Genomic DNA, 71,934 nt, shown 5'->3' with positions numbered 1-71,934 from the left:
CTATACTGTACATCATGAGCTCAGGACATTTCCTCTATTCCAGAAATATTACTGGGCTATTTGGAAGTGGAGTGTGTCGCCATTCTAGAGGCTGTGGGACCTGGGAGAATGGAGCTGGTAAATTACTCAGACAAAAAGTCTCCCACACTGGCAGCTTTTATTCAGAGCACCAGACAAATTATACTCTGAGGGGTAAAGAAAGGTCACCTGGGTAAAGTTAACAAGAGTTCAAGCTGTAAACAATCACAAGGGCAAGCTACATGCTGGTAGCAAAACTGTGGTTTTCCATGGTGGTATATAAAGGACAGTTTAAACATGTAATCGGATAGCACCAGCAAGCAATAACAGGTAATCTGAAGGAAAGTCCTCGTTCCTATCTGCTACACCTGAGAAGAGCACGAAAACACATTCCAGGAATAATTCTACACTTTTGAAGAAACTGAGGTCACAAAACTCATCTTGATTTCTTGTAGTGTTCTCACGAGTTCTCAGAATTCCCTTCACCAGAATTCACTCCTGGACCAGGCTCGTATGAATAATGCCTCTTATAGAGGTTCAGAGCTGGGATTGAACACAGAGCTCATGAGCTTAGAAGTCAAAAGAGAGAACTTACAGCTAATTACAATGAAATGCAAGCAAGATGTAAAGTCACAGCAGAAACACATGGGTGGGAGAGGGTGGGGGAGGATAAGGTTAGCTGGTGTCCCTCGGGTACCATCTACCTTTGTTCTGGAGATGGGCCTCTTTCTGGCCTGGAACTGGCCAATTAGAACAAGTAGGGTGGCTGGCCACCAAACCCAAGGGATCTTCTCGTCTCCGCCTCCCCAGAGCTGGGATCACAAGCACACAGTCAAACTCAAGGCCACAGCATCCTGCCACAAGCAAGCAGTGTTTTTTCTCACCTTTGTTGGAAATATCTTTAGGAAGGCAGCAGAATCTCTGTGGGTAATCTGAGTTTTGTCAGCTGGGTTAAAGTTTCTGACTCTCAGCCAGACTCCCCCCTCCCCTTAGTTTTCCCTTCCTCTCCCGCCTCCCGGTCACCTGGTTCTCCTGGGGTTGTCCACATGCAGTGGACTTTACTTAGCACAATTTATCTTGCTCGTGTGGACACAGAGCACTCTTCCATAGGAATGACTCATTCTAATAAAAGCCCATTTGACACATCTTAATCTCATTTTTTCCAACAGAAGACAGACTTCAATGGGTGCAGTGCTTCATGGCTTAAGGTGATGAGAGACCTGAGTCTGGCCAAACTGTCATGGGGGCATCATGGTGTTAGCTAATGCTGCTTTCTTTGTGTCCTCTGTCCATCTCCTAGTGGACAGAAGTTACTAGTTAAAGCTAAAGAAGAGAGAGAGAGAGAGAGAGAGAGAGAACAAACATGGACAATTTCCTGGGTATCCATTCAGTCTCAGAAGGCTAGGGTCAGTTTGTGAGACATTGCCAGCCCAGTGTTAGAAAAAACTGAAACTCATTATTTCTCTTAGAAAATGCTCTTCCTAAGTGGTTGGGAGCCCCATAGCAGGAGGCTGTCTTCTGCTGCAGTGCCAAGCTCAGAATAGAAGGGCCTGGCTCTGGGGCAGAAGGAATTAGGAGTTCCAGGGCTCTACTGGCCTGCAATCCTTCCCTTGGCCACAGATAGTGGCCATTGATCTGGAGGAAAGACTGCCAGCTCTTCAAAGTAGACCTAACTAATTATGTAATGTTATCTGGAGGTGTTGTGAAAAGCCAGAAAAGAAGAGGCCGGGGAGCAAGTCCTTCATTGGCTGGAGTGGTCAGCTTGCATCCTACCCCATCAGAGTGTACTGTATTGTCTTAATAATTTTCTTGCTTAATTATGACTATCACAGTGACCAGACTTCCAAGAAAAAGGGATCCTGCCACAATATCTGATTCCCTGACTGCCCGTGGAGGTAAATTCTATAGACGAGCTACATGCTGTGAGAAAAGTGATTTTTCTCTCGTTTGGTCATTTCCCAGAACAAAAGCTCGCCCTTTCACTGTCCACTTTTGGTTGTGAAATTTAACCTAAATATCCTTTAACTTTTTCTTATCCTGCCATCACTTAAAAACTTCCATTTAAAAATACTTTGTTGTTAATTTTTAAAGCTTCATCATATTCATGCTCACATCCTTCCAGATCTACCCCCATCTTTGTGCCTTTTTAAAAACCCATTTTTGGACCCAATTTGTATCGCCCACATAATCCTTGGGCGTGGGCATCCCCTGGAGTGCAGCTGACCTACCAGGAGCCAGACCCTTGAAGAAAATGGAGACTCCTTCCCTAGGAGCCATTAACTGTCTGTAACTCCCAGCCGGGAGTAGGGGTTTATAAGCCTTCTATGAAGGGATGCCGACTGGCTTCATCCAGTACAGGTTTTGTGGCAGTGGCCACAGCTGCTGTGACCTCATGAGGTCTGCAATGTCTAGAAGACACTGTTTCTCTCAGGTCCTCCTGACCTCTGGATCTTAATCTTTTATCCCTTTCTTCACAATGGTCCCTGAGCATGGGGTGTGTGTGTGTGTGTGTGTGTGTGTGTGTGTGTGTGTGAGAGAGAGAGAGAGAGAGAGAGAGAGAGAGAGAGAGAGAGAGGTCCCATTTGTGACTGAGCGCTTCCATCATACCTAATCTCTGCACTTTGACCAGTTGTGGGTTTCCACACTAACCACTAACCACTGCACAAATAAACTTCTCTGATGAGCTCTAAGAGCTGCACTGGTCTATGGATATGGAGAACTTAGAGGGCAGCTTGATACAATGTCCATTTAGGAGAAAAACAATAGGCTCACCAGTGGGGCCAGTGAGTTCCTAACCATGGGTTCTCAGCCAGACTTACATGTCTTCCTGTGGAGTGGGCCTTAAATCGAATCAGAAGGTGGTTGGTTACCCCCATGACACTATTGCCACAGTTGAACTCGTGAGCATACCATGACACCTCGGTCACTACTGGAGGCCACAGGGTTCACGGCTAGATAAGATGGTTGATAAAGTTTCTCTTTTTTCCACATAGCCTACATAGAAACACCATGAAAGCGAGCCAGCACAGAGGAAGCATTTGGGTCAGGACCAACTTGATTTCTTCATGTCAGGTGACCAATGTATGTGATGTCTTTAACAATCGGTTCTCCAACAAGTTCCTGTGGGTCACTAAGAACAATGGCCATACCCTGTTCTTTGAAACTTCCATTTGAAAACTACCTTTTAAAAATCCAGATAGGTAATACCAAGAACTGACTGTACATACTGAGACACTACAAGAAATAAAGCAAGCACGTTTCTTTTCTCACCGAAGCCCTGTAGACCCTTGGATGTCCAGCCCCCTACCCTTAGGCACTTGTTAGTACCAACTGCTGGTATACATCCAGAAAGATCTAAAACTGATCTTTTCTTTCAAATATTGAAAGCTGCTACACGTGTTACCCAACAGTGTTACCTTGTCCTTTTCTGTGTTTGTGGAACAGTTTGTCTTAAATACACCACAGTTGAGTTCATCAGTGCCATACTGGTGGGCATTGGTGATGTTTTGCTCTTTCCTGTATTGCTCACGTGTAAAAAAAAGCATACATTTGTGCCTCTGTTTTTGTTGTTGTTGTTGTTTTGTTTTGTTTTTTGTTTTTTGTTTTTTTTTTTGGAGACAAGGTTTCACCTAGGCTAGGCTGGCTGAGAACTCTTGATCCTCCTGTCTCCGCCTCCCAAATGCTATTACAGACATACGTCACTCACCATACACTCCCACGTGTCTTGTTTTCCTCTTCATCTTCTGTTTTGTTGTTGTTGTTTGTTTTGTTTTTTGTTTTTTGTTGAGCAGAATCTCATTAGCCTTGAACTCACCATAAGCCCAGGTTGGCCTCAAATTTTTGGCAACGTCTGGCCTAGCTAGCTTGATGTGATTTAAGCATGAGATGCCACACTGAGTGTCACATTACTGCTTAACATAGGAATGAAAGCATATGCATTTTAAACGCTGGCAGACGTTTCTCTAGTGCCCCACCAGAGAGTTACAACATCAGCCTATCACTGGAAGGATGGAAAGGTTGATTGTCCCCCTTCCTTGCCAACTAAAACTGCGCATTCCTTCTAATAAGACCTCACATTTCTTTATTATATGTCGACTGCCCCCAGTCAATATGTGGTAGTGCATGCTTAGTGAGCCCCAGCATTGAGGGTCAATCCTCTCTTCTGATATTGAATCTTTCACCCAGTCCATTGTGATCTCAACCTCGCCTATGTAAACCCTGGAGTCCAGTGGAGAAACATATCTAAGGATAAAAAGACCAAAAGGGTTACATGGATAAGTATCACCAATTTTTCAATTAGCCAATTGTCTGTCCCAAATCTGCTCAGCCACAGGGCATGGCCTCTGGGGAGGCAGAATTCGTGGAGTTTGACTGTGTTTATCCCACACTGAGACACTGCTCCAGGGGTGGGAAAGCACAGTCTGAGATGAGGGAAAGCCGGAGCTGGTTCAGGGTCCTGGGATGGGGCCACGGGGTTTTCAGATTCTTGGACATCCAGGTGCCACTGGGAGTCACAGAAGACCTGAGAATGGAGTTTGGGGCCGCGGCTGAGCGGAGGCAGGGGCGGGGGGGCGGGGGCGGGAGCTCTGGCTTGTCCCAGAGGTGATTCTCCTTAGCTTAGTGGAGGCAGGCTTCCTGGCAGATGTGGCTGGGAGCGCAGGAAAGCCTTCTATGGGAGAATTAAGCTGCAGCTCTGTAGGTGAAGGTCTTCTCCATGGCTCCTCATAGTAGATCTTAATTTAAAAAAAGACAGTCAATGGCTCTAATCAATTTATTAATTGTTCATGGCGGAAAATGGGTGCATAAAACTGTACCCCAGTTCGCAGGGTAGGCCTGAGATGAAATATCTTCTACGGGGAGGAATGTCTGGGAAGGGAGACTTACTGGCTAAGCCCTGAGAGCCTCTGGTTACCTCTGGTTAGCATGGGGAACTCTGCTTTGGACCTATATGACCATAGGACATGGTTCTTTTATGTGAGGAACATGGCTCCTGTTCCATGTCAGGAGTCTGGCAGGGAGCTGGGAGTCACCTAAGCCTCAAGGTGTGTGCTCACTGAGTCTCCGGGTCTCAACCAGGTCTACCTTGCCAAACCTCCTGGCATGGTTTTATGTCCCACAGCCAATGTTCACCCACAATTGTTTGTGAGTGTGTTTTATGGGTGGAGGTGGGATAAGAAATCAATAGACTGTACCAGAGTCCCAGGATAGTGTATGCCTTCAGAAAAAGGAGGAGGGGGAGGGGGAGGAAGAGGAGGAGGAGGGGGAGGAAGAGGAGGAGGAGCCTGAGGAGGGAGAAGAAGAGGAGGGGGAGGAGGAAGAGGAGAAGCAGGAGGAGGAGGAGGAGCAGGAAGAGGGGGAGGAGGAGGAGAAGAAAGGGGAGGAGGAGAATCCATGGCTTGGATGATAAAGAAATGAGAGATGAAACTTCAACTGCATAAAAATACAAATACTTAAGCTTAATATAGATAAATCTGCTGACACTGTAAGCTTAAATTATCACCAGGTAAATATCAATACTGCTGTCGATCAGTTATGTCTTTTCTCTCTTGTTATACTTGTGTTCTGAGCCAGTCTTATGTAGCTCAGGCTGACCATAGCAAAACTACCCCACCTGTTGAATGCTGGGATTAGAACTATCGGCATGCGGAGCACGCAATTCATTCAGAGTTTGGGTTATGAGTGATCCACTTTGGTTTTTTCAGAGTTCTACCACCGTAAGTACAGCCGCTGACCAAGAAAAAAAAAATCTACCCACGTCATCGTCTCACAGCATAGTTTTAGTACAAGAGGCAGGAAAGCTCAAATCTGTGAGCAAAAGGCATCGTTGAGTTGGTAAGTGTAATTCTGTGTTAATTGCGCTGTGTTGACTCCTCAGAGCATTGTGCTGCGGGAGACTGTGAGTGACCGTGCAGAGGGTCATGGCCACGCCCCGCACTGCTACCCAGAAGACTTCACAGCTCCCACCTTTGCTGCCATTTCTATGGGCGCAGTAAGGCCTCGAGGCCTAGCGGGTCTATATGACCCTCTTTGAAGCTTGTTTGTCAGCATCAGATGAGGATAATGACAGGGCTCCCACCCACTTCTCAGGAGTTCAAAGGAACTAAGTGAGCAGGTTCTGAGAACCAGCATGAGTGAGGGGCGAGTGCTGGTGAACTTCTCAGTAAGCCTGGGGTGCACCGAATACTGACAACCAAGAGGGGAAACTGAGGCTTACGGAGGATAAGGTAACAGGTTAAATTTATACAGCCAGGGCAGTGCAGGATTAGCATGGGCTGCTGTGATTAATTCCAACCTATAGTCTTAATCATTATCTCCATTTTCCTAACGAAAATACAACTATTACTATGATCGTTGAAATGATTGTTTAGAATTCAGTGACTGGGCAAACGTACAGTAAGCGTTCTCAGTTTGTCAGACTTGGGCTCTCCTGATGTGGTGTCGGGACCTTTACCGGGTCTGGTTTCACAACAGCTTGTTCAGGAACCACGACTTTGTGTTCAGATGCCTTAGAGGACGAACCGACACCACCCGGCAGGGAAAAGCAGTAGGGAGTCTGTATTGTTCTGGAAATGGGTTGGCTGTTACTGCAAGAAACTGGAAAGGTATCATTGGGTAAAGATGTGAAGGAACGGGGTGGTTGGGGAGCTGGCCTATGGAATGAGATGTTAGGTCTCAATATATACTACTGTTAGCTGACTCAAGATCGATTACAGTCCACCCAGGCGGTACACTTATCCCACCTGCGGTGACACTTCTGACAGCCCCCTCCTGCAGTGTGGACTAGCCTGCCTGCTGGCGTGCCTACTCTAAAGTACCTCCATTCATAGCCCTTCATTGTTAGCTGCCATCTGCTCTGTCCAAGCACCTTTCTCGGCTTCCTTGACCCAGTTCCACTCTGGGCACAAAGGAGCCTTCATTCCTCTAGAGCAGAGCATATGCCTTACATATGTTTTCTACTCTCCTGTGTCCTCTGCAGAGGAATACAGTGCAGAGGGCACAGATGGCTATGTCAGCTAAGAGGGAGTGCTGACTCCTTCATGTATACATATACACGAATCATGTATAAAGTCATCTTTAACTCTCCAGTATTCTGTGTGTGTGCACATGCGTACCTGTGCACACATATATGTATTTATACTTCTTAAATTTGGTATTGGCAATTGAACCCAGGACATTATGCATACTATATCAGAGCTCTACCACTCACCTATAACCCTATGTGATTTTACTTTTTATTTTGAGACCGAGTCTCATTAAATGGCCTTGAACTTGAGGTCTACCTACCTCAGCCTCCCAAGTCGCTGGATCACAGGACTCTCCCTTGGTCTAACTATACGTGCTATTTTAAACATTTGAGTGCCTCCAGTATCTCACAGACTGTACTGTTCTTTATCTCATTAAGTAGTTTACTCATTGCTTTTGAGGTAGCTCTTGTTATTTCTCCAAATACAGAGAAATGATCAAAGCGCGCGCACACACACACACACAAACCCATAAAAACAGTGTAGTCTGGGTTACAGCATAGCTCAGTTGGAAGAACACTTTCCTAGCATGCAGTAGGATCCTGGGTTTGGCCCCAGCGCCACGTGTCAGGGGTCAGGGATGGTTATACAGACCTGCGATCTCAGCACTTAGCAGGTAGAGGCAGGAGAATCAAGAGTTCAAGGCCATCCTTGGTTATATAGTGACTTCAAGACCAGCATGAGACTCTTTTTTAAAAAGTTATGAGGGAGGGAGGGAGGGAGGGAGGGAAGGAGGGAGGGAGGGAGGGAGGGAGGGAGGGAGGGAGGGAGGGAGGGAGGGAGGGGAGGAAGGAAGACAGTCAGGGGAGGCGCTGGTATTCAAATTCAAAGCTGTCTAAGATTTGGAGCCAATAACACACACAGAGCACATAAACATGAACACACTACTTACTGCCTCCAGTCCTTAGTATCCTCATATGTAAACAAGGACCTAGTGTCCACTCTGATGCTTAACACAGGTTTGTACATGGGGCTACAGGCAAGGACTCTGGCATTCATGGGAGGTTCTGTGAATGTTTCTCTTTGTGTCACTGCCCGGTTACAGTGCATCCATCTTTCACATCCTACTCTCCATAAAGGCTTCTGGGAAGAAACACAGACCTATTTTAACCTGAAGATTTCCTCTCTTTACAGAATCCAAAACTTCAAAGGATAGTTTTCAATAGTTCTCCAGCTATTTAAGTTTTAGCCCCTCACAGTTTCTTCAGTTGAAGGATTTCACAGGGTTGTGGCCATATATCACACCCCACTTATGTTGGATGTCAATTAGAAAAGCACATGGAAATATCTGGATAAATGTTGACAGGCTTAGAGAGAAAGACCCCTGAACGCAGTTGAAATTAGCTCTGACTTTAGAAAAAAATCCATTCTATTTGTGATGGTTTGTACATGCTTAGGCCAGGGAGTGGCACTATTAAAAAGTATGACCTTGTTGGAGTAGGTGTGTCATTGAGTACATGGGCTTTGATACCCTGGTCCCAGCTGCCTAGGAGTCAGTCTTCTCTTAGAGGCCTGCAGATGAAGATGTAGAGCTCTCAGTTCCAGCTGTACCATGCCTACCTGGATGCTTCCATGTTCCTGCCTTGATGATACTGGACTGAATCTCTGAACCTGCAAGTCAGCCCCAATTAAATGTTGTCCTTATAAGAGTTTCCTTGGTCATGGTGTCTGCTCACAGCAGTAAAACCCTAAGATACTATTTTAACACTGATTATAAATAGGAACATAGTAAATCTATTTACTCAGAAAGAATATGAATTAGGAGTGAAGAAAAAAACTCTTGCTTATCTTGCTGCCTATGTATAGTCTAGGATATACCTTATGTTGAAGGCTAATAGACTTGATATTTACATTAAAAACTATACTATTATATCTTGAATTTCTGCATTACTGAGAAAATAACATCTATACTAGAAAACATGTATTTTCTTGGATATATGTGGTAATCTATTAAGGAGCTTTGATTAAGTGTGAAGGCACAAGCCTTTGACCTTAACATTTATTTTAAAGCCAGCCTGGTCTACAGAGGGAGTTCTAGCTGAGACTACATGGCAAGACCTTGTGTCAAGAATTAAATTAAAGTTTAAAACCAACCAACCAACCAACCAACCAACAATAGAACAGAAAAATGAAGTGTTGGTTGTTCATAGCTGGTCCCTTTTGGGGCAATTGATAGAGCCCAGTGAGGGAGCTACAATTTGTAGAATTGACAAATGATTATGTTAAACCAATTGTAGGAGTGATCTAAGATACAAAGCCAAAAGTGATTCCACGGCTACCATATAACCCAAACAAAGAAGACACGGTTCTCTCTTCAGGTCTCAAGGCCAGGCTAAATGAAGAGATATCTTATATTTTCAGTTGTGAGCCTAGCCTTTAATGGCTGAGCCATTTCTCCAGCCCATGGAGAGATATCTTAAAGGAAGAAAATCCTAAACCAACTTTTGTTAGCATTCAACCACTGAAATAAAATGCATGATAGGGTCACTTTATATGAGAAATAGTTCACTGGCCATGTTTCTTTGGATCTAGTTGAGGTAGCCCATCACAGCAGGACCAGCTGCTGTTGCAAAAGAAAGTTGAGGAGACCAGAATCCCACAATCTCCTTAGAGGATATATGCCCAGTGATCTAAGAGCCTCAGGCCAGTCCCCATCTCACTAAGGGTCCATCACTTCCCAGTAGTGCCAACCATGAGGACCAAGCTTTCAGCACCTGGGGCTTTGAAGGACACTCAAACAAACCATAAAATTACTTCTACAATGTACTCACAATTGATTGATTTCTGAGATAGACAAGGAGACGCCATTTTAAATGCTAACTCCACACTGTTTATCCACATACTTCATCAGAAGGAAATGTCATAGAGGTTTCAATGCATCAGGTCTGCTGATGGAGCTCCCAAGGGAGGGAACTTTATGGACATACTACCAACAGATAGGATGGTCTTTCTCTGACAAAACCCCGCCTCTCCCTCCCTCAGTATCTTGGTTTTCTTCACTCTGTTTAGGATCCCCTTCTGTGACACTTACACACATTTTTCTTTGGATTTTATGCTAGGGGTGGAGGATATGTTGACACGAAGCCAAAATGTTCAGGCGAAGCTTGAACAACCATCTAGAAGTTTCCAAATAGCTTTAGAGCTGGCACTGTACAGAAACCCAATGATTGCCCACAGCCTTTTCTAAGGAAGGACACCAAAAAGGGAACTTTCTACATCCTAGGTGAAATGCCCACCATGCCTGCCTGCCTTCTGATGAGACCTCAATATTGAGAACTCAAGAAAGACCAATGTACTGCCATCAGCTGTTTCATTATTGCTTTTCGATGGTGTCATAGCTCCTGTGGTCATGTTTAGATTGTGTATGGAGTTACTTTCCTGTTGCTGTGATGAAGCACTTGACAGAGGCGACTACTCAGGGACAGATGAGTTGACTCTGGCTCGAAGTGGTAGGGTACAGTCAGTCATCAATGGTAGGGAAGTGACAGAGACAGGAGCTCCAGGAGACAGCTGGTACCAGCACTACCACTGTCAGTAGGCAGCAGGAGATGGAGGATGCTGCTCGGTTTGTTTTCTCTCTTTATCTAGTTCACCCCTTGGAATGGTACTGCCCATTATTCAGGGAGGGCATTTCTACCTCAGTGAACTCAATCCTTCTAGATACATCCAGGGATCCCTTCCCCTCTACATCCATCCCATCAAGTTGACAGGGTAAACCATCAGAGACTGGGAAAGATCACAGGACAGCTCTCAGGGATATTTTTTAGTCCACATTCAAGACAAAAGAAGGCTAGAGGTTCAAAAAACCTCTCACACTGCTATAAAAGTTGTTTGACAGAAAGAGATGCCTATTCTTTGTCAAAAGCATTTAAAAAAAATCTAGGGTGTTTGAAGCAGAAGCCCTGAATTCTATTTAGAAACAAAAGGTAAAAACTATTATAGAATGCAATCCAAAAACTCCAAAGCATCTCTGGATTGTCTCCAAAGGTGGCAAAAAAGGAACCACAGACCCTTATCTTAAAGAATCCCAAAAGGCAGCCACCCTGCACATCCAGAGCCTCTATCCATCACACCAGATGGGTAGCAACTTGGACTCTGCTCACTGGATCCCAGTCAAGGAGATTGGAATGCCATGCCTTCATTCATAGCACTGTCCCGTGGAATTATTTTTTCCGGATTCCTGGGGAAGTTAAAGTATTTGAGGAGAATATCAGGAACTGTTGTTTCAGCCTGTTTTGTGAGCAGATAATTGCCTTCCAACTCCATTACTTCAGGAAGTGATGTGTGCGGCATTGTTTCTGATGGGGGAGGTGCTGCGTTTCGGCCAGACATACCAAGCTCACTGAAACAAAACAAAGCCAGGAGCGAGGAGTAAGTAAGCCACCACATTGAACTCAGACTTCTGAGTCCACTTTGCAGATAAGACAAACCCAGACAACCTGACCACATGCCAACCTCATTATTTTGAAAGGGTGTAAGCACAACTTGTTTGGGGAATGAGAAATTTCACTAAAATTACTAAATGTGGTCATCAAAACATTTGGTAAATGAAGTGCTATCAAAATGGCTTCAGCAGAAACTTACTTGGAAGGCCAAACTTCTCTCTCGTTTGGGTCTGAATCAAAAGCCAGCTTGGGAACTAGAAGCAAAACACGTTTTGTCCTGAGAAATACCTTTGATCCTATGGAACATATTAGCTGATCTTCCTGAAGTGTGACATCATTTGTGGCACCAGCTGTGTGGGTGTGCCATCTAAGGATTTAGAAAACTCGTCTTTCTTTGGCTTTAATGTGTATTTTAAGACTGCAGAAAGCAGCCTAATCCAGCTAAGTGCTCCAAGGGGAACTGTTACAGACTTCAACTTAAGAGGCTTAAACTTCTTATGGCTGCGATCTATCAACCTTTCAATAGTTATTACAAAGTCATTCCCAAATGGACACCGGGAACTCATGACGGTGAGGATAAAATTGTCATTGAGCAAACATAAATATCACGACTACGTTGTCACCTCCTTCTAAACTTATACATATTAACTCATCTAAACTTCAAATTTATGATGTACTATGATGGATAATGTATTGGTTCTTTTGCCAACTCAAGTGTACAAATGAGGAACCTAAGGCACAGAGAGGTTATGTGACTTGTCAATGGTCACTCAACCAGCAAAGAACAGACCTTGGATTTGACCTCCCACTCATGTGATTTCCTCTCCTTTATAGTCTCTCATGGTTCTCAGTTTTATTTATTATAACTCAGTTATAATACAACAGTCAAATATTGTCTTAGCAGAGGCCATTAACTGTATGTTCTGTCAAGAAGTGAGACGTACTGATTTCTCCCCCCCCTAGGGACTAATTTTTAATAGAATTGGTACAGCTCTATTCCGACTCAACATGCAGTTGCTGTGGACAGGTTCTGTTTTCCCTCAAGCAGTAGGCTTAGTGTTATTTGGCAAGTGATCTATCTGCTACACTCCTGAAGGGGTTGCTTTTAAGGATCTATGCCTAAAACTATCACTCAACAGTTTATCTTTCAAAGTTGTAATGCATTATTTTTCAATGCTTTTAAAAACCCATTACCAAAAGTAGTCACACTATTGAGAAATAGCTCAATTCTTTTGTATTACAACTTAAAAATAGCAGGTGAAAGGAATGCTGGGTTACAGCATATTCTACCCATCCATTTATTCACTAATCTTTCACCTGAGGAAGGATTCACCCATCTATCCACCTCAATACCTGGGTGTTCATCCATCCATCCATCCACCCACCCCATGCCTAATGTCAACTCACCCAACAAATACGGTATCTCAGGCACTGAGAATACAGAGGGGATCAGACGAACAAGCTGCTCATTACAGTTTATATTTTAGTGCTTGAAACATTAAATAAAAACAACTGGACTGGGGGCCCGAGAAGGCTCTCTAGGGAGACGGCATTTGTAAAGAGAGCTAATGAAAGTGAGAGATGGACTCTTGATAGAACCTGGGGAAGAAAGATGGCAGGCAAGAGCTTTCCTAGTGCAGAAAAGAATGTTGGAATGTCAAGAAGGCCCGCACGGCTAAACATAAGTAAAGGCTTGTGCTCAGACACGAAACGAGGACAGCCAGGATTCATGTTGTGGGATAAGGCACTGGAGTGTTTTCAGAAAGCAAATGGTACCCACTGAAAGATACTCGTTGCTATGCAAAACTGGACAGAGGGAGACAAAGGAAAAGCAAGGAATCTGGTTAATTGGCAATGTCCTGGGGTTGGGGGAGGGGAGTGGTGGTTATGAAGCCAGTGGGCAACTTAGCTAACACCTGGGTAAGACATGAAGGATGAATGAAGAGCCAAGCAGGATTCCCAGAATGCTGCTGAGAAGTCAGACTGGGGACTGTTTTCCTCCTGGCAGCATCACTGCAGAGTGCAGTAAAGGTGAAGTAGCGATCCCATCTGGACACATGTGTAACAACAAGTAAATGTACCAAGGGCAGCTGCCTTCTGTTAGAGCATGTGCAACGGGCACACTGCTCCCAAGACTGCATCTACCTTGACTTGGAATTGCTAGTTCTAGTCACATCCCAAAATATCTGCCCACAGGCTGACAGTTTCTTCCATCCATTACCCATCTGATTCCACAAAGGAACCTTTCTGAGCTACTTTAAGAGTCTATCAAGATAAACACGGATTATCAGAGTTGGAAACGATGCAAAGTGGCCTGCTTAAAGTCCATGAGTACATTTAGACATAGAGCACAGCTAAAAAGGACTTCTAACTCTGTTGTGGAGTTATCACCAGAGAAGACTGCCAGGACAGGGGTTATTAGCCGGCCAGAGACAACAGTGGATGTTCGAGATCCCAGTGTAGCACTAAGACTTTCTCAGGGTGAGCTTTTAAGTGCAAAACCCATGTTCTGGGTTGACATACTCCAGTCAACAAGGACAGTTAGCCAGAAGCAGAAAAGCAAGGTGAGTCCATTTAGAGACTTTCTCAGAACGATATGGATGTTGATGGATCAGGCCTTTGGTTTAGTTTTGGCAGGTGGTGCTGTCTACATGCTGAGTTCTACGGCCTGCATGGCATGTCCATCATGGAGTCAGTTGGGCGAAGGTCTAGGGGCCTCGTTACAGCTCTATATTGGGCACCTCCCCCTTCCAAGCTTCTCCACTAGTGTTCAACATCAAAGAGGTTATATCACGTATAATCAGGACTATTACCAGCTCTCTCTCTCTCTCTCTCTCTCTCTCTCTCTCTATATATATATATATATATATATATATATATATATATATGCATATTTGGCATATATATATATATATATATATATATATATGCCAAATTCTCCTTAGGAGTGAAAACTGCCTAGAATACAGGCGATCTATAAGTGGTTACTGGATTTCATGACCATCTATTCATGACCCAGATCCTCATGAATTCAGTTTTCCCTTCAGGGCAAACGTATCCCTATCACAGTTCACAAAGATAGTTCCTGCACAGCGTTTGCTGATGTTACTCGTGTGGTAAATGTTTAATCCTGGTCATTGGAATGTTACACACTTCTTGTTTTCTACTTTATTATTATGTGGACTCAAATCAACAGCAAATTCCTTAATGACAGAACACAGTTCTTGCCTAGCTTTCTTTTGGAACTTAATCCTGACACAGCTCAATGCTCCAGTGATCACCATGGGTCAAATCCCACTCTGGCTTCCATATTGGAGAGGAATAAAATACTAACAGCTAGCTCTCTGATTCCTATTTTTATATTCTACCAATTATATTTCTATGTCTCGGAATGATGAGCTGGTTTGTAATTCTTTCTTAATTTGAAAGAAAGCACTAAGAGTGTCTCAGCATCTGGGTAGGTCGTTATAGATAACAGTCTCAATGCAGTTTTGGTTATACAAACTGGAGCCTTGTGTACTTTGTTAAATTTAATATAAAGTTCAGAAAATTTACAGTTGTTTTTAAGCATTTACTTTTTTTTTTCCCCTAACAAAACTCTGACATCAACTACATAATAAAAGATATGAAGAAAACTAGGGGAAAAAATAGAGTTTTGCAAAGCACTCCTAACCCATCAGGTTACACATCAGTTCCTACACTTTTCTAACTTTATTCAGATATGTGAATATAAATTTATTATGTCATACATCTTTGTCAATAGAAGAGGAAAAAAATCTTTTATCACAGTGACACCTGCTGGTCTTAGTGTATAAGTTTTAGATTCTAAGTGAAGACGTTCTCTGGTGTTGAAGTTGCTTAGCAGCTGAGCATGTTGAACACACTCACAATTCCAGCACTTGGAGGGCAGAGGCACAGGATCAGACACTCAAGGTCATCCTTGGCTATGTGGCAAGTTTGAGGCCAATTTGAGATGTATTAGACCTTGCCCCAAATAAAAGTAAACACGCAACAAAACAACAATAGACATGCTAAGGGGGCCTGGGGGTGGGGTGGGGAATGACATGCCCACAAAGCTTCAACCCTATAAACTATAAGCAATGAAGGAGTGTGGTGATTGGGAGAAACAGTCTTCCTCATGGAGAACACACCAATTGGTTATCCAGGACCAGAGAGTCAGCCTTGAAAACATACATATGAGCATACAGACTGAGAGGGCGTATTTATATATTTAGGAATTCCCTCTCTCTCTCTCTCTCTCTCTCTCTCTCTCTCTCTCTCTCTCTCTCTAACTAACTAAAGGGTAAAGCTTCATGAATTTGAAAGAGAGTAAGAAGGGATACATGAGAGGAAGAAAATGGAAGGGAGAAATGATGTGATTATAATCTCTAAAAATTACTTTAAAATGAAAAAAATGTTTTAATTATCTAAGCATTGTTTTCTAATTTAATAATTTATTTGATGTACATTGAATTTTTAAAACTTTACTATACCACAGAAGACACCATGTAAACAGCATGGAGGATTTCTAAATTTTACAGTGATCTCACTGTAACTATACGAACCACTGTCTTTCAAAGTACATTCCTCTGAGCTGGAGAGATGGTTCCATGGTTAAGAGCACTGGCTGCTCTTCCAGAGGACCCAGGTTCAATTCCCAGCACCCACAGGGCAGCTCACAGCTGTCTATAACTCCAGTTCCAGGGGAGCTGGCACCCTCACACAGATGTACATGCAGACAAACATCAGGGCACAAATACATAAAAAATTTTTTAAAGTACTTAGGCACTTCTGATGGCAAAATTTTAAAATGTGAATATTGTGATTTTTCTTTTCTACAAATTCTCTTTTAAGTGAAAAAAGATTAAATCTTACCATTCGTAGAATATTTTCTCTTAAGAATTTAATGTTGGGCCAGGCAGTGGTGGCACACGCCTTTAATCCCAGTACTTGGGAGGCAGAGGCAGGCAGATTTCTGAGTTCGAGGCCAGCCTGGTCTACAGAGTGAGTTCCAGGACAGCCAGGGCTACACAGAGAAAGTCTCTGTAGAATTTAATGTTGGGAGTTCAGTAATGGAGTACTTGCCTAGCGTATATGAGGCCCTCAGATGCCCCAGCATCACGACAAAAACAAAAAATGAAGCTAATGTTAGCAAGGTGGGCAAGTTCCTCAAGTCTGATCCATGTGTCAATCACGAGTCAGAGCCACGTGGCACAAGCTGAAGCTCAGTCTAGAGAGCCTCACACGCTGTGAGAGAAGCTCAGTCTAGCGAGCCTTTCACTCTCCCTTAGAGTGAAATTTCAGTTCTACATGGTGATGGCACGGGCCCTGGTGGATGGCGACCAGTCCTACCTGATCTCACCGGATGGATGCTTTGTTAGATTTACAAGGAAGCCGCGGCAGCAAGGAGTGATGCAAAACACACATCCCCATTTTCCTTGACTTAATTGCTTTTAAAAAACATCTTTATTTACTTGGTGCATGTGTGCATGTGTGTGGGTTAGCACATGCTACAGAGCACATGTGGAGGTCAGAGGACAACCTGTGAAAGTTGGCTTATCGCCTTCCATCATGTGGGTCCCAGGGATTGGTATTAGGTGGTCAGGTGTGGTACCCAGCACCATCACCCACTAAGCCATCTTTCTAGCCCCATCCCCTTCCATTTTAAAATGGACAATATTGTTCCTGTTGACTGTAGAGGGGACATGGTGGCCATAGGGACCAGGCATTCCAAGGAAGAATCTTTACACTCTTGCATTCTTGTCAGGAAGCATGGTGTCATCTGATCAAGGGATTCCCTGTGGTGGCGATTTTGAATCATGTATGGGTCTTTAACAACTGTAACTTAATATGGGCTGTGACCTGGAGTCCCGACCTGAGATAAATGCTTTCTCCCCTAAGTTGCTTTTGTACGTGTTTTGTTCCAGCAACAGAGCGAAGCTAGAGCATACAGGATTGAGACCAAACAACTAGAAAATGCATATTAGCAATGATAGTTTCAGGGCCTGAAGTTGGGATTTAGTTAATACAATGCTTGCCTAGCATGGATGAAACCCTGGGCTGGCCAGTGCCATTGAGATGGAGCATGTCACCTGCAGCACTGGCACCCGGGGGTGAGAACAAAACAATCAAAAGTTAAGGCTATCCTTGGTTATACTGAGTTCTAGGCCTGCCTGGGCTACATGAAACCCTGTCTTAAAACAAAACAAAACCCCCAAACCAAGCAACCAAACCAAACCAACCAACCAACCAGCCAAACAAACAAAAGGGTCATACATTCTGGATCAACTAATGCTTAAAGTATTTCTGGCATACTTAGGCACAGATTTAAGCCCTTTACTTTTATGTCTGTGATAGTAGCCTAGGATATTTTCACCAATCACAGTTAAGCCCTAAAGATTGAAGGCATCTAGGACTAAGTAGGTATTCAGGTAAGTTACGCAGGTTTAAAAAAAAAAATCACATTACTTGTTTTGTGTTCATGCATGTGTATTTGGGTGGATGTCAGTGTGTGTGTGTGTGCGCACACACACACACACGTGCAGGTCAGGAGTTTTAGGAGGTGGTCCTCTCCCTCTACTATACAGTTCCTGGACACTGAACATAGGTCAACAGGCTTGGCGCCCTGCTGCTGAGCCATATCGCCGACCCATTATGGAGACTTAGAATAAGACTATTGTGCTCATTTTGACTTTCATTAGCCTATGAATAGTAAAAGAAAAATACAGTAGAAATAGATACAATCAAATCAGCTTATGAATAAGAAGCAAAATAATAGAAAATACTTGGCATGAATATCAAAAAAAAAATGAACATATTCTGTTTGTAGGAAATTTTCATGTGGTAAAATTGCCACACTTCCTTAGCAATTTCCATACACAGAAATCTCTCTGGTTACAGAACCCCCCACCCCCAATGCTACAAGAAATGATTTAAGCTGTATTCTTTACTCATGGCCGAATTCATGAGAAATTAATAGAAACAACTGAAACCAAGTTGGGAGACAGCAGATTCTACAGGGTAACTCAGCTCTGGTATTGGAGCCACCATAAACGTGTCCTCATCCATTCTGGCTAGAAGGGTCTGCGTTTCAAGCAGCCATGTCTCTCTGAGTGAGAATAAAAGGCAGAGATGGTATCAGTCTACTCCAGCTGCCACAGGGTGGGTGGTTCAACCAAAGGAAACTACGCTTCTCATAGCCCAAGCAGCAAGGTGCCAGGCCTGAGTGGCTTAAATGCATGAGATGAGGTCCCTCTTCCTGGCTATTAGACAGCTGGGCTCTCTTCTTGTGATACCCTCATGTGACCTTTCTCCCTGTGCTCATAGAAAAAGCAAAAACAAGCACACATGCTCTGGTGCCTGTCTCTTCCTCTTCTTATACAGGCTTTGGTCTTTTTCTTTCCCTTTTGCTACAAAACAATCAGACGTTCATGCCATGGCTGTGAAAGCCAGTTGCCAGGTACAGTGGGTCTTGGAGGCTCTGTTCCTGGGGTCCTCAGGCACCAATCAGTCAGGCAACGAGAGTTACCAGTTCTTGCTCATTTGTAGAACAGGTCAGAACTTATAACCTGGGATATGCCCAAGGGTAAGGGAGTAATGTCACTACTGACCCACAAGGCCCTCTCCTGCACAATCAGCAAAGCTGTTGGGACCTGCATGGTACAGCCATGGGGCAGGAAGAAAGTGAGCAAGGTTTTAGCCTATGGACCAAGAGGGTGACTTGCAAAGGAGGGGCGGGGGGGGGGGTGTGGGCTCAGATAATTAGGGCTGGGATATTGTAGTTTTCTGTCAATTTGACACAGTTAATCATTCTGAAAAAGGGGAAGTCAATTGAGGAAGTATCATTGCCACACCAGCCTAAAGATAAAGTCTATAGAGCATCTTCTGGATTGCAGAGTTGATGTAAGACTCAGATCAGTTCTACCCACTACTGTGGGTAGTACCAGCTCTGCGCAAGTGGTCATGGAGAGTGTAAGGAAGCAGGCTGTGCAAGTCAGGAAGAGCAAGCCAGTAAACAGCACTCTTCATGGCCTCGACGTCAGCTCTTGCCTCCAGGCCCATGCTGTTTTATTTCCTGCTCTGACTTCCCTCAGTGATGGAATGTGACCTGAGAACTGGAAAATGAAATCAACCCTTTTCTCCCCAAGTTGCCTTTGGCCAAAGTTTTATCACAGCAAGAGAAATCTCACTGGAACAGATATTCTTACAGCTAGGAAGGCCTGGAGGACTCCCAGCTTGAACTAGAGTATTGTTTGGGTCATGTGGGTCTGGGTATCAGAGGCTTTCCATGGAGATCTCTGGCCTGGCCTGGTGGGAGAGTTCTGGTGAAGGGAAGCAACTGCAGGCAGGGAGGGCAGGTCAGTTGGTTCCACCTCCGTCTCTGCCATGACTTCCACACCCTGCACTGGGTCAGGTCAGGCTGAGCCCACGAGAGGCCGACTAGCCAGTGAGGAGTGCGGTGGAGCTTCAGGTTGCATTTCGGGAGAGCAGGCTTCTTCCCAAGTGTTACAGCTCTTAGGACAGAAGGCTCAGACAATGGAGTAGTTCTCACACATCTTTAATCCTTCTGGATAGGATTCTTATGTACAGTTTGGAGGTGGGTCAGGGATTGGCGACAAATATGTCTCATTGGCTTGGTCTGAGAGCTTTAGGGAAACCTTATTTGTATGTGGGAGGGCTTGGTGCTGCTCCTATATGACTGATGGCCACACACCTCTCTGCGTGTGTGTGTGTGTGTGTGTGTGTATGCTGTGAGAGGCTGTAGCTTCGATAGGAGCCAGGGGCCCAGGAGGTGTGGCTGAACTCCTACCATCCCATGAGGGTGGAAGTCACCTCCCACCAGGTCTCCAGGGTTCAAGGCCTGTACTCAAATGGGGATCAGGCTGTCTGTGCACAGTTCACCACCCCACAGGTAACTCCTGAAAGACACTCTACTTTAGGTTCAAGAAATGTATGTGAGAGTATCCTGCTAGGAGCCCAAGAGGTCATGCCGGTCCAGGAACCAGGTGCAGGGGGTGGCTGGACCCCCGGTCCTCTGGGCCTGCCAAGGCTTTGAAGGCATTCTTAGCACGTCAGTCACCTGAGAAGTACTCTGCTCTTGAGAAGGTCTGATGGAGTCCTGTCCAAATGGGAACGCGCCTCAGCGGTAGTACAGGGGACAGAGAAGGCGGCAGGGCAAAGGCTGAGGAGCAGTCTGAAGATGGTTATGCCCATGATGGAACAGACTACAGAAGAGACCAGTTCCCTGGGTACTGATACAAATGTGAATGATGCCCAGGAAGATGGTAGCCAGCAAGATCCCCATGGTGACCACATCCCAACAGTGATGATGGAATCTTGCTGTATGTACCCAGACCCACACCCCTCTAGATGCGGTCACACTGGGATTATGGCTCCAGCTGCTGAGTTTCAGGGAGGACATGAGTTTGTCTGTAACAGGGGCTGAGCTGGAGGGCTGGCAGGACTGAGAACTCAAAAGGGTCCAGACCTGTGCACTCATTCACTCCACATCCAGGTATAAAGGGGAGTTCTAGGTGGATGTCATCACAGTACATGGGTTTAGGACAGAGATTCTCACCCAACACAAAGTTAGAGGGGAAGACTGGCCTGAGCGGAGAAGACCCTGAGATGGCCCAGGGTTTGCAGTGTTACAAGGGAGAAGCTGGTATGTGGGAAAGAGGGATGTGTGGCTACCATCGAAGGGGAGAATCTTAAAAGTGACCCCAGGGAGGACAAAGGCATGCTTACCACACGAGTCAGCTGTCACTCCAGAGGCAACGAGAGAGACAGGGAGAAAGCCAGCAACCATCACCCTGCAGCTGCACCCCGGCAGCGTCCCGTGGAAATGAGACACAAGCCGTGGGGATGCCTGAGTAAACAGTGCTCAAAGCTACTCCGGGAGTCAGACAAGATGGGGCTAAAACGCCAGACCCGGAAGTGGAGGGACGAAGTCAGACTCTGTTCAAAAGTTCTCGGGCTTCACTGGGGGAAGATTGGCAAATCCGGGTTTTGTCACCTAATGCGTGTTATGTTTCCTAGTGAGCACGAGAGGTAAAAATTGAGTGTGTACCTTCAAAACTGGTGCAAAAGAAGTGCATGGAAAACCATGGGGTCAGAAGTACATGTGAAAGAGCAGGAAGGCGGGGATGAAGCACACAAAATAAAATAATGTAATCTGAGTTTGGTCCCCAGAGTCCACATGGCAGAGGAGCGAACCGACTCGACTCCCACAAATTATCCTCTGATCTCCACACGTGTGGTGGTTTGTTCTCTCCTAATTAAATAAGAGTCAAACAGCTCAAAATTACATAAGTAAATCCCAATATATTAGTAGTTATAAGAGGTATAAATGGATTATACTTTCTTGCAAGGAAGAACCAGGAAAAAAATCCTCAGTTATGAAACAATCAGGTTGGGGCAGAGTTACCTACCACAAAGCCCCAAAACACCTAAAACAAAAACTATTAGTTTTAGGGATAAAATAGCCCAGTAGAAAAGGAAAATCTAATACATTGCAGAATCTGAAAGATCATGTAGAAGGACCAGGAATCTTGCACTGAGCAGCCCCACTCTCACAGACACCCAGCCAGAAGTGCACAGAACAGCCTTGCCCTAATGGACACCCAGCCACAAGTATACATTTTCCAAACACCATGAAACAGGTGGGAAAACCGACTATATCAAACCCCAATAAGTATGGACATTCCAATCCTATAGTATCTGGCTGGACTTCAACTACAGGAGGGCTCAATAATGCAAACAATTTAATATGCATATATGTCAGGAAACGAAGAAGAAAACCGCCCGTCTAGGAGAAATCAATTAAAACTAGGAAATACATTCAATCAACATTTCCTAGTGGCTTAAAATTTTAAGATATTATTCCATCTGATCATTGTAATCCTGTGAGCCACATATAACCCACAGTATCTCTGCTCAACATAGCATAAATGTAAACTATGTAACTGAATTTTTTATATAAAAATTGTAACAAAAATGATTTGGAAAGGAGGGAAGTGAGAATTGTCTGCCACTGAACACGACAACAGAAAGGCACACCAACTAACCTTTGTGGAAATCTAACAGTGCTACACAAAACTGAGAACATTAACATGGAAAGCTTAGAAACTTCGTCCTGGTCCACACTCTTAGAAAGGTGTATGTTGTGTACAAATTTAGGAGGTAACGTGTCTATTATTTGTGTGTGATGCACATGAACCACCCAAAGTCTTTGCTGCGTTGTGTGCCAGTGACCACAGCAGACACACCCACTGGCACACGGACTTCTAATTTGGTGACAGCAGCTATTAATGGTGCAGTGGTCACTAACGACATTCCAAAAAGTGCCTGTGATACAAAGGGGATTTTCACTTGCGGTTCCCTCCCCTCCCTCTTCACGTGTGGGATATTTTTGGAAGTGTTCTTTTCCATCCGCTGAAAGAGAATTAAGAAAATTCCAGCATGCTTCTGTGTCAGCAAGCGCTCTTTCAGTCCGGGGACCACAGGATGATTGATGAACCTGTCAGGCTTACAGTAGCAGACAGAAAACGCTGGCAGGAGTTCAGTATTACTGAAAGAAATCTCAAATACTTATTTCATCTCTTCTATTAGCTTTAATCCCACTTCAGCATGAGCCAAGAACGAAGCTCTCACAGTCGGCCATACATTTACAGAGGCACGCATTGTCAATTGTCTGCATTGAGAATTCTGAGATAACATGACAGTTAGGGGGGCTCTGCCTTACGCTTCTTTACTGAAGAGAAGAAAATACTAGAAAGACCCACCCACACCTCAAATCCACAGGCTATGCATCTTCTCAAATGAGTGCATGAACTTCTGTTTAGTTTACAGCAAATGACATCTGATGCGGTCCTTCCTTAGATTAAGTGCAAGCACAGAAATATTACAGTGGTGGTAGACAGTGGTGTTCCATCCGGACAAACCTGCTGGAGAACAGATGCTAAGACAAAGAGGATTTACCTCTGATACATCATCTGCTGTGTGGGTGAGCACTTTCTGCCCACACAGAGCCTTTCTTACATGGCCTGGGAAGGACTTGGCAGATTCTGCTGCCTACTCACTGCGCAGCTGAAACCTGCACAGACGCTGTTCCTTGGAGCGCTGGCCCAGAGCGAGATGGACAGGAAAGCAAGGTAAGCTCTATGGGCGAGATGATGATCCTTGGAGAGGAAAAAGTCAAAATACATTTTGGTTTTTCTCCTAAGCATAGCTTAGAAAATGAAAATATTAAGTGCTACAAGGCTACCAGTCATGTAATGTCTTGTCACTGAGTGAAACACATGGCACTGTGTTGCACTGCAAAACCTGGTGTCTCCAAGCAAGCGTTCAAAGCCCACTGTGGTATCTCTGTCACAGGATGCTGTGATGGGAAGTTGTCATACCTGCCATTTAATCCACAAGGTCAAACATTTGCCTTTGGTGGAATGAATGAGGAAATCTACACTCACAGCCCTCTAAGCTAATCACTGAAAAGATCAAATCTGTCCAGCAGCAAATGTGCCCATCGCCCTCCTTTCCTTGAGATGACCACAGGTAGGTGCAGAAGCACGCTTCTTCCACTGGACATGTATCTGGCTCCGGCAGTGTCTCTCTTCAGACCTAAGAGTGCCCTGAGTGTACTGCTAAGCTTGAAGGAGAGACTGCATGGCTGGTGGGAGGACTGGGGGATGAGAAAGCGCTTTCTCATTCATCTGTCTCTTTTACATCAAAGTCTTAAAAGGTGGAAAACTTGGCCAGGTCCTTCTCCATTGCTGCATACTGCTCTCGGAGCCTCTCCATGGCTCTTCTGTGCTCCTCATCCACCTCAGCTCTGCGCTGCGGCTGTCCGCTCAGGAACTCCTCCCACTGGACCAGACGACGCTTCTCACTAGCTGTCAAGTAGTCATTAATCACCTGAGAAAAGAAACCATGAGAGCCACAGTGCATTCTGACATACAGTACACAGTACATGTGACATACAGAATGACACAAGAGAACTTTATCCACTGAATGTTATTGCAACAACCAGAAGATGTTTCTTTCAAAGTTCTGATTAACTACACATGGTTTTAATCAAGTCTAAAGATCTATGCTGAGGTCACTGTATGAAGTTAAAATTACTGTCTTACACTTTCTGAAGCATTTTTTTTGTGTGTGTGGATACATTAGAAAGAATCACAGGTCACCAGTAACTGGGGAATTGAGACATCTTCTGGTTCATTCTAGTTTAAAAAGTGATATCGCCATCTTATGGCAAACATCTAAGTTATTTTCAAGATGGTTTTTAACATTTCTACACCACCAAAGGTTTCTTTCTTCTGAGTACAAAAGGTACAGATAAAATATTGTAGAAAGGAAAAAAAAAAAAGGATTTGGATTCAGACTAAGTCCTATGAAATAAGCTGCTAGAACCTTTGACAAATGGACAGACCATGTGAAGCCCTTCTAAATTCCTGTATCACAACTCCAGAGAGACTAAGAGACTCCCAAAATCATACAGGCTATTGTTGTTGCCTGTAGTTCCTTCCCGGAGGTTGAAGGTAAGTCTGAGTTGCTGAAGACACCACATAACTTCAGATGCAGGACTTGGAGATTTAAGCTGGATCTGCCCTGAAAGCCTCCTTCCTGAGGTTACCAGGGGAGCTATGCAGAGGAGGAAAGCACTCAATGCCTGTGAACCACAGTGATGATCAGTATTGCAAGACATCCCAGAGCACTGTGGCACCCATATCTTGGCAGTAACCAAGCGCTGTCTATCTTAGCCTCATACCCACAGATGTGTGTGGTTCTCACTCCTGATTAAAGCAGCTCTCTTTGCAGCAAGTTGGAAACTATTACACAGCACACCTGGTCAAACCGAAAAAGAACAACTGACCGTGGGCTGCCCGACCCCCATTAATCCATCCACAGCACAACCTCTACACCTGAGACTCAGAGCGTCTCAAAGAGGAGGTGGAAAGATCGCAGGAGCCAGACGACCTGTGCCTCCATGAAATCTCAACAACATGGCTCCCTAAACAAGACCTGAACAGAGCACCAATCAGCATGCCAACATCAACATGGAAGGGAAAATGTCATGGGCCCCGCCCAAGAGAATGAACTACAGGCAACTAATGACCGCTGAGCAGGAGAGCTCGTCTTTCCCGGGGATGAGCCCCTAACTGGTTCAACACTCAGCAGTCAGCACTGAAATCAGCAACACTAAGTGGATCTAGCAGGTTATATTTATTTATTTACATACACAGAGCAGAAAAAGAAGTCACGAATTTGAGAAGGAATGAGGGGATACACAGGAAGGGTTGGAGGGAGGAACAGAAAGGGGGAAATAGTGTAATTATATCCTAACTTAAAAGTGGTTTTATAAAGGTCAGCGAATAAGACTGTGAACTCGAATGTCTACACCAGCCCTTGGCAAAGGTAACAGTGTTCCTGGCAGTCTATGTGTGCCAGGGCTCTGCCAAGGCCACTGCACTGGCAGTGCTTATGAATGCACCCTACTGCACTGGCAGTGCTTATGAACGCACCCCACTGCACTGGCAGTGCTTATGAATGCACCCCACTGCACTGGCAGTGCTTATGAATGCACCCCAGAAGTAGTTGCCCGGCAGAGCTCACCCACTTCTAAAAGTCCATCTTGTAACATTATACTACCTCGTCTTATAGACAACTAAACGCAGGCTCAAGCACACACCTTTGCTTCTCCATTGTCTCTCACCTAACAGCTGGGCTCCCAAGTCAAACGCAGGTCTGTCTAGCATGGAGACCCCTGCCTTTCCTACCAAGGGCTGAATAGCAGGTCAGCTTTACACAGGCTGCTAAACATTTCTTTTGCAAGAGAGAGAGAGAGAGAGAGAGAGGGCGCCCTGACTACAGGTTTTCTGCCAAGTTTTCCAACATTTTTAAGAACCAAGAGTTTTCAAGCGAGACTTAAAATGAGAATTAAAATTAAAGATGTGGTTTTAGTTAAATGTTCCCTGAATATATGCTGCACAGCTTACTGGGCTGTGAGCAGGTAGTGGAGATGATAGGAGAGGCTACACAGGGTTCCAGCATCTGATGCATCTGAGAAACTGTTTAATCAACCATTCTAACAACACATTATTGTTTCAAGCTGTTAGTCTTATAGGTTAGAATTCTCCAGAAACTGAACAAAACATGAAGAGTTTGTTAAGTTACTTCTAAGAAACTTTTGAAAGCAAAGCAAAACAAAACCAAACCAAAACCACTGACAGTCTGAAGAGAAGCTATTAGCACACGTCATGAAAAGGGCGCCTTGTTCAACTCATGTATTTACTCATGTTCAACTCATGTGCCACACGTCAGCCCTCAGCTTCCTTTTAGGTAAATAGGGGGAGTATTAGCACGCGTGCTCAGATGTCACTTTCCTCCTTTCTCTGTAACTGGCTTAGCTGGCCTTTTGATTTGTTCCATAAGGCAGCTGCCTAGGCTGCCCTCTGTAACAGACAACACCCAAGTCAGTGGAACTCAGTGGGAGAACTGCAGACCTGGGAGGAGGCACAGGAGCCTCATTTCAAACTCATGATCACCCATCACTAGCTGCATGACACTGAGCAAGCTAAACATAGCCTAAAGAACTCAAGAAAATCATGTTCATAAAGTTTATGAAGACTGGAGGCAATGCCTGTCAGGCTCCTACACAGTGCCTGAGGTACTTAATTAATAAAAGGTAAATATTATTATACAAGTCACAGGAAACTTCTGGAAGCATACCATAACTGTTTATCCCCTGCCAGCTAAGTGTTTGTTTCTTCATTCTAATAACACAGTTTTTAGCAATAGGGTTTTGTAATAATTCAAACAACACAGGTATTTTAAGTAAAGTCACTCATTCCACCTGACATCCACTGTAAGCCTGTTAGAAAAGCTCCTTAGTCAAGCCAGTATCCACGGTCAGTATTTCTGTGTCTGTGTGTGCGTGTGAAGTCGGTGCCCATGGAGCTGGAGGCACAGGAGGGGAGCAGTACTGTGTCAGGGACAGGAATTGAACACTGCTCCTCTGCCACAGCACTATGTGTCCTCTTTCAAAGTTATGTATTTATTCTTAGTTATATGTACATGTGTGTCTGTGCAAGTGTACATCACATGTGTGTGTGAGGGTGGGTGGGTGGGGTTCCCTTGGAGACAGAAAGGGCATGGGATGCCCGGGAGATGAAGTTACAAGCAGGTGTGAGCTGCCTGAAGTAAGTGCTGGGACTTCAACTGCAGTCCTGTGGAAGAGCAGTAGGAGCCTTCTCGTCAGTCCAAAAGCAGTATGTGCTCCTAAGTGATAAGCCACCCCTCCAGCCCCAAGTATTTCTATCTTGTAGTTGCAGAATATTGTATACTAGAGATGTATGTGTGTGCGTGTGTGTACGTACTTATCCAGGTAGCATTTTGCTATCAGGCAAGTCACTCCTTGAACTCAAAGCCCAGGTGACCATTAAGTTGAAAAGCTGATAACTCCCAACCCAATCTTTGGCTTTCCTGCCAAGTCCTTGAAGTCTTTCTACTTCTCCTTGCTTAACCATCAGCTTTAAGTGAGTTTCATGCTGTGACTGACAGCACTGTGAGTGCACACGCGTGGGAATAAAGCTGAGCTGCCTGCAAAGGGCAGCAGCTGCAGCGTAACGAGGATGATGACTTGTAAACTAGAAGAAAAAAAGGGGGCCCAGTCTGTCTACAAATATTGCTGTCTTCAGAAGATCCTGGATGTAAGTGCCCAGCATCACACATATTCTAGCCTGCTACCTGATGTCTGAGACAGCACCAGAAGGAGGAAGGGCTCATCGATGGGATGGGAAAACATGCCATCTATAGAAAATTAGCCTGAAATATATAACACTTCAAAAAATCCAAGGGCAAAGAATATATGTCTCTAAAGACCACCACCAAAGGCAATGGAAGTCATGAAGTGCTTAAAGAGAAAAACTCAAGGTTTGTGGTGATCATATATATAAGGTTGTAGCTCAAAAACTAGATAGAGAATTACCATCTAATTCAGCAATTCTACTTTGGGATATTTGCCCAAAAGAATTAGAGGAGAGGACATGCATAGGTATTTGTAAACCCATGCCAGTGGCAGTATTATCTGGGACAGCCACAGGTAAAGTGATCCAGGTGCCCAGACAGCTATACAGATACCTAAAGTGTAGTATTGTGATTGTGTGCATATATACACACAAATGTAGTGCATGAGTATGTGTGTGTGAGTGTGTTGTACATAGATGTTTGTGTACCTATCCAACTTTAAAAGAACAAACATCCTGTAGCATACTACCCTGTGAAGAAGCCCTGAAAAGCAAACTTTGAAGAGATACGCCATGCGGAGTAGCTCAGTTTGAAGAGATACGCCATGCGGAGTAGCTCAGTTGGCAGAGTTCTTAACCTGCCTTTAATCTCCAGCACCACCACAAACCAAAGCAACAACAAAATGAACAAAAGTCAGGACTGGAGACACAGACCTGTGACTGATTCTAGCACTCAGGGGGTGGAGGCAGAAGGGTCAACACATTCCAGGTCACCCTCTGCTGCACATGCTCAACTACGCAGTGAGTTCAAGGCCTGTCTACAGCACACTTGTGTCTACAGGACACATCTGAAGGAGTCTAATTCATACAGACAGAAAGTAGAATGCTGGGTGCCAGGCATGGGGATAGAGGATGAACTGGTGTTAACAAGTACTGAGTTTCAGGGCTCTGAAAATTGGTTAATGGGCTACAATTGTGCAGCAAAAGGCAGTAGCTATAATGATAACATCTCTATCTACTTGGTCAAAGGAGCAAATTAAGTTTCAACAGGGAAAGTGAGATTGATAATGATTGGCTGTCTCTGGTACCACATTAGAGACATTTAAGTAGAGAATGACCCTCAAGCTAATCCACATCTAGAACCAAGGCTATGAATGAAGCCTCCACACACAGGAGAAACGTTTGTGCATGTATTCGTCTAAGCCAGTACTTCTTTTCATCTTGAAGAGATGTTTGGCACAGGAATACAGGAATGGAGAGATATTACTGGAATTTTGCAGACAGAAGTCAATGCCAAGGACAGCCTATGGCGATCCCATTACACATGCGGTCTACGATGCCAGCAGCACCATGGCAGAGGAACTCTACTAAGGGAAAATTCTGAATAGGCCAAACGAGGCTGGGAAGGCCTTTGGGAAGCCAATATGGTAGGCAATGCCTGTTATCCTAGCATCCAGAGGCTGAGGCCAGCCTGAAGGGTACTGGTGAGATCCTGCATCAGGACGATTCAGAACGCCTGTTAGTAACACACATGATGTTAGCTTTACCTGAGCTTTACACGGCCATAAGGAAGATGACTTTAGGAAAAAGTATCAGTATAAAACCTATTAAAATTATTTTACACAGAGCAATCTATACTTATCTCCTCTGCACTTTCTAGTTCTATCAAGAAACAATGGTTATATTCAAACTCTATCAACAAGGCTCCATGTGATGTCACTGCTCTCATGATAACATCATAAAGGAAGCTAGCTACAGTCAGTAAGTGTCTGTGGTCCAGATGAAACAGAAGCCTGCACAGTCAAGTCCTTGTCACGGGTGGCTGAAACAGGTTACCAAAGTAGATGCATGCCCATGGAGCCACGTTTATATTCTGACCACTGTCCCCGGCCACCTCATCTTTCCATGACTGTTTTAGAGTGAGTGGACTTCACAAGCTAACTGTATTCTCAGTTCACTATTCTCTCAGTACCAAGAACACACTCTGTATTAGGGTAGTTCTTAAGACATGCTGAATAACAGCAGAATGGGCATATATTGTTCTTTTGAATGTTCTTTTAGATATCAATTGTGGGAAATGTGATTTGGACAAATGATGCTTATCAATTTACTTCCCACAGAATTCCACAAATTGTCTTAATATAAAAGAATTACTGATTAATGGTAACAGCCTATTTTATTCCATTACTACTCCCATCTTTCTTTGTTTGGGGAGCCTTTCAAATATACAAAATGTGGCCAACAGGATAACCCAAGGCAACAACTAATATTAGACAGGAAAGTGCAAACTGGGGTCATTTTTCATCTGTACATACTTGCTGTACAAGGAACTAATTGACCTTTATGACAAATACGTGTTATGTATATGTGTGTATGTGGCATGTATGTATGCATGTATTATGTGTATGTTGAGTGTGTGTATGTGTGTCTTCTAAAACCTTTGTCAAACTTTGGGTAAAACCTTGGCTTTGCCAAACCTTGAGGAGGAGGTAGGGTGACAGTAAAATCAAACAATTTTCAGGCCCTGCAGCCACGTACTTCCAATGCTCTGATGGTTAGGTAAGTATAACACTGAAAGAATTAGGACTTAGACGAAAGGCTTATCCCAGTAAGCATGTAAGGAATTTTCACTCATGCTGTTCTGTGAAAATGCACATCTTCCATAACTTAAGACAATTTACTAACCTGTCTGGAGGGGAGATCTCAGAGTATCCCTTACAATGCAAGACCCACTGGCTGTGCTAGTCCCTGGTGAAAGAGCAGTGCAGTATATTCCAACACTCCTAGGCAAAGCCAGGCACTACGCCAAAGTCTCTGTCATAGAACTTGGGATCAAGAAGCAGGAAGGTCAGGAGTTCATGGCTAGCCTTCGATAGAGAGCAAGTATGAAGGTAGCTTAAGTACTATCAGATCATGTCTGAAAATAAAAACCAAACAAAAGTGTGCAGCCAGCATTCTACCAGATACTCTGTTCTCACAAACAGAAGTGGTCTTGTCCCCAGTAACAAAGTGTGCAGCCCAGGCCTCAAGGTCCTCCACGCACACCCTGACATTGGACAGCCAAGTCAGCGCTCACTGCCTCCTCTTCCTTTGTCTTTGATTCTGCCGTTGTCCTCACACAGTCCCACAGCCTTCCACACACTAGCATCTGAACCCTGCTTGCCAAATGGGGTCAGGCACGGAGAGCCACACCTTCCTAATCACTCCTTCTGCTGAGAGCGCACAAGGCTCCTGTAGCTTGGCCACAGTGCACACTTTGACCATCTTCTATCAGTATTGTGGTTTATGACTCCTGGACTTTAGCTCCCCCAGTGGCTGTTGGTAAAGCACAGATTAAGCCATACTCGCTGCCCAGGCTGGCCTGTCCACTGCAGTCCCTGCCTGCAGTTCCATCCGACACAGGCCTCCAACCACAACTCTGCCTCCATATGTCCTCTGTGCTCAGAAAGTCCGGCTTCCGGAGCTGGGCTCTTGAACCCCAGGGCAGCCTACCCATCTGGCTCACACACTAGGTCCTTTCAGTAAGGTTTATGCCATCCAATTATTGAGCTTCCAAACTCTCTATGGGCACCCAGAATTGGATAAAGGATGTGAAATCATAACTCTGGTAGGATTCATTCCATTTCCTACCTAACCTGTGGCAGACCTCAGTTAATGAGAATACACAAGAGAAGGGTTTGCTTTCAGAGTGATTAGATGTTTCAACATCTGTACATCTGTACTAGTAAATGTGATGTGTATTTTTATTAATGTAGAGCAATAAGTAAATTACTGAAACACTAAGAAATGTCCAGGTGAAAACACCACATTATCTCATTAACTTACATTTTACCCTGCTTTTCCACATTTGGGTTATGATACAGTTCAATGTAAGCCGAGCACTGTCTAGCTAAGGCCAGACACTGTGATTGTCCACTGGGCACTTGCCACCTTATCTAAAGGGACATGCAGATGCCACACTGAAGACGGATGGCTTCAGGCTTATAGGCAAGGGTTATGTTGTTGTTGTTTTCTTTCTGTGTGAGACAACACTTTCAGAAAAAAAATAAGGAAATGTTGAAATGTTGAAAAAAGTCTATATTTGAACTATTAAACATGACTGGGGACTGGGAAATGGCTCCGTTGGTGAAGTATTAACATTTATATCCTGGAGTGCAGCAGGCAGCTGTAACTGCGGGCGGCGTTGCAGGAGGGGTCGGCAGAAGCAGGTGGATCCCTGCAGCTCAGTGTCAGCAATGTACCCAAATCAACGAGCCCTGGGTCAAGGAGGCCCTGTCTCCAAAGGTGAGGTAGAAGGAATTGAGGAGAAAACCAGATGTCCACCTCTGGCCTCAAGAAGCACACATGGCCATAGGCACACTGCACATCACTCACACACACTCACAAACACACATACACACACACACACTTAAAAAGATCACAGGCACACTGCACATCCCTCCACACACATATACAAATCCAAAAAGATGACAGTGTCACTATGTTTTCAATACATCTTAATGTGTTAGCCAACTTTAAATCTTTTTTTCTTTAATTTCTGTATATTTGTATATTCTGTATATTTGTAATGTGTATCAGTGTTTTGCCAGCATGGACATTTGTGTATCACGTGTATGCAGTGCCTGAGGAAGCCAGAAGAGGGCACTGGATCCCCTGGGACTGGAGTAATGGACAGTTGTGAGCCACCATGTAGGTGCTGGGAACTGAACCTGAGTCTGCTGGAAAAACAGTGGTTTAACTGCTGAGTCATCTCTCCAGCCCCATCTTTCCGTCTTTTAGCCACTGAATTGTAGAAAATGAACACAGAGACGCTGGATTAGAAGCAACTGCTGACAGTGTACTAACAGGTCTGAGAAGTCTGTGCCCCTTTGCTTGAGTCACCCATCTTTACCTTTTTCCGTTCCTGTTCTCTTTGCTGGAGTCTGCAGATGGAGTCATTAGCTGCTTGCACTGAAATAAAACAGATGGTGGGTTTCAGTGGCAGCCCCTGGTCAGGAAGACACCTCTCTGGAGTCTTTAGCTCTCAACAGAGTATATTAAAGATAGATATAAGCTGCCAGCGGGGGTGTGGCCAAGAGGAAAAGTGCACGATGTCAGCATATTCAGGACGGCATGGCTGCAACAACCACAGTTGGGAGCTCTGAGCTGTCACCCAAAGAGCACAGAAATACTAAGCCCCCCGATATGTTGGCATCAACTGCCTTAATCAATGTTCTCTGAAAGGGTGAACTCACAGTCACATTCAGAGCAACGAGGCCCGTCATCTGAGCCTTCTCTCTGAGGCAAGGCCTCACAGCCAGATGGCCCCCACGGTTTTCCACTCACTCTTCTTGTCACTGCTCCTGTCTTCTAACTAGTTCATCCTGGATGCTGCTACAACATTTACCTCTCCCAGGTCTGAAAGTTCATGAAATCATTTCCATTTCTTAAGAACCAACATTCTAATGTAAAGTGAGCATCCCCAAGTTCAAAATGTTTTAAAATTTAAGACCTTCAGAGAGCTGGCATGACGGGACAAGTAGAGACTTCCACACCAGACCTCATGTGTCTCAGGAAAGACTCCATACGGTCATAAAATACTGCACAACCACTGCCAGGCTGGTGTGAATCCCTGAGCTCCTCAGACCTTCCCATCACCAGTCTAACTTTACTTCTGCTCTGACAAAGGGAACTGGTCTGCAGGCTAGCAGCCAGCTTTGCCATCTGTGACTGCTCTGCCCTTCTGCTGGTCCACTGATTCCTGACATGCTTGCGGAGCCCTGCTACGTGCCCTACGAGCCCTGCTCGTCCTGCTCTTGCTGGGCTCCTCCCTTCTCCGCTCCTCCTCATCTACCTACTGCCTTTGCGTCTTAGCTCTGGGCACACAGACCTCCTTGCTCTTTCCACTGTGCCGACCATACTCCCACCATAAGGCATTTGCACTTCCTGCTCCTCAGAACACGTTTCTCCCAACTCTCCTGCAAGTCTGTCTAAGTGTCTTTCTTATTTTACAAATGAGAAACTAACAACAGGACCTCAGGATGGACATGATCATTCATGAGAAAGATAACACACATGCCCATTAAGAGATTAAGTATTATCAATAAGAACCACGTAACTGGGGAGTAAGCTACGTGAGTGTGAGGACCTAAGTTTGAATTTCCAGCTGCTGTGTCTGCACACCCCACACTGAGGGTAAAAGCAGTCTAGCCAAAACTCCAAGACCCAGGGTCATTGTGAGACCTACAGCACAATCACATGTGAGTTCCAGACCAGCCTAAGCCACAGGAAAGACCCTGTCTCAAAACTCACTCTTGAGCAGTGTCAAGTGGTGGTGCACTGAGGACCCTGTTCACCCTACTGCCCTCACACAAAGCCCTCACTCACTCTCCCTGTTCTCTGATGAAGTGCTTTCAGTTGTGAAATTCCCTCAGCAGAGGCAGACTGCTACAGGACCACCCTCTGTTAAAGCTGCTGAAGCTGGAAGCCATCTGTCTGTCTGTCTTCTCCCTCCCTAGGGCTAACGACCCAGGTCCACATCAGGGCAGGGACAGCAGTTTCTCTTTCAGAAAACTGTGAAGCCTCCACCTCCTGGATGCAGCCAGCAGATTTCATTTTCAAAAGCTTTATCCTCAGCGGCTGTTAACAAACTTTCCTAGATCACAGATGACATCTAAGGACAGGGGATTAGCTTACCAATCATTTTTCTTCCTTAACAAAACAAGAGAGGAGTTGATTCGATCTGCCTTCTTCCTGCGGCAGTGAGTGTGACCTCACCATTCCTAAGCATGGCGCTATCATTTCCTGTTTGTCTTTTTTCCTTCCTGGCTCTGTGAACAGATCTTAAAAATCTGTGTTTCTATCCTCGGGTCATTTTCATTTTTGGATCACCCCGAGTGTAGTTTGAAGAAAAGTTGAAGGGCCATGTCACTTCTGCTGTCACCTGTCACAGCACCCCTGCCCCAAGATTATAACTACATCATTCCCCCTCCCCTTTCCTCCTCTAAAACCTGCCCATCCACCCTTCTTGCTCTCTTTTAAGGCCATGGCCTCTTTGTTCGTTGCTACACAAGCATACATGTACATCCATGCATACCCTACATCTGACCTGTGCAGTCTGTAAATGTTACTTGCATGAATGCTTTCAGGGCTGAGCATTTGGTACTGAAGAGCAAGCTACTGTGCTCGTCTCTGGGAAGACCATGTCTCCTGCTCCCACCACTCCTTAGCTGCCTGTAGTTCTTTGAGTGGGGCTGAGGCCGAGGCTGTGGACTTTTCCCCACCCACTATGGCATGTCTGTGGGTGTCACCTGTGCTTAGCTCATGCTTAGACTGTCATGATGATGAGACTTCATGTGTGTAGCTTCTGTCATTACTAGGAGACACAGTCTCACAGCAAACTCCCTGGGCCTCTGGCACTTACAGTTTTTCCACTTCTTCTTCAATGTCCACTGGGCCTTGGATTCCAGAGGGTAAATGCTTTTCTTTTCATCTTTCCAAAAGGAGATGAGCACCCTTGCATCGTTACTATGCTGCACTTAGCTAACAATGTCTTGATTTGCTTCCCATCAAGCAAACAGATTCTATCATTCTGTCTATGTGTAAGCTTCAACAGCATGCAGCGGCACTATTTCAGACTGACATTAGAGCAGATGCTGGCTGTGCTCCCAGCCCTTGAGTTCAAGCAGGTAATTAGAGAGGCGCTAAGCACTGACTGACGATGCGCAGTGAGCACGTGGGTCTGCTTTAGTAGAGAGTGTGCAGTCTGCAGATGAGTATCGAGCATGTCAGCTGCTTAGGAACAGAGGAGACAGGAGAGAGAATATTGATTCCCTTAGTATAGCCACCTTTGGCTTTGAATGGGTAACCTGGAGGCTCCCTGTCCTTCTTACTCAAAAACCAAGGGACCCTGATACCAAGGGACGATGTCCTTACCTCAAATCTGGGTAGATTTAGGAGCCTATTAAATAACTGGTAAGCCAGACTTGTGTCCTCAAAATGACACCAGTGATGCTTTTCCCTTAGGGGGTGACTTCGTGTGCCCTGAGAGAATCCTACTGCTTTTTGTGGTTTCTGATAAGCTGCTGAGGAGTCTGGCTCTAAAGCCTCTGTGCACCCAGCCTAGGACATTGCCCAAGTGTGTAAGGTCCCATTCTGCAGGTTCCGAGACACACCGACTGCACCCAGTCTCAAACATGCAGTCTGGGAGACTGCGTCTACAGACAGGCACACAAGTCCACAGCTCATCACTCTTCAGAGTCCACTTAGATAAGAAAATCCACGTTAAGCTTGTTTACATGACTTTACACAAATGAATACAAACACGCTAACATGGATCTAAAATGTCAAGCTTTAAAAAGTGAAATCTGCTAGGGATGCAGCTGGACCCGGGTTAATGTTTAAGAAGCTCTCAGTTTGCTGGGATGTCATTATATCTATTAGAGCCATAGCCTTAGCAAACTAGGCCCAGGAAACCCTCATTCTGGAGCCCTCTGCAGCAGCCTCTCCTGCTGCTGGCGAAGAACAGCTTCCAAGGCTACTGCCAAGTTTCTCACACCAACAATATGACCCAGCATGCTTCAGAGGCCAGACACCCATCACTAGAATGTAATTCTTCCGTTCAAGGAAGCATACTTTTGGTTCAGATTATAAATTACTGATAATACTTTCCAACGTCATTAGGAAGGCCTGATAGCAGACTAACTTCATCCTGAAGAGGAAATCAGTCAAAACAGCAGCCCGTCGTTTCTCACTGTGTCTTATTCGGTTGCTTTCGTGATGCTCCCACTGTGTAAGCCTCCCATCTGATAGCACCCAGGGGCTTGCAGCCAGGGTCAGGTGGTAAAGTGCTTTCCGTCCAAGCATCCTCTACACTCACACACAAACGCTAAACCCAGTGTGCACACCTGTATCTCAGCACCGGGGAGGCACACACTGGTGGATCCTGGGGCCCAGTGGTGGCCGGCCAACCTGGCTTACTCTGAGAGCCCCAGGCCCCAGTGGAGGACACTCTCTCAAGAAATATGGTGGATGTCTCCTAAAGAGAGACCCGAGTTGACCTCTGCCCTTCATGTACATACATGTGCCTGTGACAGACAAATACACACACACACACACACACACATTCATACAAAACCCAGAATGTTTGTCAGCTGGGGATGCAGCACTGTGGACAAACAAGCCCAGGACAAGCCTAATGTCCATTTTTAATTTTTACAATGTCCCCTCCTACCCTTGTTCTACATGAAGAAATCAAATATGATCTTGGAAGAGTTAGCCTTTTCAACCTCCTTCCAGCGTCAGAGTACACATGACCCTATGGGACTCCTCTGCTAACTGAGGCCTCTTTCCTGCTTTCTTCACAGGCCAGCCCTGTCCCCTTCCCTCACAGGCTGGCCTTGCCCCCTCCCTCACAGACCAACTCTGTCCCCCTCCCTCACAGACCAGCTCTGTTCCCCTCCCTCACAGGCTGGCCTTGCCCCGTCCCTCACAGGCTGGCCTTGCCCCCTCCCTCATAGGCTGGCTTTGCTCCCTCCCTCACAGGTCAGCTGTGCTCCCCTCCCTCATAGGCCAGCCCTGTCCCCCTCCCTCACAGACCAGCCCTGTCCCCCTCCCTCACAGACCAACTCTGTCCCCCTTCCTCACAGGCTGTCCTGTCCCTCCCTCACAAGCTGGCCTTGCCTCTTCCCTCACAGGTTGGCCCTGCCCCCCTCCCTCACAGGCTGGCCTTGCCCCCTCCCTCACAGACTGGTCTTGCTTCCTCCCTCACAGACCAGCTCTGTTCCCCTCCCTCACAGGCTGGCCCTTGCTCCCTCCCTCACAGACCAGCTCTGTTCCCCTCCCTCACAGGCTGGCCTTGCTCCCTCCCTCACAGGCTGGCCTTGCTCCCTCCCTCACAGACCAGCTCTGTTCCCCTCCCTCACAGGCTGGTCTTGCCCCCTCCCTCACAGGCTGGCCTGTCCCCTCCCTCACAGGCTGGCTGTACCTAGCCCTTCAGTCATCAGTCATTCTCCCTCTGTGGATAAGCTGCATGTTCTTTTTTTTTTTTTTTTTTTTTTTTAAGCTGCATGTTCTTAGTGTAGACATCTGAGGAGAAGCTTCGATGTTCTGACATCCTAATTTTAATATCACACTAACGCCAACTTTCATTTATGTTAAAGTCCAATATTAAAGCACACTAACAAATGTTCCTTTGTCAGCTACCTCTTCTCATTGAAATATTCTCCTTAATGAGAAAACTGATAAAATACAAACATTTATAAAGGGCATAGTCCTCTTGAAAGAGAAATTCCTTTCCTGGTCATCATATATTTTCTTATAGATAAAATTAAATAATTTTAAAGGTAAAAAGACAGAATTTTCTCTCATACTAAAGAGCTCATCTTGTGCAATGCTTGTGCACATGGCTTACTTTGGATCCTGGTACCAGGAGAGGGACCACACCGGACAGTCTGTCTGTGGCTGACCTCCAGGTAAGCCCAGCAGGAGCTCCCCTCCCCTCTGCAGCAACCCTAGGAGAACCTGCCTGGGAATGGGAATATGAGGGTGAGGCTGTAGAGCAGCTAGACTTACATTTCTGCAGGGTCTCCCCCAGGCTGCCCTCCATGGTCTCTCTGCATTTGGGAAGCAGGCACTCATTTGTTTCCTGGATCGTATTCTCCAAGTTCTTAAGAACACGCAATTCTCGAAGGCCACGTTTTTCCTATTAAGAAAAATAAATTACTAGTATCTCAAGGAATAGTAATTACTGTCTGTCGTTCCAAGAGGACAGACTTGTGAGCACACACACCTTTTAATTCTCTGGCTGTAAAGGTCAAAACCTGGCAGCGTTTTTATTATGAAACACTCTAAAAGCTGCAATAAGAATAATATTTTTATAGTAGTGTTCAGATACAGGAGAAATACTAGAGAGGCAAGAAAGACATTTACATGGCCACACAGTTCACTAGAGTGAGCCCTGATGCTTCCATTCTTACGTGCTACAGACTTTACGTCTTTCTTCTCCTCTTCAAAATAACAACATTATTGGTCAATGTAACTGTCAAAGTAATGACAGACACCCTACCATGCAGAAAAATTAGCAGTGAAGTCTGCTATCCTTAGAAAAGCTTGTGTTGGCCTGCAAGGCTGTAACTTACCCAGGAGCAGGTCTCTAACTGGTATGAATCTACCTGTGGGTGGGAAATGCAGTCCAGTCCCTGGCACCCAAGGGCAATCGAAGGCAACTGCACATATCCCACAGGTTCAAACAGACCTCAGTTTCCCAGTCACCCAACTCCACCGGTACTCAGGCTTCCCACACTTGAGCCTGTGCAGCTCCCTGGTCCTTTCCCATCTGGCTGTGGTGGCTTCCGTGAGCTTTAGCTTTCTTGACCAGACTCTTCAGTTTGGTATGACCTTATGTCCACATTCTACCTGTACTTCTCTCTTGGCTTGGCACTGGCTTTCTAGGACCACTGGTGATGAGAGACAAAATTTACAGTAGGAAGGCTGCTCACGATTACAGGGTGGGCCTCCATGTTTAACCCTTAGGGCGCAAGGCTGGAAATACTGTTGTTGGTTTGTTTGTTTGTTTGTTTGAGACAGGGTGTATCTCTGTTACCCAGGCTAGCTTAGCACTCAGTCTGTATCACAGGTTGGACCTGAACTCTGGAATCTCCTGTTCCTGCCTCCCAAGTGCTAGGTTTACAGATATGAGCTACAATGACTGATTGACTAAGGAAATTATTCACTTTTTATATGAAAAAAAGTTACATTTTGGCTCATACTGATTAAATTCAAATTAGCTTCATCTATTGTGTTTCTTTTCAGTTCCTAAATTACTTAGCTCCTTTTTCTTTGACTTACATTAAAATATTAATATGATTACTAAAAACTAAAATGTTTTTAAAAGGATTTTTTTTGTTCTGAAGGTGTGTTAAACTATAAACATACAGTCAAACCACTGCCTATCTGTCTAAGACAAAGCCTTACTATGTAGCCCAGGCTGGCCTGGACCTCATAATCCTCCTGCCTCTGTTTCCTGAGTGCTGGCACGATAGACATGCACCTCTGCACCAGCCAAATAATTTTCTTATAAGAATGTTTGAGTAATACTACTCAGAAATACAGATGAATTTCTTCATATGTGACTTGATTTTAGGGACTGCTCTTTGAAGTTTAGTATTGTTTCAAATTATATAAAATATCTACATGGCTTCAAAACTATATCTGTAAAACATGTATCCAGAAAAGTCTAGCTTCCCCCCACACCAAGGCTTATCCTCTCCGGTCAGGCATGTTTTTAAATGTATTAACCATTGGTTTAAGAATAAGGATGCACATGTCTAGGCTCATGTGTTTAACACACACACACACACACAGAGAGAGAGAGAGAGAGAGAGAGAGAGAGAGAGAGAGAGATAAAAATCTGAGTATATACAAATAATTTAAAATTTGTCTTTAAACAGAATTGAATACAGTGTTGTTCCTTTTATCATTCATGAGTAAGAATCATAAGCCCAGTGCTGGAGAGATGGCTCAGTGGTTAGGAAAGCTTGCTGTTCTTCCAGAGGATACAAGTTCAGTTGCCAGCACCCATATTGGGTGGCTCACAGCCCCTTTTAATTATAGCTTCAGAGCACTGGATGCCCTCTTTTGGCCTCTGCAGGAACTGTACTAATTTGTCCAGACATACATATAATAAATATTCAAAAGCACACATTAATACATATAGCTCTCTGTGTGGTCTACTTGTCCTATTTTCTGGTACTTTCTTTTCTTTTTAAAAAAGATTTATTTATTTATTTATTTATTTATTTATTTATTTATTGTATATGAGTACACCATTGCTCTCTTCAGACATACCAAAGAGGGCATCAGACCCCATTACAGATGGTTGTGAGCCACCATGTGGTTGCTGGGAAGAACTCAGGACCTCTGGAAGAGCAGTCAGTGCTCTTAACCACTGAGCCATCTCTCCAGCCCTCTGGTACTTTCTGAATGATTCAGATGCATTCAGATTATGACGAGGTCAACTCCTGATAAACCCATAGAAGACTGAAAACATAGGTGAAAATGTATTCAATCCCTAACTCATCAAACATCCTATCTTAGACGCACAATGCACTGCAGTTTGTGTCTTAAAATAATCTTGCAGCTGATCTGGAGCAATGGCTTCCTCTGCTACATCCACAGCAAGGAGAACTGGGTCTCAGATCACTAGATTGATGCGAAATTCAATTCAAAATATTCCTAAGATGCTTAGTACCAAATGGCCACTGCTCCTTCACATTTTCAAAAGCAAAACCCCTAAGCTGGAGACTATATTTTTAAGATGAATGCGTGTTTGTACATATACACACATGTGTGGCTAGCTCTAGAGGCCAGAACAGTGCACTGGATCCCCTGGCACTGGAGTTATGGATGGTTGAGCGGCACATGATGGAGGTGCTGGGAACTCAGGCCCTGTGGAAGCGCAGTAGGCACTCTCAACCACTGCGTCATCTCTCTAGCCCAGGAAACTACATTTGAAAGCTCACAATTTCTCATGGCTGATAACGCTAGTACTGTGCATAACACCCCTGTGAAGGAAAGGGACGGTGTTTTCTTGTTCCTAACACACGGCATATCAGTGTTAGGTGAGAACCTTGAGTTTTACTGCAGTCTGTCCTTTTCCCTCAGGCTGGGACTTGACAGTGTGTCCCCTCATTTCAGGTACTACTCAGGCTCTCACAGAGGGAGGACGGCCTCCTTTCCACAGGCCTTCCCATCTCCCTCCACATTCTCCTGTCACTCATCCTCTGCCCCAACACCGGCACTATCCCTGGGTCCCGCCTCAATCTCTTTATTTCTTGTTTGTTTGTTTGTTTGAAATAAGGTCTAGCTCTTGCTTCAAACTCCCTGTGAGGCTGAAGCTGACCTTAAACACAGACCTGCCTGCTTCCACCTTCTGTGTTGAGAGCACTGGTCTGCACTGTCACATCTGGCTATATTGCTTAGTATTAATTCTATGACTAAACAGGTAAAAAAAATATTATGGACAGCCAGTTAGGGCTATGCAGAGAAACCTTGTCTCTAAAAACAAACAAACAAACAAACAAACAAACAAACAATAATAACAATAGTCAGGTGTGGTGGCACATGCTTTTAATTCCAGCACTTGGCAGGCAGATCTCTAAGTTCAAGGCCAGCCTGGTCTACAGAGAGAGATCCAGGACAGCCAGGAGTACATAGAGAAACCCTGTCTCAAAAAAAAAAAAATCCAAAAAAACAAAACACACACACACACACGCCATGGTGGGATGTATGTGTGTGTGTGTGTGTGGCCCAGAGGACAACTTGAGTGAGCCAGGACTCTCCTTCCACCATGTGGCTTCAGGGATCCAACTGTGGTCATCAGACTTGGCAACAAGCATCCTTACCCATTACCCCCATTACCACAGCTCTGGCCCCAACGAGCATGCTCATGCTGACAGGAAAGCTTCTGTCTAACTCTCTAATGTGCAATGGCCCTGAGGAAAAGCTCATCTGAATCCCATTCCTGGAGCCCTGCAGAACCCTAACTGTGTGTCTGTCATCTCTACATCGAGGTAGAGATGGGCCAGATACAAAGCCCACTGGCATAACACAGACAAATCTGCCAACGGTTGGATTTTCTTCCCTTTACAAAGAGCCTATTCATTTAGTCTGGGGGCCCAGAGGATTTCTCCCCCTATAAAGTCCAAGGTGGTTTGTTTTCTTCTTTCAGAACTGGTCTCGGGCATCGGGTACTCTAGGTTAATCTTCGCAGAAGGTAGCGCGTGCTTCAGTACTAGCAATTTCAGGAAAGTTTTCCTGAGTTCTCTTTTGTTCTTCTCGGCGCCTTGATTTCCCCGAGGCTTGCTGTCACAGTCTGGGGTCCTCTGGACTCAGCAGCAGCAAGCCGTCCTCCCTCTCCAGTCCCTCTCTTGTCAGTGTTAAATCTTCTCAGGCTTATTTTAGGACTATATATTTTGACTGTTTATTCCCAGGCTCTTTGTTTCTCACTCAAAAATAATGTTAACATTTTTATTTTCCCTAGGCAGTGTATATGTCTTTAATCCCAGCACTTGGGATGCAAAGGCAAGCGATCTCTGAGTTTGAGGCCAGCCTGGTCTACAGAGCTGTTCCAGGACAGCTGGAGCTACACACAGAAACCCTGTCTTGAAAATAAATAAAATAAATAAATAAATCACTTTGCCCAGTTCTTTCACCTCACTGCTTTCCTAGTTCATTTGATCCTAACACCTGGACATTTTTCCTGACTCTGACTTACACTTTTCCTATCACTTGCTTCTTTCCTGTCTTCAGTGCTATCGCTTCTCCAGTGTGGCCTTGGCCTCCATGGTGTCACTCTGTGGAGGTGGAGTCTGATGCAATCTGCTGGGCTCTGCTCTTCTCCAAATGGCCTATCAGATGGTGCTTTTGAGGGGCCTGCAGAGTCTGCATGCACACTCTGGCCTTCCCAGGTCCCCTGCTGCTCCCCGACTTCTGGCATTTCTGATGTCAGGGAAGCCTTGACAGAGGCTATCTTACTTACCATTTGGCCTTATTGCTGTTGTTGCTTGTATCTGCTGGGCCAAGTTTCGCTGCATGTTTCCAGAGACAAAATTTGATGACGAAAGAACTAAGCTGTTAAAAACTATGACATTAATGCTGCTGTTTCGAGATGGCAATGGAACTGGGAAGAACCAAATTTAAGAGAACAACGTCAGCATTTATGGTGAATTCATTTATTATCAGGCAGAGGGATGACTATTCTGTCAGTACAGAAACACAGGCACCTAACCTAAAGTGAGAGAGCAGAGCTCTGTAGCTCCAGTCAGGGAGGGCTCTTCTCAGTCCAGAGGAGACCCCCCCCGGGGGGGGGGGGAGTGACAGGATTCCTTGAGATACAGTCAGACAACCAAAGCCAATCACTGCAGCAGGTTACTGTTATTTTGTTTTGTTTCTTTCTGGGTTGGTTCGTTCTCTCTCTCTCTCTCTCTCTCTCTCTCTCTCTCTCTCTCCCTCCTCCCCTCCCTCCCTCCCTCCTTTCTTCCCTTCTTCTCTCCCTCCCTTCTTCCTTGCCTCCTCTTCTTTCTTGTGTTTTAAGACAAGGTCTCACAGAACCCAGGCTGGCCTCAAACTCACTATGAAGTTGATGACTTTAAACTCCTTATCCTTCTGCCTCCATCTTTGAAGGACTAAAATTATAAGCATGCAATCACTCCATCCAGTATTATTATTACTATTGCTGTTGCTATTGTGAGAAAGGGCCTCATGTAGTCCAGGAGTTGCTTTATGGCTGAGAATTGCCTTGATCCTCCCGCCTCTGTCTCTGACTATCGAGATGATACCAACTTTATGCAGTCCTGGGCATCAGGCGCATACTAGGCAGGCAGTCTACTGAATGAAGTGTTTCCCTAGCTCAGGCAAGTGAGTCAGCAGTCTTAGCCCACTAGTGATAAAAACAAGCTTACATACTGAGGAGGCCTGGGGAGCGACTGCCTTTTACACAGCTGCTGTGAGAGTCTCTTCACTGAGCCCTTCCACCTGATAAGTGCTTGTTAAGCTGACGTATTTGATTGAGAACTACAATCAACATCAATCTCAAAAGGAAAAGGCTATAGTAGCACGTGCTTATTAAACGCTGCATCTTACTTTCAGGCTAAAAATTGTTGGAACAATGCCTAGCAGCAATAAGATAATGACGTGTAACCTCCCATAAAACTACATATACTTTAATTTCTTAGTTCAAGTTGAAATGAATAACAAATCTAACATACTTAAAACAATGCCTAGCCATAGGCACTTACACTGTTAGTAACTATTGATACTGTCATAAAGCATTCACCTTAGAGATGCAACTTGATGGCATTAGAGAAAAAGGGCCAATAAGTAAATCCTTCTCTCAGTCTCAATGCTAATCAGCCCCATAGGGAGAAAGGTCTGGGTGCTATGAGATTCTACGTTGTGCTGCCTTGAAAGAATTTTTCCTGGACCAATTCATCTCACACTTGAATGCACTTATTTTATCTCCTAAGACCAAGTTTCACTAGATATTCCATGGAGGCCTTGAACTCAGCGACTGTCCCGCCTTCCTCCCAAGTTCTGGGATTACAGAGTGTACCGCATGTCCACTACCTGACAGTCATACCCATGAAAGCAATTCCTTCTGCGTCCTGTGTTACGGCATCTCTGCCACACTTGGAGGACCGCTCTCTGCTCAAATGTCACCCTTCTGTGGCAGTCTCCTGTGGAACCCTGCGGGGACCTGTTCCTGGAGTACTGTCCTCTCTCAGGGCCTCTGCTCTGAAGCAGGGCAGCTCTTGATCTGTGTGTGTGTCTTCTTGTGCACATTCTGAATTTGCAATGGAAGATTTCTGGCTGTGAGGGGTTTCTGTCACTTACTTTCCCATGTGTGGTATGACAGACTGACAGACAGACACTTGTGCATCATTTTTATTCCATGTTACCAACACTCGAACTGTGACTGGGGTAGTCACATGCCTCTAACAGAGGCTGGCTTCTGCTTCCTGCCAGCCCTCTCTTTTACCACACAAAGTGGAGACATAATGACTGAGGCTCCATGACCACTTTTAAGTATAAGGGCTATGTGCCAAGGAGACAGGCTGGAAGCAGTTGACATCATAGAGTCACCATGCCAGCCCTGGACTTTCCAGATCTGTCCCAGGACTATGCAAGAAACATAAGCCCTTTTTAGGCCTGTTTTCCATGTATCTGTTACTAGTAACTACACACATTCCTACTGAGATGCCTGGGTGTTTAGTAAGTATTCAGTAAGGCACTGAAGGGGGTATGCCAGGTACATTCTAATACAGTAACACAGGGTCTCAGAGAGACCATGGTGTCTCATCTACAGCTAGTACCACAATGACTTAAAGAGCAATGCCTCTCCCCAGGAAATTGCCACACCGCCTTTCACAAGCTCTGGGTGGGAACGTGCCCTGAGAGAGGCTGCACACCATCCCAGGCTTTACCCCCCATGTTCACTGGAATTCAGGGAGAAACTGTCTAAAGTTAGGAGAAAGGCTGCCAACTGGTCTTAAACACCGAAGAAGACAGAGCCTGTCAGTCTGCTGTGCTTGAGAAGTCTGAGAAACGCTGCCACCGTGTGGCACTTAGTCCTTCTTTTGTAGAAAAAAAGTTTACCAAACATGAGCTGGAGCTTCTGGTCAGCTTTTCCCAAGCTGAACTCTGCCTGAGCGCAGAGATGCGCAGGCTGGCTCTGCTGTAGCTCCTCTGTGAGATGGATCCCTCTGTTAGAGGACCCTTGCTGGGCATGCTTGCTACTGTCTCTGTGTGAGCGCTGTAGTCGGTGCTGAACTCCCAAGTCTCTGGACTCTATCTGATCTTTCTTTCCTTTTTGGTTATTTGTTTTTACATTTATTTTTAAGTCATAAGCACGAGCATTTGCCTGTATGTTGTTAGTATGTGTGCCACATGCATGCCTGGTTCCTACAGAGACCTGGAGAGAGAATTGGGCCCCTGACACTGGAGTTACAGACAGCTGTGAGCCACCATGTGGGTGCTGGAAACTGAATTTGGGTCCTCTGAAAGGGAAATTTAGACCTTTTAAGTCACCTTTCCAGCCTCAAGCCCAAGCCTTTTCCTTGTATATTTGTGGAACAGCAGTCAGAGATGGGGCAGATGCCAACACTCAGGAAAATTCCTGTGCTATACTAAGTAAGCTCTTGGGAGAAGAAACACGGAAGGTCAGTGTGTGAAAAGAACAGACCGAGCACTTGTGAAAAAGAGCAAATCCAACACGGCCAACATTCGATTTCTGGGTCCTTAGCGCAACATTGTTAAGTGAGATGCTCTTCAAGGTACAAGAAGCAAGTTCTCTTGTACCTTGTGGGTTCTGAGTATGGAACTCAAGCTGCCGGGCTTAGTAGCAGGTCTTTTCTTTACCTGCAGGCCCATCTCAGCAGGCCCTTTGTAAACACTGTTCCAAAAGAATGCTTATACAACCTGGTCATAGCGACACATGCTTTTAATCTCAGCATTCATGAGGCAGAGGCAGGAGAATGTCTGTGAGTTCCAGTCCAGCTTGACCTACAGAGGAGGGTGTACAGAGAGTCCTCAAAAAAAAAAAGAACAAGAGAGGAGGAGAAGGGAAGAGAAAACGGGAAGGTGAGAGAGGGGAGAGAAGGTGGGGAGAATATGCTTATTACATCTGTTTAGGCAACCCCTATTTTATCCAGAGTTATTAAAAAGTGACCCCAGGGGCTGGGTGATGGCTCCGATGTTAAGAGCACTCATAGCTACTGCAAAAAACCCAGGTTCTGGTCTCAGCCCCTGTGTGGTTGTTCACAATCATTCCTGACTCTGGTTCTAAAGATCTGGCACCCTCCTCTGACGTCTGCAGCACCCGGCATGCACACAGGCCATATGCATACACCAAGGCAAGTACACATCCACATACAGATGAAATACATCTAAGATCAGGAGACTGAACTGAGCCCAGTGCTCCCGTGGGCAGCAGTACACTAGGGTCAGAATGACACAGAGAAGATCAGCATGGTGCTTGAGCAGGGATGATACACATCTGTGAAGCCTTCTGAATTGTTCAGTCCAGGCTGAAGGGGGACAAAGAGCTGAATGCAAACTCATTTAAACTATTGTTAAAAAAATAAACCTGAGTTACAGAATAAGTACATTGTATCTGCTGTACTTGCTACCATCTTTCAACGACATAAACACTTTTTATCAACACCCACAGAAAGATGATTTTAAAATGAAGTCTCATTTAACTTTCATAAAAACCTACATTCTGCAGTCTATGAGGAAACTGAGCCCTGCAGAGCAGTCATAGCTTGTAAGAGAGGAGCAGGACTTGACCCCAGGCACGGATGGCAGAGCACTGTGTTCTTCCTACCATTCTTGTCTTCTTGCCAAGACCTTGGAGGGCTTAAACATCCTCTCCAATATATGTCCACTGCCCCCTGACAACTATCTTACATGCCAGTCAAAAGAGGTGCCGACTTCAACTGAACACAGAATAATAAAAACATAGATGTAAAATTTCTTTTTAGGACTTAGTTTCATTTGTATAATACACTTACAGAAAACATCTCCATTATTTTGAGGATGCCAGCAGAAACCTGCCAGGGGCTCTGAATTTTCAGGATGTCTCGGCTGATTTCCATGCCTTGGCTCAATCTTTATGAAGTAGGAACTTGGGTTACATAAGCCACCTTAATTTCAAAATTCTACAGTTATTTAAATAAATTATGTCCTTTGGAGTATATTTATAAGTATTTGTCTTAATAACAAAATTAACACAAAGGATGATTCACTGACTGTCAACCTCAGCCAGACACTGCAGGTGTTTCAGATACAAAGGAGAATACCCTAGGTCTGAAGTCAATACTTTACTGGTGAAGGCCAGCAAGGCCAATGACAAGAACACAACCAGGCTGGCCAGCAGAAGCCTAAATGGTTGCCCAGGTCTGCACTCCTGGGTACACAGGCCCACCCGTTAATTCAACCCTATTGTGTTACTGTGAAGGAGTAAGGATTTAGACCTAAATGTTATGGATGCATTAAGGTCTCCAACCAGGCGACAGCAGGGTGGTTATCTGTGGAAGCCTGACTATAAGGTGAGTCCTGAGCAGAGACTGGGCTCTTTTTGCCAGAGATTTAGAACCTAAGAGGGATTCCAGGTGAGGGAGTGCCTTCCTATTCCAGCTCTGAAGATAGAAGACGCTGTGCGACAAAGACTCCAGTTCTCTTCTGGAAACTGATAGTGGCCTCTGAGAAGAGCTGAATGGTACTACAGCCGTGTGGGTTTGGAAGAGGTCCTGAGGCACAGGCAGAATTCAGAATGCAGGGTTCAGGAGAACCTCGGCTCTGGCTTCCTGAGACAGAGCTAAGGTCCTGCTGAGAAAGTACAGCATCCAAGACAGCTTATGGGAAGAAAGGCCTCATTTGGCTTATACTCCCAGGTCCTAGTGCATCACTGAGAACAACAGGGCAGACCCTAGAGTGGAAACCTAGAGGAATGCTACTTGCTCACTTGCAGCCTTGTGAGTGAGCTGTAGCTTCCTGTACAGCCCAGAACCATCTGCTTGGATGGTGCTGCCCAATGTTAGCAATCAAGGCTATTAATAAGTAATCAAGACAATCCCCCATAAGCATGCGCAGAGGGCAATCTCATCTGGACAGTCCGTCAATCGAAACTCTCATCTCAGGTGACTTTTGGCTGTATCAAGCTGACAGGTAAAGCTAACCAGAATGTCAACTTAAACCTTCTTTGTGTAGACATAAAGGGAAGAACCCAGAGGTCCCTGACAGTTTTGCATATTTTTTCAAATGGCGCTGTAAGCTGTGAACCAGCAAAGAGGACACACATTATAAATGGCAAAGGTCGGTGAAGGACACTATGACTGGGAGTGAAGGACTGCAGAGCAGCTAAGGGAGGAGAGAAGAAAGGGACCCTAATGACCCACAGTCGTGGTGTACATTTTTCTTATTCTGAGGTCATCTCCACTGACAACGTGTAGAAGATGTGAGTGGGTGTGGAATAACTTAAGGGACAGTGCAGAGTAGTCACACACCTTCGTGGCCACAAAACTGAAGACAGATGACAAGGATGCTGCTAATATAAGTCAAAGGGAAGTTTGACAGTGGCCAAGGGTCATGATATAGTTGCCCAGAAAAAGGGTACAGGCACACACACATGCATGCATACACACAGACATGGACACACATACACACACACTCCCACCACTCCCAACAATACCAGCAACCACTTCTCTGTCTCCTGATGAATCACTCAGAGAAACATCTCTTATTTGAGGTGTGTCTGTTATCCTCATTAGGTTTAACTACAAAATTGATCATGATCATTTTGTAGTCTCTTACTAAAGTGTTAGTGGATTATGTGAGTGTTCAGAGCACCCTAAAACTAACAAAGCTATACATAGTGCCAATTTATTTGTTGTTTTTAAATTATGTATGTGTTTGTGTCTGTGCAAATAAGTACAGTGTAAATGCAGTGCCTGAGGAGGGCAGAAGGGGATGTTGGATCCCCAGGCGCTAGAGTTACAGGTGACTGTGAGCTGCCAGACATGGGTGCTAGGAACTGAACTCAAGTCCTCTGCAAGAGCAGCAAGTGCTCTTAACGGCTGAGCCATCTCTCCAGACCCTCCAAATAGTCTTCACGTCAGAAGGCACTACTCTGTCCCCGACTGTGCTTCACTGCTGGTGTGACAAGCACTTGAAGGCGCTTCTGGTATTTCTGAAAGGTGGCATTCCTATGTGGTTACAGGATAGAAACCCTGAGCTGTACTAAGACAAACGCCTGATGCCCCTGCACCAGGAGGCTGTGGGGAAGACAGACGCTTCTGCAGGAGCCATCGCCTGTGCAGTGTACTGTGAGGCCACATGGGTCGGCACTGCCGGGGACATCCTTTTGGCTTCAGGATGCCTTGTTATTGTATACAGTAGGATGTATACAGCATCCTACTGACATTGGTTGTGGGAAAGGGACGAGGGAGTTGGGGAGCTGGCATATGCAGTACTTGGGTTTTTCTTTGAGTTAAGTGCAGTAGATTCTAACCTTTCTAAACAAACTGTAGAATTTGTCATGGTCAGCAAAGTGAAGAATGGCTGCATGAATAAATGTTTGAGCACATTCTGTCGCAAAGGTGATTTGCAACATTGTTATTCTGTATATATGAAGAATGTGGAAAAGTCTTTGAAGTTAAACAAATGTATCACATTTAAAAAATGGTAACTTCGGCCAGGCAGGGCGCCCATACCTTTAATTCTACCACGCAGGAGTCAGAGGTGGGCAGATTTCTGGGAGTTCAAGGATAGCCTTCTCTACATAGTGAGTTCAGCCAGGGCTTATGGATAACTATAAAGCCTCATCCCATATGGAACATAAAATATTTTAAACATATTCATGCAGGCCCAAGGATTCATAGCAAGTTTATATGGATTGGTAATGATTTTTACATAACATGTAAGGAACATTCTTTGGGTAGTTTTCTGTGTCCTGCATTATTCTTATCCTACATAACACAAGGATGCTGGACACTGTTAACAGCTATTCCTGGGGTTACGGTTTCACTATGAAACATTGTTCCTGGGCTGGTGGCGCTGTCTTAGGTTTTGAACCTACAGAAGGTAGGCTATCAGTGGGGGATGCTCTTCACCGAGGCTGATCCTGGAGGTTTACAGTCCAGCCCTGCTTCCTACCCTGTCTGTACTTCTTGCTCCCCCGGAAGTGAAGAGCCCCTCCTGCTCAACCTGCTCCCATGCCTTCCTCTCCAGGCTGAAATGCATCTCCTGCGACCCAAAGACAACTTTTCTCTTAAGTTGCTTCTGCTATTTGGTTAGTGATGAAAAAGGTAACTTATACAGTAGGTAACATACAACATTCTAAGAAACACACACCTCTACACACATCTTTAAACTTCAAAATCTTGTGGGGTATTGGGCAGTTTTGGATTACAGGGCCTATTGAATGTAAAAATGTCTGTTGGGTGCTACAGTTCTGCCTCAAGGGCTGTGTCTCATAGACTTGCTGTGGTTTTAAGAGCTTAGTAGGAGAACCTTTCCTTTTGTCAGGTTTAGACATCCCTGGTCAAAGTCTCATCTGAGGATAGAACCCCAACACAGAATCACTATCTAGCAGTTGCTATATTAATACATAATGCACAATGGATGAGTTATACCTGGAGAGACCTAGAATAATATGAATCAGGACCACATACTCTCCCATGCAAAGTGAGGAGTGGCAGGTGGTGAGGCTAGAGCATCGGCAGGCCACAGAAGAATGCTTCAGCTGCATCCTAGAGTTGGCAAAGGGTCTTAAAAAGTCCAATAATGTTGGATCACTCTGGCAGGCAGAGTGAAAACTGAGTCTGAACAGGCACAGCAATCGGAAGCAATGGAAACTCCATGTAGAAAGCTGTGTCACTGTTGTGGGTATGAACGGAATGGGAGAGGCAAGGGGAGTTCTTATGTTTCAGCTTGATGGTATGCTCCAACCAAGGAAAAAACACAACAAATGCAACTGAAAACTCAGACCCATCAATCCCTAAGAGGTCCTTTTTTTCCCACTCTATCTGATTTCATCCGGAAAACAGTTTGCAACTGACAAATACTAAATAGTCTGGAGTAGGTACCAGAATGTGGCCCGCTATCTCCTGTTATCAGGTCTTGCATTTACCAAGTACTTTTTAATCTTCTTATGATTTTTACTACATATATTTGTAAGACATAAACTAAAGCCAGGTTTTAGACCTCAGGAATTACCCTTCTGTGTAGTAGGTCAATAACAATTGGGACAATCTTTTCAACCAAGTAAGTTTTCCATACTTACTTCAAATTCTTTTACAAAGTAACGGATTTCACCTTGGGTAACTGGTCTGTGATCCAGCAGCCTGGAATGAATCTCTCCAAGATCTAAACAGATAAAGCAGAATCAAGGGTTAAGTCACACTCCGTGGTGCAATCTCTGGCCTATTTTACTCTTCCCCAACAGGCAAAGATAGGTTAAAGTCCCCTTCAGACCATGGATCAGGAGGGAAACTCCTCCACTTCCAGTGTGTGTTAGTTGGTAGAACTACTTTTGAGAGCCATCTAACAATGTCTAACAGAGCTGAAGATACACATCCTTAGCCATCCCATGCTGAGATATATAACACAGGAAAATAAACTCACACAAATAAGCATGGCATCTGTAAATGTTTGCTGAGGCATATGTGTAGTACCAAGAGAATAATTTAAAAAGCTAACATTCTAAATAGTCACACAATGAACTATGGTAAATGGAGAGTTTGACACTTATTAACATGGATAAGTCTCACAACAGCTTCAGAAAAAATCCATTTGCATAAATTCTAAAAGGATACTTCCTCTGGTACACATTAAATTCAGGATGGAGGGTGATATAGAGAGGGTGATACAAGTTCAGTAGAGTAGGGTACATGGTGGGGCCTTTTAAGCACAGGGGAGTGAACTTGGGGCTTTGCACATTCTAGGTTGGTTTCTCTAGTGTTAGAGATAAATCTGTGAAGGTGGGTGGTGAGTGTTGGTGTTAAGCATCTTTACTTTATACTAAATCTAAAAAAGCCATAGCTTTGAAAGAATTTTGAATTTTAACCCATTGGGTAGGTAGATCTATTCATGCTTCTTAGCAACAACTAGCTTAAGATATAAACCTCAAAATAGATAAATGCCCAAATAAAAACATGTACGCCAAGATCCGAATAATAAACTCGACACACTCTGTTGCACACCATATTTCCCAATAGTACTTTCTTCATAAAAGAAAACTCCAAATAGCTTTTTACAGAAATGATGTGGGTAATAACCAGCTGACAGATTAAACAGAAATTGTCCTTCTGTTTCTATTGTTTTCTTCTTAACATATTAGCATGATATATCTCAGTAAAACTTTTAAAAACAGAATTAGAATCTGATCCATTAAATATATAAATATACAGATCTTGGACCTAGTCTACTAGGAGTTAGGGCTGCCTGAGTGAGACTAAGCATTGTAGACTTTATGGACCTTGTACTGAGAATCTACTTGCAAAAGCACAACTGGCCAACAGGATACATACAGGTCAGCTCCAAAAGTCCATTTGAGGTCTTCCGTCCCAGCTGAGCTGCAGTTTTTAAAACACAGCATGTTACCTCAGGCATCCTGATGTAGCCCTTCCAGTTGCCACAGGCTAATCCCTATATCCCAGCTACTCACTTTACCTAATGATGGGCTGATCCCTATACCTCAGCTACTCACTTCACCTAATGTCCATTTTCTTCTACAACATCTGAGCTCTCATTCTTCCCTGACATGGCTTTCATTCTCATCAGCTTCTTCCCAGGTTTCTGACCAACCCGCATGCTGTGTTCCTGAAGTGCCAGAATGGTCTACTTCTATCATGTCACGTCCCACAAGGTCCCCAAATCACCTCATCTCCAGTGAGTATCTCCTAAGGCAAGCTGTTTGTGATATTTACACAGCACCCCTACTACTATCTCTTTCCACATGACTGAGAAGCAGTTAAGGTTTGTCAGTTTGGAGACATCTGCTTCTATAGTCCGATGATAAAAAGGAGCCACTTAAGACTCTGCAGATTAGCCGGGCGTGGTGGCACACGCCTTTAATCCCAGCTCTTGGGAGGCAGAGGCAGGCGGATTTCTGAGTTTGAGGCCAGCCTGGTCTACAAAGTGAGTTCCAGGACAGCCAGGGCTACACAGAGAAACCCTGTCTCCAAAAAACCAAAAAAAAAAAAAAAAAAAAAAAAAAAAAAAAGACTCTGCAGATTAATTAAGTTCTACACAGAGGTAGATTATCAGTCACTCCTAAAACTGCAACTGTGGGAAACTATGTGGGAACAGATCATGAAATACAGATTACCACAGAAGTTACCTTATGTGGGGACATTTTAACAAATCCATTGTAATAATTCAGAGTTTGTTAAATACAAATTCTGCTAGCATAACCATGTACGTGTAAAATATAGATTTCTATAGATATCTAACTCTAGTCAGGCTATATGCATTCTTTTACTGTTCAAAAAAAAAGGGTACTGAAATGTATAATCCTTTGATGTTTACTTGTCTAATGTGAAAGCTAGACAAATATCTCCTCACAAGGACACAGAGAAGTGCTTTGATGGAAGAGCCATGGGACTAAAATATGAGACCAAACAGAACTACAACTCTCTCAGTACCTAATAAAGGGAAGGCTGTGTGTGTGTGGTCCAGAGTGTGAAAGTAAGAACCAGTCTCAAAATAAAAAACAGAAAACGAAGTTGGTAATGTAGTCTCTAGTAGTACGGTATTTGTCTAGCATGTGGGAGGCCTTGGCTTGGCTTCCAGTACTGGAGGAGTAACAACAGTACTGCTTCAAAATTTAAAACTTCTGCCTCAAAGACACAATCAATAGAATGGTAGAAAACCAGGCAAATGAGAAAAATGCCTGCAAACTCCTGCTATGGGTACTGAGGAGACAGATGTGTGTGTGTGTGTGTGTGTGTGTGTGTATGGTACTGAGGAGACAGATGTGTGTGTGTGTGTGTCAGCATTAATGGTATAGCGGCCAGCAAAGTTGCCTTCCAAGAATATATCAAGAACTATAACTCAATAACAGAATCTACTTACACGAGCAAAGGACTTAAATGGATATTAGATGACTACCTAAAAAATAGGTAGCCAGTTAAGCACATATACCAAATTTTACAGGAAATGAAAATCACAACAGGGAGTGTCATCTCACACCCATTAGAATGACTAGTACCAAAGACAAGAGTTGGTGATGACAGGTGACTAGAAATTGGTATAGCAAATACAGAACATGCCAACTCCTCAAAAAGTTTAAAGAATAATCATATGACCCAGAAACCCACTACTGGAGATACAGTCCCAAGAACTGAACACAGGACCTCCAAAGGATGCCTGTATATTCATATTCACAGCCGCCTTATTTCCGAGAGTGGAGCTGTCCAAGTCCTCTGGCACTGGACCAGTCAAATTCACAGTGGCATGAGGAGTTATGGTTTAATGCGTACAAAGTTTTGCAAGATGAAAAACATTTGCGGATGGAGTCATGGTGGCCCAACAACAGCCATACAACGACTAATCTTCACTAAGATTGCACAGAGAAAGAATTCTAACTTAGTCTTAACACACACACAATACTACTTGACCCCAAATTAAACCTAAGAAACAATGTGAAACACAGTTTAAACAGTCGCAGCCAGCTCAGCTGGGGCTGCCCACAGATCTGGTAAGATTAAAATGGGAACCGCACCGATGGTAAGCCACCACTCTCCAGTCAGTATAGGGCTGTAGCCCAAAGTTGGTGGGATGGCGGGATGAGCAGGGAGTTAAGGGAAGCAGTGTAAACTGCAATTGGAGGCTTCTCCGCCGTTAACGGGGACTTCTGAGGTTTAGGAACTAAAGCTAGTTGTTATTGTAATAATTTAGGTCGAAATCTTCTAAGACTGAAAGGGGACAGGTCAGACCGGTACACTGTAGGGTACTGAGCGCTGTGTTTCAGGACGTTTTCCCAAGTGTCCTTTCTTTCTGGCATGGACCCCCAGGCGCAGAGGACAGAGAACGAGAGGGTGAAGGACCGAAGTCACCCTACTACGTGTGGGGCTCCAACTAGTTCCCATTCTCCGCTTGTGCGCCCTTCGCCCATTGCATGTAACTGGGTCCTGCGAGCTGGGACCTCTCGGCTTGAGGCGGGCCAGGCAGCTGAGGGCGACAGGGGAGCCCGGGAGCACCAGGAGAGGCGGTCCCCAGCACGCTGCTCCCACCCCGCACAGAGGACCACGCCCTCCACTCCGTACCCTTGATAATGAGGTGCGCCGCACCCGGAGTCCCCAGCGAGTCCCGCTTCTTGCCGCCGCCGCCCTGGGCGGCGTCGCACGCTACAGGGGTCTCGGTGCCTCCGCCACTCATCCCGACCAGTTCCACCCACCCGCGGCGTCCACGGCGCAGGCGCGGACCTTTAGGGAGACAGACGCTCTGATGTTACGTCATCACAGGGCGTCGGAGTCGTTGGGTTCCGGAAAGGCGCCCGGAGTGTAGCCGATGCGGCCATGCTGAATGAGGTCAGATGATCTGCGTATGGGAGGTGTTTGAAAATTACTTGTTTCTCGGTTATCCCATCCTACGCCGGTAGGAACTAAACTCACTATGGTTGGAACAGGGCGCGGCGTGCAGAGGAATAACAATAGTAGTATATACATAGTTTCTACATTGTTACTGGCCACCACTATTTTATAAAGCATTTTGACATGTATTGTCACCTTAGGGTCATCATAGCAACCTGAGGAGACAGATCATAATTTTTTAACAAATAAAGCAACACGGTTAGAGGTTAAGAAAGTTTTTGTTTTGTTGAGGTTTTTTTGTTGTTGCTTGGTTGGTTTTTGTTTTGTTTTTTGAGATGGTCTCCCTAAATTAGACTAATGATACATTCCGTAATATTCATTTTCTCAACAAATTGTCATGCTTCACAAAGAGCAATGCACGGCCTCCCAGTGGTTTTTACCTCCTCTTCATCCGGGGGTTCTTCCTTAGGATTCAGCTGTGACCGTTTCCTCCGCTACTCTATTCTGAACAATGAACAATGTCATCCTAAAGGGTCTTAGTCCAGTCTGAAGGAGGAACGTAAGGCGACATAAACGGCAGGAAGAGGAATCGTTCCATACCTGTGGATACTAGCTGTTGAGGGAATCAGGAAGGACTTCCCAGAAAAGACAAGTGTTTGTCTCCCTTCTTGAAATGAGACATGGGAGCGTGGAGAGAATAACTAGGTGAAGCAGGAACTGGGGGATTATCGCAGAAGAAATGGTAAACCCCAAAAGAAGGACAAATACAAAATTTAATTTCCTAGCTTTTTAATCAATATGTAGAAATCATAGTTCTCAAAGACATTTGTTGGTTTTTTTTAAAGATTTATTTGTTTATTATATGTAAGTACACTGTAGCTGTCTTCAGACACTCTAGAAGAGGACGTCAGATCTTGTTATGGATGGTTGTGAGCCCCCATGTGGTGGCTGGGATTTGAACTCAGGACCTTTGGAAGAGCAGTCGGTGCTCTTAACCGCTGAGCCATCTCTCCAGCCCCTCAAAGACATTTGTTATTCTCCCCACTTCCAAGAAATTTCATATTCATTTTTTCTGCATTGTAGAAAAAAATTTCTTTCCCTTTGCATAATTTCCTTTATGACTGTGCACCATGAAGACTCACTACAGTATGTGAAATTGAATGCTTTTCTTACATTAATGTGGCTGTTTTTTTTTTTTTTTAATGTTGATTCTGGATTTCATCTCTGAAATTTGCCAACTTTGTATTGTGATAAAGAAATTCTAGTTGCCATAATTAACACATTGGAAATAGAATTGGGTCCTCAGATACAGTTTCCAATAAAGCGTCAGAGAAGGCAAAGAAGCCGGAACCTGAGCTCTTTGGATCCCAGCATTCCTACCCTCCCCCAAGGACATTCTTGGAAGCACTGCTTGGGAATTCCTGCTCTATTTCACCAGTTTCTATTTCCTGTTCTCACCAATACATTGTTACTTCTGGAATAGCAACAAGAAGACAAGGCCAGTACTCAGTACTGATTTGCAGTTACGGCAGGCTTAATTATATACCTGCCATCAACAATGTGACATTTAAAAAATACTTTCTATGACTGAATCTGTGAACACAGACTCGAACAAGGGCTGACTTAGGAAAATCTCCATTTTCAGATGAAGAGACCTAAGGTCAGAAGGGCCACAGCAGTTCCTGCCTTCTCAGTAGAGACATGCCACATGATGGATTGTGAGGGTTAATGTCATGTTTTAAGTTTAAATTACTGTGCTTAAAACATTAGAACTATAAAACAAAAAGGCCCGTAAGCCTCCCTTGCCCAAGGAATAACTTCCAGGAATAACTTCCTGGAATCCTTGGGGCTGTTATCCATGTAAGATAACAAATCCCATGTTTTGCTTCTTCCAACAAGCCTAGTTACCCAGACTGCGCCAGGCTATGCTTGATCACACATAGGTGGGAGGTGTATAGGCAGTAAGTCCGTCAGAATAGATGTTTGCTCCTAACTGTGCACAGCCCTGTGGGTTTTGCTTTTATAAGCCTCAGACTAAGGTAATTCACTACCATTCTCTAGGCATCCCTGGTATGGACCGGCCCAGTCTCCATTATCCTGGCCAGTATTATAATAAAACTAGCCTCAAATTTTGATCAACATATTTAGTAGTGTCCTAAATTCCCACATGTGTGATTATCAGCACCTCCTGTTAGGAGACGGATTTGTTTCTCTTCACCTTGAATTTGGGCTGGCCTTGTGACTTGACCTTTGACCAGTGGAACACACGGTACTGATGAGTGGGCCCCATTGGACCCAGCAGCAGCCTGCTTTGTTTTCTTGCCAGGACACTCTTGCTGGAGTGAGGTCATGTGTAGAAGCATACTAATTTAGACACGTGTGGAGAGAGGTTGTAAGGGGAGAACTGAGGCACACCAAGAGTCCCCACTCCTGTCCCAGAGATGTGAGAGTCATTTCCAGCCAAATGCAGTCACATGAGCTGTGTGCACCATCAGAAACTGCTAGATCAACCTGTGTATTGTGAGGAGGGAAAGGTATTATTCTAAACAATGTGTCTGTGGCATATGCATGCTTGTGTGCGTGTGTCTCTGTGTGTGTGTGTGTGTGTGTGAGAGAGAGAGAGAGAGAGAGAGAGAGAGAGAGAGAGAGAGAGAGAGAGAGAGAGAGAAACTCAAGGAAGAGCCAAGGACTAAGTACCACTCAACTCACTAGAGATTTTAAGGTAAGAGCAGGGAGGTCTTTCTACTGTGCCATTTCTCTGCATTTCTTGTTAACCTTCCCTCTCTGGGATGCTTTCTTTGTTCCCTCTATGTATTCATTCATTAAGTTGTACAATAAAGAATCTGGCTGGGGGCCTGGAGAGATGTCTCAGCAGTTAAGAGCACTGGCCACATCTCTAGAGGATCTGGCTTCAATTCCCAGGACCCACATCGTGACTCACAGCCGTCTGTAACTCCAGTCCCAGGGGGCCTGACACCTTCTTCTTATAGGGTTGAGTTCAATTACATGAGTAATGATTTGGTCCCCTGTGCCTTTGTAAGGCACCCTGAAATCCCTAGATACTGGCGCTCTGCGGAATTCGTGCTTGCAATCATCCATCCATGTGCCAAGAGGAAGATGCTCTTCTGAGGAAACCCTAGTTGCATGTTGGGGACTCTTCCAAGACTCCTCATTTGGCTGCTTATCCGGTACAATTTTATAATAAAGCTCATTGTAAATATAGCATGTTCCTGAGCTACACAGTTATGTAGTGAAACAGCAAATCCATGCACGGCTAAGGAACCCTGGGGTTTGTGGCTCCAGTCTAAATCAGATGGAATGTGTCCGTGACTGAGCTTTCACTTCTGAAGTCTATGGATAGTCAGGGGCAGAATTGCATCGCCACCGGGCAAACACTCACATAGCACTTGCTACCTGCAAGGTGTTGAGGTAAGCACCCTACAAATACGAATTCATCTCACCCTCTGGCACTCCTTTGAAACAGGTATCAGTTTTCTCACTTTACAGAAAGGCCAAAATGGCTACGTGACTTTTATGTGGCAGAAACAACTACTTCAGTGATTGTGTGTCCGTCAGTCATTTTGGATGGATGAGGAGTGGGCAGATGGGGAAGGGAGACTATGGAAGAATGAAGAAAGAACATATTCACTTTAGAAGGCCATATAAACTTATGTTTTTATTAAAAAAACTCACAATAAATATGTACTGACCACCCAGCATGTGCTCAACAGTGTCAAGAGCTGAAGAGGTGATGGAGTCTGACCTCACCTCTTCCTCCCCTCACAGAGCCGTCTACCAGTGGAGAGCACCCTGCTTTCCTGCAATTCTGACGCACTGACGCTCACGATCAGCCTGACCTGTGAGCATCAGGTCAGATATTATGTCGTCGACTTGCGCTGTTCTCTGGGAGGCTTGAGGTCTGCATATGCCTCTGTGCCTTCCACTCAGACAGGAGAGAGGCAGCAAAGGAGGGAGTGGGGGCTACCCTGCTTGCTAAACTTCCTCTCCTTGAAATGAGCAGCATCACCTGGGGACCACGGGTTGAATACAGGAGCGCGAGGGGGGGGGGGTGTCTCGTGTCATCCAACCATAAAAAATAAACTCTATTTCTCTGAAGGGGTTTTATTATCTTTCATGTTTCTGGAAGAATGGAGATTATATATATATATATGTATATATATAATGTCAATATTATATTTTATTTAGTTGTATTTCTGTGTGCATGTGTGCACACAGAAGGGAAGAGATGGCAGGATCTTTGGTCTTGGGGGTAAGAGCCTATAAATTTGCATGCATTAACTTCCTGAAGTTTAGGGAACACATATGGCATGCTCAGTGTGCATGTCAGCATGGTGTGAAGGACCGTGCTGTGAATGAGCGTCACCAGGCTTGGTGGTGGCAGCAATCCCATACATCTCATACTGAACCTTCACAGTCCTGAATCACCACGGTTCGCCTGAGAGAGAGATGTTTCTGGTGACACAACAGCATTCAATGGATGGTGCGTGAGTTGTGTGGAAGCTCCTGTGACAGCTGCTCAGTAGGAACAGAGCTAAAGTCTTCCCAATCACGCCAGGGGAGGGAGGATGGGGGGGGGGGAGACTTGGCTCCACCAGAGACAAAGAGGAAGGCTTTAATTTTGGGCAGCTTCCCTGAAGTCTGCCGATTCTCCGGGCTGGAATAGGTATAAGAGTTTCTCACAGGATAGTTATCGCGCCAGCATCACCTGGATAGACAGTCTCAGGCCCTATTCTAGATCTCATAAATTGAAAATGTGAATGAGATCCTAGAAATCCCATTTGAAGAAGCCTCGGGTGATTTCTGTACATGTCTGCCAAGTGGGTCCCTATGCATCTGGTAACGAGGGCTTGCTTTACCTGTGGCTATTCCACCGTTTCAATGAAGCCAGCTGCAGATTGAAAATATCAAGATGAAAGTCCCACAGACAAATAGCTCATGATTTAAAATAAGTACAATATTTATATGTTTTTAGTTATTATTAATTTCTTGCTATGCCTGTGATGATTTGAGTGGCTTCATGAGCTCATGCATTTGAACACTTGTCCCCTGTTGGTGATGTCCTTTGGGAAAGTTACAGCATCTTTAGGAAAGGCAGTCTTGTTGGAGAAAGCAATCACTGATTTGAGATGTGTGTATTTGTGTGTGTATAGTCCCACTCCATTTTCTGCTTTCTGCTCTCTGAATGCAGATAAAATGTGACCAGCCAGCTTCCTGTTCCTGCTTTCGTGCCATTGCTTTCTCCCCATGAAGACTATTTCTCTGAAACCATAAGTTAAAATAAAATCTTGGTCATGGTTATTTTATCACAGCAACAGGAAAACAACGAATGTCTAACTTATAATTTGGACCTTAATAAAGGTATTTTTGGTGGTCTGAATATACTTAGTCCATGGGAAATGGCTCTATTAGGAGGTGTGGCCTTGTTAGAGAAAGTGTGCCATTTTGGAGGCAGAGCTTTGCAGTCTCACACTTAAGCTCAGGTCTGGCCAGTGTGATCCAGAGTCTCCTTTTGGCTGGCTGGGAAAGACAGCCAGACAGAAGACTCCTGGCTGCCCTCAGATCAAGATGTAGAACTATTGGCTTCTCCAGCACCATGTCCTCAAGCACACTGCCATGCTTCCCACTGTCCATTAGCAAATGGACTAAACCTCTGAAACTGCAATCCAGCTCCAATGAAATGTTTTCTTTTGAAAAGAGTTGCCTTGGTCATAATGTTACTTCACAGCGATGAAACCCTAAGACAGGCATTAAATGTATTAAATTAAATGTATTATTATATATGTATAATTACATATGTACATACATATAAAATAATTATAGATGTATAAATTATATATGTATAAATTAAATGTATTAAAGAAAAACCCTAGTCTACATGGTACTGCTATAATTTGGGTTTTGGAACGTCACTCAAATGTCTGTGTGTCAATAAGCACTTGGACCTCAGCTTGGTGATATTAGGAGGTGGTGGTGCCTTTAGATGGTGGGGCCTTCGGGAGGGTCACTAAGTCATTGCTAGTATGACCTTGAAGTAATAAAAGCCCTGGGATGTCAGCCTCTCCTTATCTTCTTCATCAGCCCATCCCCACCCCTCTGGCCATAAGGTGAGCAGCTAGACACACATGCTCCCAGCCTTGATGCTGCCTCACTCCAGGTACCAAAGCTGTGAAGCACAGTAAAAACTATCCTGAGTTAATGATCCTAGGGATTTTGTAATGTAATGGAAAGCTAACATATGTACTACCTGGGGCGTCCACTAGAATTCTCGGAACACATGCTCTATGGATAAGGGATACTGCTATACTGCTGAGTTGTTTAATCTAACAAATGGAGTTCAAATACTGAAAACAGGAACCGGAGAGGCCACTCTGCAAGTCAAATCCTCTAACGCATGGCTCCTAAGTGCTGTAGAAGGGCGGATTGCTTACATCACAGGAACAGTCCAGTTCAGAGAATGCACAAAACCGAGCTCTGGAATTTGCATTCTGGGGGTTGCAAGTTTCTCGACTTGGCCAATGCAAGCCCGGAGCCTTATTATTTAAAGCAATGCCTTGTCAAATTAGCTGTATGGCTATCATAGCTCAAACTTAATGTGGGCAGACAGGCCTGCCAGGCACAGATTTCTCAAGCAGATGACGTGAGGGAGAATACATTTTATCCATAGCAAGACTGCAAGGACAGATGACACTCAGCAGGAATGGCAGGCCAAATCTGCAGGGTCCATAATACAACTGGCAAGCCCTAGGGACCAGGCCTTGTCCAAGTGGAAGCGACAGCGCGAAGGAGCTATCAAATTAACTCACTGAGCTGGAAAAGACTCAAGGCTTCTATTCCCTCACAAGGAAACACGGAAGTAGGGACACTTGAGACGTAACAGCAAAACCCGGCCAACTTTAGAATCCCCTGACTTTCCATCAGCCTTCTTTGGGCCTCCCTCTGCTCAGCGGAAGATGGATTTGGGTAAATTACAAAGCAGTAGGAATTAGTTTTATTCACCGGCAGTATGGGGAATAGAGGCACAGCCTGCAGGAATCCAGGCTCTATAAGCAATTGCAAAAAAGAAATTCTCCATCTTATCTGTGATGTGCTGTGGGTGTCACAGTGTTCATCAATCCATGCAGGGCACAGAACAGAGGATGTGGAGCCCCCTGTGTGCCTCAAAATCTGCCCAGCAAGAGATATACGACAGTAACTTTTCTCCCCACTGCTTTCGAAATAAAATTCCCCTGGAGCTCCGGGAAAGGTTAGGAATGTAATTCAGTTTCCATAAATCAAGACTAAAATGAAGATAGCCAGATCATAGCAGCCTGCTCAGGTGTACAGAGAATTTGAAATTTAGTGCCCTGGTGATGGGAAGCAGCAGATTATCTAACGATGGAGAGCAAGAAGAAATACTGCTCTCTCGGGGTCAGTCAAAAAGCTAAATGTTTGAATCCATTACCTCACCACATCTCTGCCAAAGCTAGATTCATATTAAAGTTCTTCTAACATTTGTCTTTTTTCTTTTAGGAAAAGTCAAATGTTAAGGAAAAAAATAAGCAAAAAGGCTAGAGTTCACAGTGATTCTTCTGTGACTACTTGTCTAACAGTTGTGCTTTCTATCTGTTGGAGTGAGTACGCGCATCTGATTACAGGGCAGTTCTATACGTTCCTAATCCCAGATCTGTTTAAAATATTATCATCCTATCTTGAAGCTATTCTGTACAGACTTCAAGGAAGGATCTCATAAATTAGATATGCTTACAAGGGCAGTGAACAGCACGCTTGCTTCCATTCACTCTATCGTCTTCTTCTTGCCTTCGTCCTTGTGGAAAACTACGTTCTGACCCTAATTACAGGCATACAGAGGTGACATCAGGAGTAAAAAGTAAAAATTCCCATATAAAGCAGTCTCACATCATGGAAGATTTCACTTTCTACTGTTGCAGTTACCCACTATCAAGTATACTCCAAAAGTATAAGTCAAAATCCAAAGAAATAAACAATTCACTTGTTACACCATGAATAAACAACTCACCCGTTACACTGTGAGTAAACTGGAGCAGCAGTTGAACTTCTGCTGCCCTACCTGCCCTTGCCAGTTACCTTTGTCCAGTGTAGCCACATCGTATATTCTACCCACCCACCAGTTGGTAACTATGCTGACTGCCAGATTAACTGTTGTGTCAGAAAGACATTGCTGTAATGGTTCAACCTTACTCTATCATTTTATTGGTTTTATCTAATTTATAATTTTCATCAAACGCGTGCACATATAGAGAAAAGCATAGATGCAGAATTTGGTGCGATCTGTGGCTTCAGTCACCAGGTGGGCCTTCTTAGCATGTATCTGCCTGCCGATAGAGGGTGGGAGGCAGCTGTCTGTCGAAACCTTACTGAAATAATCCATTTACTGGATGAGGTATTCAGCAGGGAATTCGGCTCATAATGAATGATTTCCTGCAATTATGTCTATGAGCAAATGGCCTTTTTGGGGTATCGCTTCCTTATTTTAAACTAGCATTTGCTCTAATGACTGAATAAAAGTCATGGGGTCCTGACCCAAGTGCAAAGCTTTCCTGCAAAGTTTGCGTGTGGAATGGAGGTGTGAAAAACACCAGGGCAGGAGAATCAGTGAGCAATATGGTGGATAGGTTGTCACCAACCCGGAAAGGTCATACAATTCTCATTTATTACATTTCCACCGGAGGTATTGTCTAGCATGTGGCAGAGTCTGCCCTCCTTGCTTTGCGAGTCAGTATGAGTTAACATGAAGATGCCAGTACAGGGCCCAGAACACAGTAGGCGGTTCTACGTAATACTTAGCATTTACTTCCAGAGAATGGTGGGGCCAGGAAGCCCCCAAAAGAACACGTTGTGTGCCCTGCCCCAGGAGCCTGGTCCCAGACTGTTATAGTCTCTGAAGCCAAGAGTGTGTAAGAGTGTGCTGTATGTTGTGATCAGATCGAGAACCCTAACCACGGCAAGTGTTAAATACAATACACCTGCGGCAGACACTCAGCAGTCAGCAAACGGATCTGGGGGCATTAGAGACAGAAAGGGTGGGAAAGAGGCATCCACTTCTCAAAACAGCACACATCTGAGTGGTCGCAGTTTTCCAAGCATCTCACAGACGTCTGTCTCAGACGTAAAGTAAGCACAAAGGTATGTCTCTTGTTCAACATCTTGAAGGAAACAAGGACTGGAGCATAAAGATGGTGATGTGAATTCATTTTTTCCCCATGATTAGATGATGTTTGCTGCCTTTTGTCTTATGCCAGAGGATTCACATGCTGATCAGGCTGGCATCTCAAGGATGGCAGGTGGGGAGGACCAACATGTAGTTTTTATGATTACCATCAAAAGTGAAACAAGACCAGCGACCTCTGGGAGGAACCTCATCAGCTCCATCAACTTAGCCAGGGTCATCACTAACCCAGGGTAAAGGCGCTCTCCTCATTCCGACTCAATGCAGTCATGTTTAGAAGTGACGTTTTGCTGTGCTCAAAAATCATGAGCTCAATGACAAAAAGAGGACTCATCCCAAGAGCTGAATATTTCCAAATCTTCTCTCTCCCTGGAACTCTGAATCATACCACCTAGGACACTCTCCCTTCTCTGCCTCTCCCAGTGCCGGGGACTGAACACAGGACCTAGTGCGTGCTAGGCAAGCACTCTCTCATTGAGTTACACCCTGGCCCTACACTGTTTTCTTAAATTCAAGTTTCCCTGTGTAGGCTAGGCTGGCCTTGGAGTGGTCTGTTCTCACTCAGCCATACTATGGCTGGGTTACAAACACATAAGGCCATAATAGACCTGAGTCCTCCTCTCTTATTTGGGAAGATGAGCTGTCTACCTCTCAATCACCTGTCAGTATTAAACCAATGAGAGCGAGTCACAGCAAGAACAGAGCCATGGTTAACAGCGTCCCTGTTCTTCTTGGCACTGCATCGGCAGACTCTTTTAGTGCGCGCTGGCTTTTGGTTGAGATGAAATGGTGAATAAAGCCCAGTTTCTAGTGTCACTACATTTTTCAATCTGGCCAACAAGAAAAAGGCAGCATTAGCTTAAGAGGAATGCATTTAACTCCCTGGTGGTGGGGGTGGGGCGCTCAGTGATTTGGTTCACCTCAGTAGATACTGACTACAGGAAAGATAACAAACAAAAGTTGATTTTTAAAACCACATTTACTAGCTCACATAAATATTTTGAGAACAAATATATCTAACTTCCCTTTCTGATTCCTCAACATAATTTGTCATAGGTTTTAGTAAATAAACTACAATAAATATCTAAGAGAAAAATAAATTTTAAAAACACGAAAAAAGTAAACAGCCAGATGTGACATCAACAGGGGCTTTTTTTTTTTTAAAGTTGAGCCACTGATTTGCAACTGTTACCAAAATCAACTTTGTTCATAAAAACAAGATTTATAATTTGATCCTGATTTGTTTGGATAACAGCTGATTTTTACATTAAAATATTACGAAGCCTCAATCAACTACAGGACAAATAAAACATTTAGACTTGAGCTTACACTTTAAAAATTCTACCAACATTAACAAAAACAATGACGCCATATTAATTTACATTAGTACCATGGTCCAAGATCCATTTTCCATTACACTTCTGGCTGCTGCACAGCGGGGGCTTCTAGTGGGAGTTAGCATAGAGTCTGTTCTTGATGAAGACAACACTGGACAGATGTTGCCTGATGTCTGGGTAATGTTGAATGTGACAAAACCAGCGAGACACATTAAGATATTTCTCCTTTTCTTGAACTGTCAGGTCAACCTAAGCAGAGATTAAAAACACAACATATAATATTCACTGTACATGAGCAGAGCCGTCAGCACTAGGAGGTGACTGACAGAAACTGAAAAACACCCAATTCCCGAGTCTTCAAAGCCAACATATTTGTACTGAAGTGAAAGCTGCAGACGGTTGTGATAGCAATATATTTGCTTAATATTTTAATGTGCAGTTCAGAACCAGATGCGCTTTCTAAGAAAATACCAAACTTTCCATAAATATGAAAACTGACATTAATACAAAACTTAAAGGCCCAAAGAGGTTTTCACTTTACTGAAAAAAGAAAAGGAGAGATAAGAGTTTTCAAAAGACTAAGATATGATTGATTCTTCCTCTTTAGTAAACCTCCAAAATGAAGTATTTTTGACATCTAACATACTTAACAAGGGAACAGTATGTTAATAATAGAAAAGTTATGTATATATATAGAGAGGGAGACACAGACAACGAGAGAAAGAAGCAGACAACTGCTGCTCTCCTTAAACTCAAAGGGAGCCACCACCCTCAAGCAGTGCTCTGCTTAGAGCTTACAGTTTAAGAGAAAGGCTCTGTCTAGTGTCACATGGTTGGAAGAACGGCTGATTAAATGCACAGCACACCTCACTCTGTGAGCAGTAAAAATCACAGCAGTGACTCCCAACACTCAGTATCTCCACTCAAAGGGAGAGGCACTTATGCCCTTGGGATCAGATTCCAAAGTAGGTGGTGACTCAAGACTTTCCCTAAGGCAAACTTTAGGATTAAGTAGTTCAGTAAAGAGGAAGCCATGCAAAGAATTATGGTTTAGACCCTTCACCTGTGCTTAATTCAACATTTACTGAAAGGACATTCAAGTCTCTATAACACAAAGAAAATAAAAACAAAACCAGCTTGGGCCCTACAAGTCCCACAGGGCAAGGAGGTCTGCATGCCTGCAGGCTTTAGCAAGGTGATATCCCAAGGCCGTGTAAGTGTGCCTATAGGCAGGAGACCTGCCAAGTCACAGGACCTAGCAAGTGAAGGGCAAATTAGTGTGCAGTAACTTCCAGAACACAGAACACAAATAACAAATGCGCAAACATTGTATTTGTGAACTTATTTGACTTAAGTTGAGCAAAGTCTCATTGCTGTGCTACATATGCATGTGAGCTTCACACACCAGAGTCCAGCACCCAGGCCGATACAGCAAACAATAAAACCGAACTGACCTTGTTTCAAGAGGAGTAGGTCTGTGACTAGTTGTCAGAAAGACCTATCACTTGTCTACATTAATGGAACAAATTCAACACATGGAGATTATAATCCCCAAGTATTACTCAAGAAGATGGAGCAAGAAAGTCTTTTTTAGTGTAAAGACAATTTTTAAAAAAAGAAGTATTTGTTTTATGTACATGAGTACACTGTAGCTGTCTTCAGACACACCAGAAGATGGCACCAGATCCCATTACAGATGGTTGCGAGCCACCAAGTGGTTGCTGGGAATTGAACTCAGGACCTCTGGAAGAACAGTCAATGCTCTTAACCACTGAGCCATCTCTCCAGCCCATACATTCCTGATTTTTAGGTTTGAAATAATAGCATCTAATACCTAGAAAAGATAAAGTAGTCACTTGTGGGACTTAGTCTGCACTCAGAAAACACTTTGTAAATGAAATAATTTTATTTTTTTAATCTACCAATATATTATAAATATAACCAAAGACTTCAAGAGAAGCTTGAGTTCTTGTTTGCTCTTTTTGCTGTTGTTTGGTTGGTGTAAGGGCTGAACATGGGTCTTGACATGGCGGGCCAGTGTTGTCCAATGAGTTGCCTCTAAGCCCCCTAAATGCAAACTTTTGCCTTTAATCCCAGCACTTGGAAGGCAGAGGCAGGTGGATTTCTGAGTTAGAGGCCAGCCTGGTCTACAGAGTGAGTTCCAGGACAGCCAGGGCTACACAGAGAAACCCTGTCTCGTAAAAAACAAACAAACAAAAAGTTTAGGGATGGGGTGTAGCTCCTTAGTAGCAGAATGCACTCCTATAGCTAGCCCAGGTTCCCTTCCCAGAACCAACTCTAAAATGAAAGAATTAACAATGACTCTCTTAGAATTTAGAACTATTTCATTACAACAATACTTGACAACTTAACAATTTCCCTGGAGTTATTTTTCAGGAGGAACTAGGTAGGAATTAATTATTTGTCTTCAGCCTGCGCACTGAAACAGGTGAAAAGGAGGTGTGAGTGTGTGTGTGCATATATATATATGTATGTATGTATGTATGTATGTATAAAATATCTATATTGTGAAACATTTGCTAACATACAGAATTAGCATTTGTTGCTACCTGGCCTGTTATTTAAAAGAATAAGAACTGAAGATATAAACCGAAATAAATATTCTCCAATCTACACACTTCACACTTGTATTCTCTAAGGACTACAGTCCAACCTAAGGATAAAATAATTTTTATTCTCATAGCTTCTAATCTCCTAATAGTTTTCAAATTAATCCAACAATGTTTGGATCGTGGTCTATTGCGTAATATTCTCAGTTGACTCAAGCTAATGTCCTCTGACAAGTTAGGCCTCTGTCTAAGAAAATGGTGACTGAGCTTGGCACATGACTTAGGTTGTTTATTCTTTTGGTAAGCATTTTGCACATAAAGTTACTGTCCATAAACGAAGCAAAAGCTACTTCTCTGTACCAAACTCTTCTGAGAAATAGTTCTGACGTGATGACATTTATAAGGCTGCCTTTCCAACATCCCCTCCTAGTCACTTTCCTTTTTTTCCCAGGAGGAAGATATCACAAACGCTGCTTCCTGCTTCTCAGGTCTAGACAACAGTGTCTGTCTGGTGGGGCCGGCCCATTCTCCTACTTAACTCACTTGTGTTTATGTTGGAATTCAGTAGGAACCTTAAAGGCAAACAGGTAACATTCTGACTTGCTTATTTTCCAGTAAGACGTGTAGGCCACACTCAGTCTACTCTGCAGCCTGGCACTAGTGCTGCCTTCTAGGCGGTCTCAGGACAACCAGGACTGTCAGTGTTCCTGGGGCTGTTGCATAGCTGTCTCTTTCCCTCTCCTTTCCTTCTCAAAGACTCCATGTTCCACTGGTGCTCCAGGCGCAACAAATGTATTTCAGCTCACAACGATCTTATGGGCCAGCCACAGCATTAAAAAGGATTCCAACACTCTCAAGGCAGTCTCTCATGGACTCACCGGGAAAGCTATCATTGGCCACTAGTGCTGGGATCAATACAAACAATAATGAGCACTGTAGACCTGATCTCAGAACCTCCTAGCCACTGCTGTAACACTGGGCTTCCAATAGGAACCCAAAGGTTCCTGTGCTGATCAGAGTAAGGATTTAACAACATCAGAAGGTGAGTGAAGAGATGCAGGATTGGGGAACATCAATACACTGCTGAATCGATCAAGGCTGGAAAAGCTGAAAAACACACAAGCAGGTGGCCAAGCCAGACCTCACATCTGTGCACAAGCCTACTATCGAACAAACACCTTTCTCAGTTTACCCAGATCCAATCAACAAAGATATCTCTTAAGGCCATGCTGTAACCTTGTCACCTGGAAAGTTTTAATTAATGGGGCCTACTCCGCAAGAAGGTTTTTCTACCTGTGGATACCTTGCCTGTTCTTTGATTGGGAGAAGACAAACACTTTGACTTAAATAATCCAAAGCAACAGTCAAAGAAATTTAGGAATTATTCTAGTCAATGTTGCTTTAAAAATGATCACCATAAGCCAGGTGATGGTGTACATGTCTTTAATTTCAGCACTTGGGAAGCAGGCAGGTCTCTGGGCTCAAGGCCAGCCTGTCCACAGAGCAAGTTCTAGGACATCCAGGACTACACAGAGAAATCATCTCCAAAAAATATATATAATAATTTTAATCATAACAGTCACTACAGGTATAGAAGGCACATATTCCAGAATCGACAATATAAGTAGATATAAATGGGTACTAAGAAAGCCCCGATCTTAATATTCAGAAATGAGAAAAACAGTTTTAAGTTTCCTGAAAGCCAAGGCCTTCCAAGTTTTGTGACTCATAGTTGAATAAATGCAGCTAGAGCTAGGAGTATTTTGCACTATAGAATTATGACTGTATTCACTACTATGGAAGAGAAATGTTGCATAAGTTCTCCCATGATCTGCATTGAGCCAGCAGAGGAAAATACAAACACATAAGAGTTCCATTCACTTTCTAACACCTTGGTTTGAATTAGAAGAATTTTTCCTTCTTAACGACAGGAAGCCTAGTGCCCTGCAGACCATCACCAGCTCAGTCGCCTCACACTTCTGCCAGCACTAAGCTTTCAGTAGTAACACCAAATATGTCTGCCGCAGCCTCATCCAGGTCAAGTCAGGCTCCCCAAGCTCACAGATAGTACATTTGCC

The 71,934-nt window shown here is 44.4% G+C and overlaps 2 protein-coding genes and 1 non-coding gene across 4 annotated transcripts in view; 1 reads left to right on the top strand and 2 right to left on the bottom strand.

Annotated features, from left to right (window-relative positions):
* Positions 1–23,014: 23,014 nt before the first annotated feature.
* On the bottom strand, positions 23,015–56,624 carry Bloc1s5 (biogenesis of lysosomal organelles complex 1 subunit 5). Of its 2 annotated transcripts, XM_085831164.1 has the most exons (8): positions 56,475–56,624; positions 52,490–52,572; positions 38,722–38,851; positions 33,062–33,120; positions 32,327–32,442; positions 32,138–32,143; positions 31,075–31,087; positions 23,015–24,337 (listed from the first exon to the last, which is right to left on the bottom strand). In XM_085831164.1, exons 1-8 carry the CDS (start codon positions 56,584–56,586, stop codon positions 24,158–24,160), a joined length of 699 nt encoding a protein of 232 aa, XP_085687290.1. In that variant the 5' UTR covers positions 56,587–56,624; the 3' UTR covers positions 23,015–24,157. The 2 variants fall into 2 exon arrangements, with proteins under 2 accessions (XP_085687290.1, XP_021036341.1); XM_021180682.2 differs by lacking the exons at positions 31,075–31,087; positions 32,138–32,143; positions 32,327–32,442.
* Positions 47,621–47,723, top strand: LOC115029199 (U6 spliceosomal RNA). Its single transcript, XR_003834752.1, has one exon. It is a non-coding gene; the product is annotated as a U6 spliceosomal RNA (small nuclear RNA).
* Positions 56,625–66,909: 10,285 nt separating the features above from the next.
* The window catches only part of Eef1e1 (eukaryotic translation elongation factor 1 epsilon 1), a 10,884-nt gene continuing 5,859 nt past the window's right edge, over positions 66,910–71,934 (bottom strand). Inside the window, exon 4 of the mRNA XM_021180683.3 lies at positions 66,910–67,535. Within this exon, the coding sequence (XP_021036342.1) occupies positions 67,395–67,535 (141 nt within the window). The 3' untranslated portion in view covers positions 66,910–67,394. The remainder of the gene's footprint in view (positions 67,536–71,934) is intronic.

The sequence above is a fragment of the Mus caroli genome, unplaced genomic scaffold (genome assembly GCF_978045245.1).
Source record: "Mus caroli unplaced genomic scaffold, Mus_caroli_1 scaffold_15, whole genome shotgun sequence".
Classification (NCBI taxonomy): domain Eukaryota; kingdom Metazoa; phylum Chordata; class Mammalia; order Rodentia; family Muridae; genus Mus; species Mus caroli.
This window is presented reverse-complemented; position numbering and strand designations above follow the sequence as displayed.

What these genes read in the sequence shown, in the direction of transcription:
- Bloc1s5 (XM_085831164.1), bottom strand. Translation starts at nt 56,586, where the DNA reads ATGAGTGGCGGAGGCACCGAGACCCCTGTAGCGTGCGACGCCGCCCAG. An exon ending in GGGGGAGACCCTGCAGAAAT is followed by an intron (nt 33,121 to 38,721) that starts GTAAGTCTAGCT and finishes GTTTTATTTCAG; the next exon opens with TGCAAGCAGCTAATGACTCC. An exon ending in GAGAACAGGAACGGAAAAAG is followed by an intron (nt 32,443 to 33,061) that starts GTAAAGATGGGT and finishes CTTTGGAGACAG; the next exon opens with GGCCTCCTTGACCCAGGGCT.